At 37.3% G+C, this 72,089-nt stretch overlaps 1 pseudogene; it reads right to left on the minus strand.

The window, feature by feature from the left end:
• Nucleotides 1-52,856: 52,856 nt before the first annotated feature.
• On the minus strand, nt 52,857-53,750 carry LOC127218006 (serine/threonine-protein kinase Nek2-like; annotated as a pseudogene).
• Between the last annotated feature and the right edge of the window lie 18,339 nt (nt 53,751-72,089).

The raw sequence follows: 72,089 nt of genomic DNA on the forward strand, positions 1-72,089 counted from the left end.
TCCGCTCCTCCCCTTCTCTTTCTCCTAGTCCCCTCTCCACTCACTGCCCCTACCCCACTCTCCATATGCTCAGAAGATCTTGTACCTTTTCCCTTCTGAGAGGGACTTTGTATGGATCTCTTAGAATCCTCCTTGTATCCAAGTTTCTCTGGTGGTGTGAATTATAAGCTGGTGACCCTTTGCTCTAAGTCTAAAATCCATATATGAGCAAGTACATACCATGTTCCTCTTTTTGTGACTGGGTTACCTCATTCACGATGGTTTCTTTAAGTGCCATCCACTTGCCTGTGAATTTCAATATTCCATCCCCCACCCTTGCAGAGTAGTATTCCATTGCGTAAATGTGCCACATCTTCTTTATCCATTCTTCAATTGAGGGACATCTAGGTTGCTTCCAGGTTCTTGCTATTACAAATAATGCTGTCATGAACATAGTTGAGCACATGTCTTTGTTTCATGGATGTGGATCATTTAGATATATGCCTAAGAGGGGGATTGCCGGGTCCTGTGGTAAACTAATTCCCATTTTCCTGATGAACTGCCATACTGATCTCCAAAATGGCTGTACAAATTTGTACTCCCACCAGCAGTGGAGGAGTGTTCCCCTTTCTCCACATCCTCTCCAGCATAAGTTGTCATTTGTGTTTCTAATATTAGCCATTCTGGCAGGAGTAAGATGGTATGTCAAAGTTGTTTTAATTTGCATTTCCCTGATAGCTAAGGATGTTGAGCACTTTCTTAAGTGTCTTTCAGCTTTTTTGATTTCCACTATTGAGAGTTCTCTATTCAGTTCTGTACTCCATTTTTTAATAGGGTTATTTGCTGTTTTGTTGACTAGTTTCTTGAGTTCTTTGTGTATTACAATTTATTTATTCATTTATTCATTTTTCTTATTTTACATATTGATCCCTTATTACTAAAGACATAATTTACTTTGGTAATGGGGTCTGGAGACTCAGAACTAAATCTAACCAAAAACCTCTTCCAGGAGGACTAGCTTTCATGTACAAGAACATGCCATGCAAACTTCCAAAGGAAGAAAGTAACCAATACTCCTACTGAGATATGATGTCTACGAAATATAAAAATGACCACCATGTCACAATAAGCCAAAGTATGCAATAGTGGCATTCATATTTCAGTGGTGACAAGCAGCTCTCTCACTTGACACAAGGAAGACTTTCTTAACAAGATGCAAATCATGCCTGGATCCTGAAGCCTAGGAAAATAGCCAGGACTATTGAGGTCACAGATCTTGGAGGAGAGCCTACAACCGCCGCTTTATTAAACCAGCATAATTCCTAACTGTGTTCTAAATGTTTATCATTACACCAACAGGTAATTGTAGCTCTTACCACTCAACAAAGAAACTTTTCTTTGCAACAGATGGAAAGCTTTAGAGAAACCCAAACATTATTTAGATTACAAATGATATTATGATACCAGTCCCTCACTGAACCATCTACACTACAATTTTGCACCCAAAGCTTGGAGAACATTGTGGAAGAGGAGAAGGCTGATTGTAAGAACGAGAGAAATGGTATGTCTGTTGTTATTACATCTGAAAATGTCAGGGAAGTTAACAGTATCACTGTCAAAAGAACACCTAAACAAGACAGCACCAACATACTTGCCAATGTGGAAATGGAGAATCTCATAGAGTCCCAGCTCTAGATAAAACTACAGACATCTAAGGAATGTAGAGAACAGAGACAATAATCTTCCCCAAGGAAGAATCCCTCAACTGGTCCCCTTAGGAGAGAGTCTCAAAATCCAATATCAAGTGAACAGCTCTGAAATCATACTGATATAAGTCAAATTATAAGGGCTGAGCTAATTTGTATATAGTGGTCATGAATTTGAGAGAAAGCACGGGGTACACACAGGAGCAGTTAGAGACAGGAAAAATATGTAATTATTATTTAATTTAATTTTAAAATTATTTAAATGAGAGTTCCTGAATAAATAGCCATGACTTGCTTAAAAATATGACAACTTAGAGAAGTTTTTCCAAGTTCAGACACTCAGAGTCTATAATCATGTTCCAATGAAAACAGCAACATATTAAGTTGACAAAAGAACTTAGCATCATTCATGTGGAACTGGTTTTGTGCACATCAACAACATAGGAGTTATGGGGTCATAAAGCCTGTTCCAAGGTTAAAAAAAAAACTTATGAAAGGCATTATTTATCATGGTCAGTATTTCTTCATATTTCTATTAAGGTAAAGTATAGTTTTTAATGCAGCCCCTAGGAATGTTAACTTTTGAAAAGAAAAGCTTCAGGCACCAAGTTGAACCATAATTTTAAAAATATTTCTTATTTATTTTTATATATTTTTCATATTTTATTTAAATTTGAAACAATGTTGCTTTACATGTCAATCCCAGTTCCCTCACCCACCCATCCACCCTCCCCTATGAGCCCCGACAAACCCCAGCCCATACCCTTTCTGCTCCCCAGAGAGGGTAAGGCTTTCCATGGGGAGTCTTCAAAGTCTGTGATATCACTTGGGGCAGGGCCTAGGCCCTCCCACATGTGTCTAGGCTGAGAAAGTATCCCTCTTTTTGGTATGGGCTCGCAAAGTCCAATCACATACTAGGGATAAATACTGATCCATTACTAGGGACCCCAGAGACTGCCCAGTCCTCCTAACTAACATCCATATTCAGGCGGTCTGGGTTAGTCCTATGCTGGTTTCCCAGTTTTCAGACTGGAGTCCATGAGCTCCCCCTTGTTCAGGTCAGCTGATTCTATGGGTTTCTCCAGTGTGGTCTTGACCCATTTTCTCATCACTCCAGTTCAGATAGGTCTAGCTGTGGGTGTCTCCTGCTTCCATCAGCTACTAGATGAAGGCTCGATATAAGGTGGTCACTAATCTTACTATCTGGGAAGGGCATTTAACGTAGCCTCTCTACCAATGGTTAGATTATTATTTGGGTTCAGCCTTGTAGATATCTGGGCATTTCCCTAGTGCCAGATTTCTCCTTAAATCTATAATGTTTCCCTCTATTATGGTATCTATTTTCTTCTTCTCCTCTATCCTATCCGTGTCTCAATCTTCCTGTTCCTTCAAGTCCACCTCTCCCTTCCTCTTCTCCCTTTCTCTTTTTCCTAACTCCCTCCCCCTCCCTCCTTGCTCCCAATATGCTCAGGAGATCTTCTCCCTTTCCCCTTCTGCGGGGGACCATGTATGTCTCTCTTAGGGTTCTCCTTGTTTCCTAGCTTATCTGGTGGTGTGGATTGTAGGCTGGTAATCCTTTGCTCTATGTCTAAAATCCATATATGAGTGAGTGCATACCTTGTTTTTCTTTTTGTGAGTAGGTTACCTCTCTCAGGATAGTTTCTTCTAGTTCCATCCACTTCCCTGTGAATTTCAGGATTCCATTGTGTTTTTCCACTGAGTAGTACTCCATTGTGTAAATGTACCACATTTTCTCCAACCATTATTCAGTTGAGGGGAGTCTGCATTGCTTCAAGGTTCCTACTATTACAAATACATGCTGCTATTAACATAGTTGAATAGATGTCCTTTTTGTATAAATGTGCATCTTTTGGTTATATGCCTAAGAGTGGAATTACTGGGTCTTGAGGTAGACCAATTCCCATTTTCCTGAGGAACTGCCATACTGATTTCCAAAGTGGATGTTTACACTCCCACAAGCAATGGAGGAGAGTGCCCCTTTCCAGTATATCCTTTCCAGCATAAACTGTTTGGTGTTTTTTGTTTTAGCCATTCTGACTAAGTAAGAGTAAGATGATATCTCAGAGTTGTTTGGATTTGCATTTTCCTGATGGCTAAGGATGTTGAGCACTTTCTTAAGTGTCTTTCTGTCGTTTTAGATTCCTCCATTTAGAATTCCCCTAACTCCCTCTCCACTCACTGCCCCCCACTCCCAATATGCTCAGGAGATCTTGTTCCTTTCCCTTCTTGTGAGGTATATTATATGAATCTCTTAGGTCCTCCTTGTATTCTAGTTTCTCTGGCAGTGTGAATTATAAGCTAGTATTCATTGGCTCTATGTCTAAAGTCCATATATGCAAGAAAGGACTTTGGGAACACATACCCCTTGGAGGAATACTCCTTTAGCCTAGAGGAAGGAGGGAGGGCCTAGTCTCTACTCCAAATGCATTGACAGATTTAGATAACACCTCCTGGAAGGCATCACCCTATATGTGGAGTGGGGTGGGGGAATGGGTGGGTAGGGTGGCTGGAGGGGGGAAGCATGGGAGCATGGGAGGGAAGGAAGGAGAGGGAACTGGGATCCATATGCAAAAATAAGAAAAATAAATAAAAAAGAGAGTTCTCTATTTAGTTCTGTACCCCACTTTGTAATTGGATTATTTGGTGTTTTGGTAACTAGCTTCTATAGTTCTTTGTATATTTTTGGAAATCTTTTCCCATTCTGTGGGCTGCTGTTTTGTCTTGTTGACTATGCCCTTTGCCTTACAGAAGCTTCTCAGGTTTAGAAGGTCCCATTTATTAATTGTGGATCCCAGTATCTGTGCTACTGGTATTATGTTCAGGAAGGAATCTCCTGTACCAATTTGTTCAAGGGTGCATCCCACTTTCTCTTCTAAGAGGTTCAGTGTGCCTGGGTTTATGTTGAGGTCTTTGATCCATTTGGACTTAAGTTTTGTGCACGGCAATAGATATGGATCTACCTGCAGTCTTCTTCTACACACCAGCATCCAGTTATGCCAGCACTATTTGTTGAAGATGCTTTCTTTTTTCCATTGTATAAATTTAGCTTCCTCATCAAAAATCAGGTGTTCATAGGTGTGTGGGTTAATATCATGGTTTTCAACTTGATTCCATTCATCTACCTGTCTATTTTTGTGCCAATACCAAGCTGTTTTCAGGACTATAGCACTATAATAGTTTGAAGTCAGGGATGGTTATGCTACTGACTAGAATTTTCTTTATTGTGCAGCATTGTTTTGGCTAGCTTGGGTTTTCTCTTTTTTTCATATAAACTATCAAGGTCTGTGAAGAATTGTGCTGGGATTTTTTATGGGGATTGCATTGAATTCTGTAGATCGTTTTTGGTAAGACTGCCATTTTACTCACATGATCTTGGCTAGGTAGGATCAACATATATTTTTTAATTTATTTTACATTATCAACCGCAGTTGCCCCCCATACACTCTTCCTTCTCTTCCTTCTATTCCCTCCTTGTATGTACCTCCATCTACCCCCTTCCTCTCCTCCTCAATTCAAAATGGGCATGCTTCCCATGAGTGTCAACAAAGCATGACATATAAAGAAGCAAGACAAATTTCCTCCCCCTGAATCAAGGCTGAGTGAAGCATACCAGCATCAAGAATAGGAAGTGGCGTCATCTCAAGAGAAATATCACATATACTACAAATGTCACGGCCATAAGAATGGGGGGTATTCAAGTCACAAATTCCTCCAGATACTAGTCATGATTTGCTACAATATTTATGCTCTTAGTTTTGCTCTTCCATTCAGTCTTTTCTTGTTATCATTCATTCCTCTCACTTGAAATGAAAATGCTTGTTCTTTGTTTCTGTATGTTCAAAGTCTGTGGCATTTTTGTTTCTCCCAGGCCTTCTAACTATGTGATGTCTTTGGCGTTCATAAAAGACATGGGCATTTGTAGTATTGGCACTTTTAACACTCTTAGGACTTCTGAAGTTGGACTGAAAGCATTTTGCATTTTGAGAACTTTTGCCATTGCCATTAACAGGGCAGGAGCAAAATGTTATGGCCTGAATCCTAAATGTCCCAATATGCAATTATGTTTTGATTTCTTAGTCTCCAGGCCATGGCACTAGTTAAAAATTGGTGAAACCTACTGTGAGGAAAGCCTGCCTAGAAGAAGTAAGTCCCTTGGGGTATCCTTGTACAGTAATACCCACTCCTGGTTCCAGTCATGGTCTATGCTTCCTAATAAACATCCCCATGAAGACCTTCTGCTGCATAGTCCCATTGCTATCAGATGGTGTATTTCTAATTACCTTCCACACCAGGATGGACTGTGACCCTCTGAAATATTTCCTCCCTTAAGTTGCTTTTGTTACTATTTGACAGAACAAGGAGAAATATGTTGAATATTATAGCAGCATGTGACCACAATCAAGACTAGAATGTCTTATAATACATAATTGGATGCTGAGGTGTTTTATGCATAAAATCAGGGTGCCAATTTCTAGTGCATGGATTTACCATAAATGTTAAATGAATTGGTGAAGGGAAAACGTATGGAACCTCCTAAGTACATAATAAAGTATATCCAGTTATGCACTGAAAGACTTGAACCACATAGTTTGATTATATGTGGAATGTAAAAAAAAATGTAAATCTCAGAGAAACAGAGTATAGATTCAGGGGTGTGGGACATGATGTGATGTTGGTGAATATGTTAAAAGTTGTAATTAAAAGAGGAATAAATTCTGGAAACTAATGTATAGCACTGTGGATACAGTTATTATAGTTTAAGTGGTGTTGTCTATTACACCTTAACTAAAGGGTAAATATTAATTATTTATTTTACATCCTCACTGAAGTTTCCCCTCCCTCCTCTTCTCCTTTGCTTCCATCGACTTTCCCTCCATCCCCACTCAATCTGCTCCTCTGCTGCTGTTCAGAAATGATCAGGTCTCCCATGGGAACCAACAAAGCATGGCATATCAAGATGCAGAAATGACCAAGCACCTCTCCTTGTGTTAAGGCTGGGCAAAGCAATCCAGTATAAGGAATAGGGTTCCAAAAGCGAGCCAAAGCATTAGGGAAAGCCCCTCCTCCCATTGTTAGGAGTCCCACAAGGAGACCAAGCTATACAACTGTTGAATATATGTAGAGTGCCTATGGTTAGTTAAGACAGTGTGTTCCTATGGGCCAGGTTACTTGTTTCTGTGGGTTTCCTTGTGATGATCTTGACCTTTCTGGCTCCTACAATCCTTCCTCCCTCTTTTCAGCAGGCTTCCTAATTGTTTGGCTGTGTGTGGGTCTCTGCATCTGTTCCCATCAGTTACTGGATGAAGGCTCTCTCCAACTGGGATAGTCACCAATAAGATCAAAAGAGATGGCCAGTTCAGACTACCTATTCACTTCCTAGGAGTCTTAGTTGGGGTCATCCACAAAGATTCATGGGAGTTTCCTTTGCATCAAATTTCTACCTCACCCTGATATGCCTCCTTTTCTAGTCTTCTCTTTTAGTACTCTCACCCTCCAGCCACTCTCCAACATGATCAAGAGAGTAAATCTTAAGTGTTATTGCCACATAAAAGAATTAATTTGACTATGATAATCATTTTGCATTTTAGGACTAAACATGTTAGTACAAGCCTATCATTCTAACACTTGGAGGTAAGAAAGAGGACCATGAATTTGAAAACATCTGGACAAAGAGTGGGGCTCTTTCTAAAAACATAATAATATGTTAATAATATGCTAATCATAACAATAAATTTTATACCATGAATATATGCAAATTCCATGATTTTCTATTTATTTTATCTTTAAAACAATATTATTTTACATACCAATCCAAGTTCCCTCTCCCTCCTATACTCCTGCTCCCCCCACCATCTCCACACCCCATGTTCCATCCCTCAGAGAGGGTGAGGCCTCCCATGAAGAATCAAAAAAAGTTGGTCATATCACTTAAAGCAGGATCCACCCCCCCATATCTAGGCTGAGTGAGGTATCCCTCCTTAGGGAATAGGCTCCAAAATGTTAGTTCATGCGCTAGGGATAAATCTTAATTCCACTGCTAGTGGTCTCACAAACTGCCCAAGCCACCAAACTGTCACCCACATTCAGAAGGCCTAGTTCAGTCTTAACGCACGTTCCACAGATATTAGTCAATAGTCAGTGAGCTCCCACTTGCTCTGGTCAGCTGTTTCTGTGGGTTTCCCCATCCTGATCTTGACCCCTTTGCTCATTATCACTCCTCTCTCTCTACATCTGGACTCCAAGAGTTCCAAGTGCTTAGTTGTGGATCCCTGCATCTGCTTCCATCAATTACTGGATGAAGGTTCTATGATGACAATTAAGATAGTCATCAATCTGATTACAGGGGAAGGCCAGTTCAGACACCTTCCCCACTGTTGCTTAGATTCTTAGCTGGGGTCATCCTTGTGGATTCCTGGGAATTTCCCTAGTACCAGGTTTCTTGTTAAGCCCATAATGGCTCCCTCTATCATGGTATCTCTTTCCTTGCTCTCCCTCTCTGTCCTTCCCCCAACTCAACCTTCCTGATCCCTCATGCTCTCCTCCCCCTCTCCTTCCTTTCCCCCTGCGCACTCCCTTACCACCCTCCACACTCCTAATTTACTAAAGAGAACTTGTCTATTTCCCTTTCTCAGGTGATCCATGTATGTCACTCTTAGGGTCCTCCTTGTTTCCTGGTTTCTCTGGGGTTGTGGACTATGGACTGGTTATCCTTTGCTTTATATCTAGTATCCATTTGTGAATGAGTTTGTCTTTCTGGGTTTATGTTATGTCACTCAGGATGGTCTTTTCCCCTAATTAGATACATTTATCTTCAAATTTCCTGATTTCACTGTTTTTAATAACTGATAAATATTCCACTATGAAAATGTACAACATTTTCTTTACCTATTTTCACTTGAGGGGTACCTAGGTTGTTGCCAGGTTCTACCTGTTACAAATAATGCTGATATGAACATAGTTGGACAAATGTCCTTGTGCTATGATTCTCCATCTTTTGGGTATATGTCTAAGAGTGGGATCACTCATTTTTAAGTGGAGAAGTATTGTATCTCTTCCCAGCCAAAGTTCTTTGTAGTTTTTTATCTGAACTTATTCTAATGTGTGAATAAGTACTATATTTTTGTGTATGATTATACACAAATTCTGTGATTTTCATTTTAAGGAGGTTAATTAATAAATATTTAAATAAATGAAAACTGAATGTAAATCAATATTATGTATTTAATTCAAGCATTAAGTAAATAGGCCACAGTCATACAGCTAATAAATGATCAATATGGGGCCAAATCCAGATTTGTCTACCTCCTTTTAGTATAGCATACTGTGTCTATAGGATTCTAACTGTTCAAACAACAATAAAACAAGGGAACTCTCTAGTAGTAAAGAAAGGGTATCATTTCATATGACCAATATAACCGTATTGTTTTTAAATGCTTTATAGCCTATGATCTCACAAACCTATGCCACCCTTCAAGCCTTCTTACAGTGTAGACCTTGTACTTACTTTATTGCTGTGTTTAAGGTGCTTGCAGAACAAATCCATGGGTATTGAAATTGTATTCTAAGCTTAGCACAAAAGATAGCCAGAAAGGATCTTCAGTGTCTTTTAAAATAATGTGTGACATCCTCATCATTTCCCATTGTTCTATGGAACCATATTAAAGCTTCCAGCCCTGAGAAGGAATGGGCATACCGCTTAGGGCTCCGTGGCTTGCTTCATGAGATTCATGATTGTCTGGGCTACAGAGCATAAAAGCAGAGTGAATGCAATTGAGAATTCTATTTCCCATACACAAAACCTTCAGAGTTGCTCTCTAATGAATCTTTGCTGGATATAGTTTGTGCTGCTTCTCAGAAATTTAATTTCAAGGAAGATCTAAAAAATGATACAAGTACCTCAAATATAAGAGGCAGAGGGGAATGGGGTCAATGGTAGGTAGGTAATAGAGGTTAGTCTCATTTGGATGAATATCCTGCAGGCCATAAGCTAAGCCTGGGTGGAGACTTGAAAAATGAAGGAAGTGTTAATCCATATTGCATTATAAATTCCCAAAAGGAGAGATTGTGTCACCATAAATTCAGGCTCTGGGTCTAAGGCAGCCTAACTATAAATAGTATGAATATTGGCTGTGCCTATTTTTGATAGTTATATGGCCTTTGTTTTGAAAAGAAAAATTACAAACCTGATGCAGACGTCCCTATTACTTGGTCCATCGTTCTCTGAAGTCCCCTTGAGAAATATATATCACAAACACTCAATAAAATGACAGAACAAATGTAGAGATAGGCATTGTATTTTTTTATATTTTTACTTTTATTTTTATAGGCACTAATGTGATAGACATACCAGCATTTCTACTCAGAGATAATTTTACCCCTTGTCTTTATCAATAGTATGCATCCTTTAAAGACTCAGATCAAACATCTCATTTCCAGTATGATTAATTTATACTTTACTTTAGAATTTGTTGTGTTTTTCCTACCTATTAATGTTGCATTGTGAAGGTGTTTCCATGTTGCAAAGAATTCTTAGGAGATAGGGCAGAAGACTACTTGCATGTCCACATACTCATAGTCCTAAAGTGGAATAATTTAGAGTTACTTCAATTGATCATCAATGTGAGTTCATGTACCCATATCACTTCAGCCATATATGTAGAGAATTGGGGGCAGAGTTACTAGCTTTACAACTCCATAACTTCAGAATGGTGGTTTATTTGCCTTCAATACAAATAACACTCTTTGTGGATACCTGGTTATCTACTCCTGTGATTTTTTTTCAGAGACATTAACTGAAGGAACTACTAAATCCAGAACATTTAGGCACATATTACTTTCTCTATTAACTCAGACTCAAAGATCAAAGCAGACAATGATATAAGAAGAAAGATCACTAATGTTAAGTAGTCTTGCTGGTAGAAATACTTATGGACAAGAAGATAATCCATACCAGAGGAAATACAATTTACAGTTATTACAAAGGATTTTGCTCTCTGTGTAATAGGGAACATTCAAAGTAATCAACCTGTCTCAGTGTTTTAGTGTCTGTACGGTTCCTCTGGATAACAGAACACAGTGAGTGGATTATTGTGCACCTCCACTATTGGTACTTTGGATATTCCCCTTGGTGAGGGGAAGTCTGTTTTTTTTATTATGTGCATAATCTCTTTCTACCATCATGTATACTTCATGAATATTATTTTCATGGCTGTTATAAGCTTCATAAAATTCATTTTACAGAAGAAGGAAAATGATAAAATGATAGGCCATTGCACATAGATATTCACTAATCTTAACCCTGAACTCATAAACCATAAGTAAATATTCTGTTACAACAATAGCCTATGTAAAACTAAAAAACTAACAACCAAAACACCAGTCTCTATGTTTTAATATGTGAAAATTTAATTTGTTATCCTATTATAGGAAATGGCACATTATCTGAATCAATGACCAAAAGACATTATTGTTTCTATTATAGAGAATATCCTAAGAACCAAAGGTGAAAGATAGAGTGGATTTGTGTGTGTGTGTGTTTGTGTGTGTGTGTATCCCTACTCACACATTGCATGAGTGTGTTTAAAGGCTCTAGTACTTAAGAAAATTATGTCTCTTTTATGCCACTCAACCACATTTTCTCTATAAGGTAAGATCCAAGAGGCCTTCCAAAAAGTACAAGGTGTTACCGCTGACTTTAGTGGCCCACTAGAACTTGATAGTAATTGAAAGTAAGAATCTGTCTTAGTCAGGGTTATATTGCTGTGATGAAACATCATGACAAACTTGTGGAGTAAAGATTTTCTTTGGCTTTCAAATCACTGTTTGTCATTGAAGGTAATCAAGAAAAGAACTCAAACAGGACAGGGATCTGGAGTCAAGAGCTGATACAGGGATCATGACGGCGTGCTGCTTATCGGCTTGCTCATTATGGCTTGCTCCACCTACTTTGTTATGGAACCTAATACTACCATTCTAGTGGTAGTGCTACCCACAATGGAGGGGACCCTTCCATATCAATCACTAATTAAGGAAATGACCTACAGTCTTGCTTGAAGCCCAACCTTATTAAGGCATTTTCTGAAATAAGGTTTCCTCCTCATAGCTTGTGTCAAGTTGACATAAAACTACACACCACAGACCTTATTGTTTCCTCCTCGTTGTCTAGATTTTATAGCATTCAAAGTTTCTATGCAGACTCCTGGAGGAGAAAAACCTTCAACAATATTGCTAGTCTGTGAACCCTGTGTCCCCATGCATGCAAGAATGGCAGTAGTGCTATGTTGATAAACAATTGCTTTCCAATTAGATGAAAACCCACTCCTAGTAAAGAAATGCATGCCTGATTCTGTAAATATGATCAAAAGCTCAAGTTTTGGAGTCTCATTGGCCTTAGAGATGAATTTACTACTATTATTTAGCTAAATGTATATAATATCAAACAACCTCTTAAATATTTCTATATCCATACATTTTTGGATTTCTAAATCCTCATCAGACAGAACTTCTATGTGTGGTAAATATAGGTTACATAGACTAGTGGCAAGTCAATGTGTAGAGGATGTGTGTGGACTGCTGTGTCATAAGAGCAAAACCTATTAGCACAGCTCCTCCTGATGAGAATCTATGAACATCACAGAATATGGATGGGAAAAATTATAAGAGCCCAAATTCAGGGAGATGCACCATCTTCTGGGCATGACAGTACTGATGCCCTCATGAACTCAGCAACTTTGGATTTCTGTGCAAGATCTTCACAAATATGACGTCAATTAGCTTTCAGGATGGAAATAAGGAGAGCTCTTGAGCTCCTATCATTATCTGAAGATCCATTTACAGTTTTTAGCTATTAGGGAAAGAAGAGTCAGTTTTCTTTGAGAATATAGCCCTGTTATCTACCAGTGAATGGCCCCATACCCAGGCATACATGGTATCACAAATTGGACTAAGTGTTTTATTAAAAAGAAAGGAGACATGGCATAGAGAGAGAAGAATGTTAAATCAAGAAGTTATTGGGAGAAGTGGAAAATAATATGCTCAAATATATAACACACATATAAAATTCTTAATGAACTAATAAGATATTGTATTAAAATACTGAATCCTTGAATTTATGTTAATGATATTTGGAGGTATCTAGGTTAGATTAGATTGTGATCTCTTGAGAGTGGGCTACTCATGGTGGGAATAATGGTGATATAAAATGAAGAAAATGCAATCTACCACACTTAATCTGTTACTCCAGTCCCCAAGAAGGCCTTCAACAGTGATGAGCCAATTTCATTTCATGGATTTACCAGCTTCCAAAAATGTGAAATAAATAAACTTAAAAGAAGTATCCACCTACAAGTACTTTCTTATCACAGCATGAAACATACAAAGCCAGTTTAGATGGTGACTGAAAGGAAGGTAAGCAAATGAGAAAAAGGAAAAGTTACAGGAAAAAGTCTATCTACCCATAATTTTGATTTTGTTATAGTTTATACATTTCCCTTTCCTGTTCTATTTTTTTACAGCCTCCTGCTTATGAAATAATCACATAGAATTGTGATGGAACCTGAGGGTTAATGAATATCATCTCAAGTTTCTGGATTTAAAGTTACCTATACTAATCAGTAACAGTTGAGGTATATTAAACTACCATTAAAATACACAAAAAAATCAACTAATGAAGACATTACATATTGGTTTTGGCTGTTGGATTAGGGTTGATTCACCATAGAAATTCTTTTATTATTTATTTGTGTTTATGAATATGTGTGTGTGTATGTGTGTGTGCATATGCATGTTGGTACACATATACATGTATATGTGTGTTCCTGTGGGTGTAGAAGTCAAAGCAATGGTGAGTGTCATTCCTTAGGAGCTGTATGCCCTAATATTTTTGGTTGTGAACATAGCCTTTAACGGCGAAGCCATCTCCCCAGCCCTGTACGCCCTAATTTTTGAGACAGACTCTCTCCATAGCTTGGAGTTCACATAGACTAAGTTGGCTTGCAACAAACCTCAAGAAAATGTCGATCTCTTTATAAGCATGAGTCACCATGTATTCTCTTTTGTGAAGGGTTTGAGTTTCAAACTCAAGTCCTCATGCTTGAAAGGCAACATAACTATCTTCATAGCCCTAGATTACTTTTTCATTGAATATATATAATAAAAACATGCTTTTGAAATATGTATATATTACAGAATGGATAAATTGAATTAATCAACATATATTATCTCACATACTTATTTTTATGGTAAGAATATTTAACATCTACTCACCAATTTTCGAAAATATAATATAGTTACTTTAGTCACCATGTTATATAATAGATCACTTGACTTTATTTTTGTTATCCAAATGATGTTTGCATCCTTAAACCCATTTCTCCAGCCTTATCCCACCCATTAGTCCCTGCTAACCATCACCCCATCCTTTGTTTCTACAAGGTAATCATTTTTAGATTCTATATATAAGTCCTATCAGGCAATATTTGTCTTCTTTGTCTATCATATTTCACATAGCATAAGGAACTTCTGGATTCTTTATGATGTTGCAAATACCAGAAATCCCTTTTACTTAATGGCTAAATAATTATACATGTATATATTTTCATCATGAATTCAACTTATTGATTGGTATGTGGGATTATTCCATATCTTGGCATCTGTAATTAATATCACAATGAACAAGAGAATGATGACATTACTTTGGCATGCTGATTTTATCTTTAGACATATACATCCAACATTGGAATTGGTAGATTATGTGGTAGTTATGATTTTGAGATTTCAGGGATCATCCATACTGTTTCTGCTTAACAGCTAAAATAATTTACATTCCTACCAGCAATATGGAAGTGTTCTTTTTCCTCAGTATCTTCACCAAAATTTATCCTTTTTATAATTACATTAAAATGTATGAGTAAATGTCTCAGAGTTTTTGATTCACATTTATTTTATGACTGGTGATACGAAGCATGTTTTTATGTCTGCTGGCTATTTACAGCTTCCAAGATAAAATAAATCGTTCACCCATAAAAAATAGGTTATTTGCTACAGAATAATTTTCATTTCTTGGAGAATTAAAGTTAAATGTTTTCTGCCAATCTTTGTTTCTCTTCATTGTCATTTTCTTTCAGTAAAATACCTCTTTAATTTGCTCTACTTTGTTTGATATTCTTTTCGTTGGCTGTACTTTTGGGTTCATATAAAAATTTCATTACCTAAACTAATGTCATGTGTATTTTCATCTGTTTTTTTTTCAGTAGCTTTACAATTTCAGGCATTTTGTTGAGTCTTTAATTCATTTTCAGTTTATTGGTTATTTTATTAATAATAAAAAATTCACACAATGAATTCTGGTGATGGTTTCCTCTCCCTTCTCTCCTTGCAGACCCTTCCCAAGTCCTCACCCACACAAAATTATGCCTTCTTTCTCTTTAGAAAAAAATACCGGACAAATTTAAAAAAAAAAAAACATAAAAAAACACATACAGAGAAATCACACACACACACACACACACACACACACACACACACACACACACACGAGAAAATACAAAACCAGAAAGCATAATATACAAGCAAAAGATCAATTAGACAAGAAATTCCCAAGCAAAGCAATGTGTGTGACAAAACAATCTACAAATTTTATATCATTGAGTTTGTTTTGTGTTGACCATCTACTGCTGAGGATGATATTATGGTTAATGTACTCAGTGACATTACATTGGGAAAAATTCATTTTGCTTTACAAGGGCACGTCAATTGGAGATAGGTTCTTGGCTAGAGATGGTAAATTGTGTTCTCTTACCCCTTTAGCACTGAGAGCTTGGGGTTGTGAAAGGGCTTAACATGCTACCACAGTATCTGAGAGTTCATGTGTGCATCAGTCCTATTGTGTCTGGAAGACACTGTTTCCTTGGAGTCATCCACCACCTCTGGCTCTTACAATCTTTCTGCCTCCTCATCTGCATAGTTCCTTAATCCTGAGGGGAAGGGTTTGATGAAACATTTCCATTTGGGACAACATTTGTTCATGTAGTGTAGGAAGAAGCTTCTCTGATTATGGCTGATCAAGATACTACTCTATGGGTATAGCAGAACATTGTTAGGAGTCAACTTATTGCTATGTTCCTTTAACAGAATAAATAAAAATAGTTGCTTTTACCATAAGCCTATAAACTGTCGAGCCTCAGGTTCCTGGACAACTGTGCAGTGTAAGGGATGAGATCCATCTTGATGTCTCAAATCCAATCAGATGTGTTGGTTACACCCACAATGTTTGTGTCATAATTGCCCCAGCATATCAGGCAGGCAGGTCAACACTGTAAAGCAAAGGGTTTGCTTTTTTAATTTTTTTTTTTTTTTGTATATGCTGTGAAATAACAAACTCTGTTTTTTGTTTGTTTTTTGTTTTGTTTTGTTTGTTTGTTTGTTTTTCACTGCCTGGCCAAACTTTGTTTCTTTTTTATTTATTTATTTTATATAACCAAGTCCATTTAAATGAAAACAAATATTTATAGACAATATTTGGGAATTTGGGCATTGTTCTTTCCAAACTACTTCCTGCTGGTAAGGGGCGCTGTCTTGGGGGATTCGAAGATGATTCAGAAATCCTGGCTGTAGTCTGTCAGGCTGATTTGTCCAGCTGTTTTGAATGTAGGATCACCTGGTACTCTGTTTCAGGTGGTCTGGCTTGATTAAACCACATTAGTCTGGAAGGAATCCACATCTTTTCATTTTCTGTAACTTAATTTATTATTTTACATGTCTATCCCAGTTCCCTCTCCCTCCCTCCTTCCCTCCCTCCCAACCTCCCTCACTCACTCCCTTCCTCCCTCCCTTCTTCCCTCCCTTTTACCCTCTCTGCCCTCTCACATGCACTCTAACCACCCTCCCCTCCCACCCCCACCCCAATTTCGTATGTAGGAGAATGCCATCCAGTTGGGGTCATGTAGGTCTGACAGGTCATGTGAAGTAGGGACTAGGGCTTCTCTCCTGTCTCTAGATTAAGGCAGTTATCCCTCCAGGGGGATGTGTTCTCAAAGTCATTTTGTGCTCCAGGGATACATCCTGGCTCCACTGTCTGAGGTCCATTAGACTGCTCAGTCCTTCTGGCTGAGACCCATATCCAGGGGGGCCTGAGTCAGTCCTATGTTGATTTCCCAGATATAATTCTGGTGGCCCGTTAGCTCCTCCTTGTTCAGGTAAGCTGTCTCTATGTGTTTTTGCCGCCTGGTCTTGTCCTGTCCCTGTGCATCTGAGTTCTACTTGGACTCAGAGTTTATGTATGGGTGATTGCTCCTGTTTCCAACAGGCATTAGAAGAGGGCTCCATGGATAAATTAGTTGGTGATCTCACTCTCCATGAAGGGAATTTATGGTAGCCTTTCCGCGGAAGCTCAAGTTGTTAGTTGGCAGCAGTCTTGTAGTTCTCTAGACCTTTCTTTGTGTTCAATTTTATCTTCAACCCAATATTGGCTCCCTCTTTTATGTCTCTCTCTCTCTCTCTCTCTCTCTCTCTCTCTCTCTCTCTCTCTCTCTCTCTCTCTCTCTCTCTCTTTCCTGTTTTCTATTCCTAACCAGGCTCAATCATCCTGGTCGCACATGTTTTCCTTTCCTCCCCCTCATTTTCTCCTACTTCTCTCTCCATTCGCTGCCCCCCACTTCCCCTGAGCTCTGGGGGACTTATCCATTCCCAGTTCTGTGAGGGACTTTATATGAATCTCTTAGAATACACCTTGTATCCTAGTTCCTCTGGTGGTGTGAATTATAGGCTGGTGATCCTTTGATCTAGGTCTAAAATCCATATATGAGTGAGTACGTACTGTGTTCCTCTTTTGTGACTGGGTTACCTCATTCAGGATGGTTTCTTCAAGTGCCCAGCGAATTTCAATTTACCATTATATTTTTCTGCAGAGTAGTATTCCATTGTGTAGATGTGCCACATCTTCATTAACCATTCTTCAATTGAGGGGCATCTAGGTTGTAGATGTGCCACATCTTCATTAACCATTCTTCAATTGAGGGGCATCTAGGTTGCTTCCAGGTTCTTGCTATTACAAATAGTGCTGTTATGAACATAGTTGAATAGATGTCTTTGTTGCAGGGATGTGAATCCTTTGGGTATATGCCTAAGAGGGGGATTGCCGGTCCTGTGGTAAACTAATTCCCATTTTCCTGAGGAACCGCCATACTGATCTCCAAAATGGCTGTACGAGTTTGCACTCCCACCAGTAGTGGAGGAGTGTTCCCCTTTCTCCACATCCTCTCCAACATGAGTCATCATGTGTGTTTCTAATTTTAGCCATTATGGCAGGAGTAAGATGGTATCTCAAAGTTGTTTTGATATGCATTTCCCTGATAGCTTGGGATGTGGAGCAGTTTCTTAAGTGCCTTTCAGCCTTTCTGATTTCCTCTATTGAGAATTCTTTCTTCAGTTCTGTACCCCATTTTTTAATAGGGTTATTTGGTGGTGTGTTGACTAGTTTCTTGAGTTCTTTGTATATTTTGGAGATCAGCCCTTTGTCGGATATAGGATTGGTGAAAATCTTTTCCCAGTCTGTGGGCTGCCGTTTGGTCTTGTCTACTATGTCCTTTGCCTTACAGAAGCTTCTAAGTTTGAAGAGGTCCCATTTATTGTTTCTCTCAGTGTCTGTGCCCCTGGAGTTATGTTCAGGAAGCGGTCTCCTATACCAATTTGTTCAAGGGTACCTCCTACTTTCTCTTCTAAGAGGTTCAATGTTGCTGGATTGATGTTGAGGTCTTTGATCCATTTGGACTTGAGTTTTGTGCATGGCAACAGACATGGGTCTATCTGCAGTCTTCTACACACCCTCATCCAATTGTGCCAGCACCATTTGTTGAAGATGCTGTCCTCGCCCCATTGTATAATTTTAGCTGTTTTGTCGAAAATCAGGTGTTCATAGGTGTGTGGGTTAATATCAGGATTTTCAATTCGATTCCATTGGTCTACCTGTGTATTTTTATGCCAATACCAGGCTGTTTTCAGAACCATAGCTCTGTAGTAGAGCTTAAAGTCAGGAATGGTGATGCTTCCTGAAGTTCTTTTATTGTACATGGATGTTTTGGCTATCCTGGGTCTTTTGTTTTTCCATATAAAGTTGATTATTATCCTTTCAAGGTCGGTGAAGAATTGTGGTGAGATTTTAATGGGGATTGCATTGAATTTGTAGATTGCTTTTGGCAAGATTGCCAGTTTTTACTATGTTTATCCTACCTATCCAAGAGCATGGGAGATCTTTCCATTTTCTGGTATCTTCTTTAATTTCTTCCTGTAGAGCCACAAAGTTCTTATATAGGTCTTTTACTTGTTTGGTAAGCGTTACACCAAGATACTTTATGTTGCTTGTGGCTATTGTAAAGGGTGATGTTTCTCTGATTTCTTTCTCTGTCTCTTTGTCGTCTGAAAAAAGTAGGGCTACTGATTTTTTTGAGTTTATCTTGTATCCTGCTAGATTGCTGAAGGTGTTTATCAGCTGTAGGAGTTCCCTCGTAGAGTTTATTGGATCGCTTATGTAAACTATAATATCATCTGCAAATAGAGACAGTTTGACTTCTTCCTTTCCAATTTGGATCCCCTTCATCTCCTTTTGTTGTCTTATAGCATTAGCTAGAACTTCTAGTATGATATTGAAGAGATACAGAGAGAGAGGGCAGCCTTGTCTTGTTCCTGATTTTAGAGGAATTAGCTTAAGTTTCTCTCCATTCAGTTTTATGTTGGCAGTTGTTTTGCTGTTTATTGCTCTTATTATGTTTAGGTATGTTCCTGTTATCCCTGATCTCATGAAAGGGTGTTGAATTTTGTCGAAGGCTTTTTCCGCATCTAGGGAGATAATCATGTTTTATCTTTTTCAATTTGTTTATATGGTGGATCACGTTGATAGATTTTCGTATGTTAATCCATCCCTGCATTCCAGGGATGAAGCCTACTTGGTCATGGTGGATGATTTTTCTGATGTATTCTTGAATTTGTTTTGCCAGTATTTTATTGAGTATTTTTGCATCGATGTTCATCAGGGATATTGGTCTGTAGTTTTCTTTCTTAGTTGTGTCTTTGTGAGGCTTGGATACCAAGGTTATTGTGGCCTCATAAAAAGAGTTGGCAATGAACCTTCTGTTTCTATCTTGTGAAACAGTTCGAGGAGTAGTGGTATTAGTTCTTCCTTGAATGTCTGGGAGAATTCTGCATTGAATCCATCTTGCCCTGGACTTTTTTTGGTTGGAAGGCTTTCAATGACTGCTTCTATTTCATTGCAGGTTATAGGTCTATTTATGTTGTTTGTCTGTTCTTAATTTAATTTTGGTAAGTGATAGTTATCCAGAAATTTGTCTATTTCCTTTGAATTTTCAATTTTTGTGGAATACAAATTTTCAAAGTATGACCTGAAAATTGTCTGGATTTCCTCTATGTCCGTTGTGTTTCCCTTTTCATTTCTGATTTTGTTAATTTGCATGTTCTCTCTCTGCTTTTTCGTTAATTTGGATAAAGGTTTGTCTATCTTGTTGATTTTCTCAAAAAACCAACTCTTCATTGCATTGATTTTTTTGTATTTTTTTCCTCGTTTCTATTTTGTTGATTTCAGCCCTCAAGTTGATTATTTCCTGGTGTCTACTCCTACGGGGTGAGTTCGCTTCTCTGTGTTCTAAGGCTTTCGGTTGCGCTGTTAATTCTCTTATGCGACTATCCTCTGTTTTCTTCATATGGGCACTTAGTGCAATGAATTTCCCTCGTAGCACTGCTTTCAAGGTGTCCCATAAGTTCGGGTATGTTGTGTCCTCATTCTCGTTGAATATTAGAAAGTCCTTAATTTCTTTCTTTATTTCTTCTTTGACCCAGGAGTGGTACAATTGCACATTGTTCAGTTTCCATGAATTTGCAGGTTTTCTGCTATTTGTGTTGTTGTTGAATTTCAATTTTAAAGCATGGTTGTCCAATAAGATACAGGGGAATATTCCTATTCTCTTGTATCTGTTGAGGTTTGTTATGCCACCTAGGATGTGGTCGATTTTAGAGAAGGTCATGTGGAGCAGAGAAGAAGGTATATTCTTTTGTCTTTGGATGGAATGTTCTATAGATGTCTGTTAACCCCAGTTGAGACATAACTTATGTTAGTTCTTTTGTTTCTTTGTTGAGTTTCTGATTTGGGGTCCTGTCTAGTGTTGAGAGTGGTGTATTGAAGTCTCCCACTATAAGTGTGTGAGGTTTTATATGAGCTTTCAGTTTTAGTAGTGTTTCTTTTACGAATGTGGGTGACTTTGTATTAGGGGCATAGGTGTTCAGAACTGAGACTTTGTGTTGATGGATTTCTCCTGAGATAAATATGAAATGACCATCTTCATCTCTTTTGACTAATTTTGATTTGAAGTCTAACTTGTTAGATATTAGGATAGCTATGCCTGCTTGCTTCTTATTTCCATTTGATTGGAAAATCTTTTCCCAACCCTTTACCCTAAGGTAATGTCTATCTTTGAAGCTTAGATGTGTTTCTTGTATGCAGCAGAAGGATGGATTCTGTCTTCATATCTATTCTGTTAGCCTGTGTCTTTTTATAGGTGAGTTAAGACCATTAATGTTGAGGGTGAGTAAGGACCATTGATTGTTGATGCTTGTTTGATTTAGGTTTGTTGTTGGCAGTGGTATTGTGAATATATTAGTTCTGATTTACCCTTGGGTTCTGGTGTAGTTGGATTATCTGTTGCCTACATTTCTTTGGGCATAGTTACCTTCCTTGGGTTGGAGTTTTCCTTCCAATTCTTTCTGTAGGGCCAGATTTGTAGATACGTATTGGGAAAATCTGGTTTTGTCATTAAATATCTTGTTTTCTCCATCTATAGTGATTGAGAGTTTGCTGGATCTAGTAGCCTAGGCTGGCATCCATGTTCTCTTAATACTTTTAGAACATCTATCCAGGACCTTCTGGCCTTGAGGGTTTCCATGGAGAAGTCAGGTGTAATTTTGATAGGTCTGCCTTTATATGTTATCTGTCCTTTTTCCTTTGCTGCTCTTAATATTCTTTCTTTATTCTGTATGCTAGATGTTTTAATTATTATATGTCTAGGGGTCTTTTTTCTTTGGTCCAGCCTATTTGGGGTTTGGTATGCTTCTTGTACTTTCATGGGCATGTCCGTCTTCAGATTTGGAAAGTTTCCTCGATGATTTTGTTGAATATGTTTTCGGCACCTTTGAGCTGGGCTTCCTCATCTTCCTCTAAGCCTATTATTCTTAGGTTTGGCCTTGTCATGGTGTCCCACACTTCCTGGATGAAGATTTTTCTAAATTCCATCTAGTTGGCTGGCAAAAGTAACCATCATAGATATTATAGATATTTTAACAATACTGATTCTCCCAATTAATGAACATGAAATAGATTTCCACTTGCTTGTGTCTTTTAAATTTTCTTACACCATCAGTTAATAGTTTCCAATGTACAGTTTTTGTTCTTGATAAAATTTTATATAAATGATTTACTAGTGAAATTTTCTTGCTGAGTTCAATCTGTGAGATAATGAGAAAAATAAGAGAAGGAATCTAAGGAAAATATGATTTAGGGTTAAATTTAGCCTTATGGTGATTTCATGTTTAACTCTTGGTATATAAATTACTCTGAAGAATAATTCCTTCCTTGATACAAATGGATGGAGATTGTCTAGAAACTACCTTAGGAATTAGATACCTTCAGTAAGGCAGTTTTACTGACTGAGGGTCAGTTCTATAGAGAGGTTATATATGTGAGCCTTTAACATCTGCACTCACAGAAACTGGATGATGGGAACATACCAAATCATTAAAGAGATTTTCTAAGTTCTACATAGAAACTTAGTGTTTACTAGAACTTCTCAGCAATTTTGAATACACACCAAATATTTTAGGAATTCTTCCGATGAGAAATTCCAGAGACTAGATTCCAAAGAAACTAGACAACTGCTTTTTGAAACTCTCTACATGTAGTGAATACACATTTTGCCTATGTCTTTTCAGTTAAATACAGCTTTCCCAATCTTGACTTGGAAGTTTTTGGTACAGAATAGAACTATATGAACTCAATTTGGGCTAGGACATACAATGGCTGTTGAATTTCAGAGGCAGCAGTTGCAAAGGTTCTACTGGTCGTCTCTCGTGTGTATGAAAGTGATATGGGAAGTTATCAGTGCCATCAAGCCACAACTGTCAGTGACACATTTGGGTAAGCTGAAGAATTTGGGTATAGCCCTCATTACTGCAAGAATTTGAAGGTATTTTAGGTAATTTTGGAGAGTAAAGAATTCAGCAGAGTAGACTCTGCATTGTATGGTATCAGAGAGCAAACATAATTGGATAGCTTAATAAATCCTACCCATGATTCAAGAACACTAGCCCACAACTAAGTTGTACTTACTAAGAAAAGAGCAATCACATGGATTAGGCATAGCAGAAGAGTGTCAGCCCATCTCTGTGGTTTGGAAAAATATGTGTGTTTTAAGTTGACCTATCACCTTCATAGTGTGCCTATGTCTGATATAGATGACCTCAGATATTGTTCATGTAAAGACTGAAAACCTTAAGCCCTGGCTATGCATTCCACACCGTAACTTAACACCTACAAGAGCAGTGTGGTAGCCACAGGCCAGCTTCCTCAAGTCAGAGTCTGCTCTTCCTTCAAGTTACAACACAAATGTTATCTAGCAGTTAGAAATACCTCCATTTCTGACTTGAAATCTTGAGTGTTAATTTTCTAAATGTGCTTATGTAAGGTGTTTGTATGTGCTATATGTACTGCTCAGAGTATATCAGAGTACATATCTGTATATGCATTGTGTAGGCCATAGGTAGACTTTGAGTGTCTTCCTCTATCCATCTCTGTCTCCTTATTCCTTAAGATAGGTTTTCCCATTGGTCCAGAATTATATCATTTTTGTTAGAATAGCTGACTAGCAAGCTCCTGGCTCTCTGCCATGCAATGTTCAGGTTATAAGCACTCAAAGTTATGCCCATTTTTTTTCCTGTTTGTTGCTGAGGATTCTTACCTTACTCATTGAGCATTCTCTCTAGCCTTTGGATTTTTTCTTTTTTTTTTTTTTTTTTTTTTTTTTTTTTGTTCTTTGACTTTTGCAAACCTTACAGTCACTTTTAAAGAGCACAAAATAATATATCTTAATGAATTATATTGTCCATAAGCTGCTCAAATTTGAAAACAACCTGCATTTTCTTCCTTTCCTGCCTCACTTCCTAGATTTAGGCTAAAAATCAGGATTACCTCTGTCTTTATCCTAATAGTTATGTCTACCACCAACCAAGACTTGCCTACTTTCCAGAAAGGATGAAAAGGTGTTAAGATAGGGGAAAATTACTATGGAATGAGAGTCTGCATAATAAAGTACAAAACTATGTGTTTAGAAGATAGGGGAAGCTGTTGAGCGTTTGCATGAAGAAGAAGGCTTCGTGGAGGCAAGGCAGTGCAACAGAAGAAAGCAGATGTTGAGAAACACGTCGTTTTGACCGAGAAGCTGTGAAGGAATAGAACATGGAAATGGGTATGGTTAAGTCAGTCTCCTAATATGGATCTTGGTTGATAAACTTAGAGCACTAGTGGCCCCAGATTCATTGTGTAAGGCAACTTCCCTTGGTTATTGATCTATGGTCTTGATCCACGGCAGTGACTCCAAATTACAAGACTCTGCGTCAGATAGTATTTTCACAAATATAAGTTCCATAAAAGCCAGAAACTTCTTATTCATATTTCTATTGCTGCTCCTTAAATAATAGTTGACACATGGTAGACACACATTAAATATTCATTCAATGAAAGGATGGTTGATGAATAGATAAATTAAAAACTGAGTCTTTTCCAATACAACACATTCTCTGTATAGAAAAATAGCAAGACAAAAACAAATCAAATAAAACCTGATTAACTTCATCAATTTTCTTCACAGGTTGTTCTCTCTTTCAAGAATTATCATTAACCTTTCAGGAATATCTTTATTTCTTAGGCTCTTGGATTGCTACTGACAAGTTCTGTAGCTTCAGCTGAATTATTAGTTTGCAGCAGTCCTCAAAACATTGAACATAGCTCTGTCAATTACACCTAGATGAACTGAAGTATCAGCTGGAATATAGACAGGAAGTGCCTCATTTGACACTGCAATTAAAGAACATTTCCTCTGAGTCAGGCTCTATTTTCAGGGAGAAGAGATGACATACACCGAATTTTATTTAATGGACTCAAATTCAATCTTACAGTCAACAAATGAATTTACCTCTAATGTGTGTGTTTGTTTGCGTGTGTGTGTGTGTGTGTGTGTGTGTGTGTGTGTGTTGGGTGGAGGCATCTTTCTTAACTAGCATAAAAATCTCTCATATATCATTCACTCTAACAGTAATAAAAACAGACCATCTAATTTTCTTGAATTTGCCTTTGCTTACCTAGAATATTATATTTTGGTAATATCACACATTTGCCTCCAAACACTTACACCTTACACCTAGGTATGTTCATGTGTGCGTGCATATGTGTGCACATGAATGCATACACAAGCCTTGTTCAAAAAGGTATCTACTATTGCTATGATTTTGAGAACAAGTAGTTCTTGTTACTGATGGTCCCTAAAGATTTTAATAATATTAAGAAAACCAGATTGCTGATTTGGTTGTTGGTTTTAAGAATGTTATAAGACAGTATAGGGAACTGATTAGGCAACAGAAAAGTGTGATCAGTTGGAAAGTAGGGGATAAGGAAAATCAACTTTCCAGTTCTTAGTTTTGTTCAGATGCATTATCAGACACTTTCATTTTCAAACTTCATTTTAAATTACTAAATGAATGAAACTCCCTGGCTCTTGCATTTGTTTACTATGTGACCTTGGACAAGTTGCTTCACATCTTTGTATTTCAGTTTGCTCATACTGAAATGTGAATAATAGTAGCAACCTTTGCCTTACTGCTTACTGTTTATTTTGGGGGGGGTGAGGTCAAAAAGGATTGACATATGTCAAAGTACCTACAATAGTACCTAGCATAGTGGAAGTACTAAATAAGTCATGGATGTTATTATTTATTTCCACTTGGGAGTAGTTTAAACCATTCATGTCATGTCCTTCTACTACCTGGTGTTACAAATTCTCTAGGCACTGAAAAATGCTTAGAGTTTGAGTTATCTGTACTTGGGAAACAGTCTCAGTACAGGACCACAACCCTACTGAAGAGTTCTAGGCTGTATGTGTACCTGGAAGCAGGAACCACAAGTTAGTCTACAATATCATATATAGGTATCACAGATAAATTATTTTGTTGCCTGTTTCAATTTCAGTGTATCTGTGTTCTGGAAATTCCTTCCCTGGGAGAGATGTGAACACTCCCCCACACACACACACACACACTTCTGCCGAAATAATGACAAAAAAAAAGTTTGATTTCACAAAAATTCAACCTGGATAACCAATGAGTTTATCATTCTTAGTTAGAGAACCCAGGTAAACGTTCCAAGTATGGTCGCAAAGCAACCACAATGGAGCCTTACCCCAACATGAATGATGGCTTCTCCATAACTGCATAAATGATGGCTACTTCCTTATCCTTCTCTAGCCTACATATTCTAGCCCCAAAACTCAAGACCCACATCACCATATAAAATTTGGATAAAATTATATCTAAATGACTGGGATGAGTAATTGAACACTCAGGTTGGAATCCAATGACCCTTCATTCTAGGAGGAAATGTCAACAGCAACAACACCCTGTGATGATATTTTTCAAGCTTGTCTTATGAAGATGGTTGTGGTTTGGCTTGGACATTAGTGCTGTGCAGCAACCTATTAAAACTTTCTATGCCAGATATATCAAGTTAGAATGAACACGATTAGGACTCAAGAATATGCATTTTTCAAAGAGTATCCATGTTGGACTGTCAGATTTAGAAAATAACAGTACAAGATGTCCTATATATTTGATGTTCAAGTGAGCACTTTTATTATTATAATAGGCATTCTATTCTCATAACATTTGGTGTTTAACTCAAATTCAACACTGTTTGTCCTACATTGCATTTGGCAGAGTACACCCAAATCTAATATCCTGTGAGGCGACAGAACCACCATTAGAGAGACTTGGCTTCTGGGAAAGCTGTCCTCATAAAAATATGTGTTGGGGAATCTGGAAATGAGTGTAGTTATTAAAACAGTAGTGTGAAGCCACTCCTTGGTCAGAGAAAGATCAAATTACCTACTTCACTGTCACTGGAATATAATCAGGGCAGACCACAAGGCAGAGCCAGATAACTTAAAGTCAACTGAACAGGAATCTTTTATTATTTTAAGAATTTCAAACACAAGTTCTACATTGTATTTTTCCATCCCCTCTCCCTTGTCAAACTCCTTGTCTCCTGCCAATTTGTCTCAAATTCATGATCTGTTCTTCTAAAACTTGTGTTATTTTACACACATACATACAGAGAGAGAGAGAGAGAGAGAGAGAGAGAACACCTCTCTGAATACATTTCATGTTACTCATATGTACATGCATTTAGGGCTGACCACTTGTGATTTGCTAATGTATCAGGGGCTTATTCCTATAGAAACCTGAATCTCCACTGATTGACTGTAATTTCTTCATGTAGTAATGAGGCCTTCACCATTCCTTTTGGCATAATAAATAGGACTGTTTGAAGTAGGATTATTTAAACTAGCACAATGATCTGGAATTTCTCCCATAGCAATTGTTCTCATCATGCCTCTTAAAGGTAACTTTCAAAAAGTATGTTACAGGGCCTCAACAATTGAGTTATTGTTGGAACATAATACAAGAATGGAGTCATTTGAGGAGAATTCTGAGTGCTTGTAAGAAAATTCTAAGAAAACAAAAGTGTTTTGTGAATTCTGTTTCTTCAAAAACATGAAGTTGTTTGGGGGGGGGGTTAGTGCCCCTCCTGGGTGTATCAGATAGAAGTGGTTTTGCTTCATATTACTAATTTCAACTGACTGTTATTACTTGTTTATGTGCCTCTATAGAAAAGCATATTTTTTGCAGAGTGTAACTTCACTATCATGTGTGGCTTGCCCTTGTGATTGCATACTCTACTCATGTGATGCCTCTTAACCATTAGAGTATAAATTGTCTGATGCTCTAAATGAAGTTGGCTCTTGCATGAGACTGGTCCACCTCATTCATTGGCTCCATTCTACCAGGTCTCACCCTCTAGAACAGTGACAAATAATAAAAGAAGGATTTGGGAGTTAAATTTAAAAAAAACAGCACCTCATGTTTACCTAATTTCAATCTCTGAACCCATTGTAAGAGCTACCATAAAAAGGTCATTATATCAGGCAATGGTTGCCTCTACCCTGACTCAACAGATAGTATGTTTCTTTACTCCAAGATAGCTAGACCCTTTCCACTCCTACCCAACATGATTTTTTCTGTCTTTGTACAAATAGCAATCAACTCTCCAAACTTTGCAGTCTTGTGACCATTGTTGTTCATCAGGACTACTGCCAAGGTCCCATTAGGCTCTTGTGCCACCTACCTGGATAGTTAGTAAAAAATGTTTACTAGCTTGATAAGACTGGAGGAGAGCTGAGTCCATTTGGCTTGATAAGAATACATTCTGAAATTTCATTTTTTGTCATAATTCCAAGTGTGTTCTATATTTGCAAGTCTTGTTTTCCAGAGCCACATACCATCAATTGTATTGCACTGTTATCAACACCGTACAGCACAGCTTTGCTTCCTGGCTAGTGACTTATCACTTTTTCATTATGACCTAAACATCAGCACAGAAGAGTCTATTTTCTGATGGATTAAGAAGCTACTTATTCTGATGGGACTTCAATTCTCAGTCTTACAAGGATAAAAGAAATATCTTTTAATGGAAAGCGTCAGAGAACACTGGTGTCAAAAGTTTGGTTTAATTGCTATTTCCCACCAATTGTACTGCACACAAATCCCAGGCATAGAGTCAGACATTCTCTTGTCAGTAAAGAAATTTTTGTCTTAGCTGCTCTCCCAACTCCACTCTCTACCACAGCCCTTTGAAGAATAGAACAGAGTCTACACCATCAACTTATGAGGAAGTGGCAAATTGAGAATTCTAGAGATTAATAGGCTACTAGTATTGAATAATGGGAGGAATGAAATCACAAAGCAGGATGAAAGCTTTGCATGAAAAGAAATTCAAGCAAGCATATTTTCAAATTTCAGAATGTGTGGATGAATAGAAGTCTGCAAAAATGCACAGATGGAAAACATATACACAGATAACAAACATTTCTCACACTAAGGTACTTTAGCATTCTCTGGCATACTGGCTAGTTGGGCATGTATGAGTTATGGGTACCTTCATCTTTTTACACCTTTGCGAACTATGCACTCATTGAAGGTACAATCCATATTTCTTCTTAGTTTCTATCTTACAGGAGTCAATAAAAGGCTTTGTTTTAAAAGAATTTTATAATAGGGCAAGTTTTAAATTTGGACTGGTATCAACAGTTAAATGCAAAGGACACACACACACACACACACACACACACACACACACACATATATATATATATATATATATATATATATATATATATATACATCAACAAAGAATATAAAATGAGTAGAATGCTGATCTGGTCAACATTTGAACAGAAAGTAGACTTTCTATACCAATGAGAATCATAGAAAAATTCAAGCCCCCTTTATCACTTTGCCAATGAGAAGATTTGTTTTAAATAAGAAGACATTAGTAAAAGTCAAGCGAGAAGGAAAATATTACCAGACTTATTATTGCTCCTTTTCCCATTTTCTCCCTCCCTCTTCCTAGGAAATCATGTCCACAAAATTTAAGGGAAAATTCCACAGGTATTCACATCTGGCTAAAAAGTGTCTTATGTCTGATCCATTAAAGTGAGCTTTATTCCTAGGGAATCATTAGCTACAAGACAGGTCTCTGATAGCAATCCCAATTATTTTTCTCCAAGTATCTAGAATAACATTTGGCTCACTACAGATATAAAATAGTATTAGCTGATTGTCTCATTTATGGTGAAGAGAAAACTAGTTTTTAGGATTGGAAAGATGGCTCACTGCAATTCTTACAGAAGACCTGGACTGGATTCTCAGTACCTTCATGGCAGCTCAAAACTACTTGGCAACACACACACACACACACACACACACACACACACATCCTTTTTCCATAGAATGCTGAAGATGATTCATTTATTGAGGAAATAGTTTAAATTTGGCTTTTAAAATGCATAGCTAGGTCTGGCTCCTGTCAAATAGGCATGTTACCCTTTGGGGACAGTTTTTCACTGCCTGGTAGAAAAGTAAACATTTTATGATTAAAGAACAGAAAATACATCAACTTCTGAAGTAAAAATTTGGATTGAGTGACATAAAACTCCTTTATGAGCTGACTGATTATTTTTAAATCAAGCATCAAAAGCTATAGAAGAACCAGAAAATCCCTTATTCCTTGATTGATAAGAAACTGTGTCAGGAATCTAGAATGTTTCAAAAGTTGTAGAAGGCTACACACAATGGTGAGTTACTAGTGAATAGAAAGAAAGTTGAGAGCAGAACATGCTCAGAGGGCAACTAATCAGCACTAGGGATAAAGAAACTTGTAAAAGAAGGGGAGCTCACAGGACCAAAGAAATGTGGATAGAAATATTTAACCTTCAAATTGATAAACCTATGATATCTCTGGACGAGATAAATGGTATTGTGTTATTGACCTAAAAGGAAATTGCTATTTGAAACAAAAATTTCTAGGAAGCAGTAGGAAGAAATTCTCCTGGGATTTGGGTAATTTTTTTTCAAGAAGAAACTCCAAATTCCAGAACATCCAAGATTTTCCAATTGCTCTTATGATCTCTAGCTTCCACTGTTTATATACTTGTGTGATCGTCTCTAAATAATTCATTAATTCCAGGCGACTAGTAAGGAGAATGAATGACCAAACATTGCATAGGCAACTGACTTGAATAGACAGTTCTCAAAAGAAGAAATATAAGGAGCCAATAAATATTTTAAAATGTTCAATATTTCTAGCCACCAGAATGCAAATTAAGGTTATTTTGAAATTCCGTCTAACCCAGTCAAAATGAAAGCAAACAACAAATTCAGGTAAGGGTGTTAAAATATTGGCAGTACTATAAACCGGTCCACCAAATACTGGCAAGGATTTTGGTGGAAGTACAAACTAGTATAGCACTATGAAAATCAGCATAGAAGCTTCTCAGAAAACTTGAAATAAAATTGCAATTGACCCAGCTATATCCAAAGGACTGCACATCACAGAGATACTTGCACATTCTTGTGCTCACAAAAGCAAGAAAATAAAATAGAATTAGCTTAGATTTCCCAAACAGATAAATGGATAATGAAATACATACATACATACATACATATATACGTGCATGCATACATACATGTCTGTACATATAGACAGATAGATATAGAGATATAGATGCTATAAGGGAAATATATTCATATCTATAATATTTGTAGAAAATAGGTGGTACTGGAAAATATTATATTGAGGTAATCCAGATTCCTAAAACAAATACCTCATTTCTATCTCATAAATCTCCTATCTTATTAAATATGTGTATCTTCCTGTAAGTGAGTATAGGGAAGGCTAGGTAACAAGAAAGGGACCTATAAGTCAGGACAAAGGGATTTTAGAGATGGGCTAAGGAAGACAGTGGAAAAAGTAGAAGAGAGGCTATAGGAGCCTAAGGGTATGGTGGAGAAAGGGAAAGCACAGAGATGAGGGTACATGAGAGCCATGAGAGTAAAACATAATTAAATAGGTATGAAAATTTCTTGGGAAATCTTTTACTTTTTAAACTAATTTTAAAAAGCAAAACTATTTTAATTGACATTTTATTCATTAAGAATTTCACAAAATGTATATTGATCATATTCACTGCCACATGACTAACAGATCCACTCACAACTCCTGACTGCTGAACTTCTTGTCCTCTCTTTATTTAATAATTCATTGACTCCAATTTGAGTTGTCTATGTACTGCTAAGTGTGGGGTGATAAGGTATTTATGCCTGAGTATTCCACAGACACTTCTTCTTTGTATTTTGACCTGTTGTGATTTTTTTTTATATTAGCTATCATACAATTCACAAGGAAACTTCTCTGTTGAAATCTGAGAGCTTCATTAATCTACAAATATTAAAGGGCAATTTATATTATGTCCATTTACCAAAACAATAATAGTAGGGTAACTTCTAAGGCCTGTGAGTTCCCAAGCTACATGTTCTTGGCCAGATTTATAAAATAATATATTTTTAATGAAAATTAAGGAACAGCACAAAAGTAATATAATTTCCAAACTTCATTTATTAAAACTTGTTATCTTTGTACTTTTCTTCATTACGTTTGTCATTTGCTTTCTCACACCAATGAAACTATCCTACGTGTTCAATGGAATGGTCCACATGGCAAGAAACAGAGGAATCTGCTCTACTACTCTAATTGGCTTTCTGTTGCTGTGTTAAACAACTTGACCATAAGCAAACTTGAAGAGGAAAGAGTTTACTTGGCTTACAGATTTTAGTCCAGCATCAAGGGAAGATTAAGCAGGGACCCAAGGCAGGAATTTGGAAATAGGTACTGAACCAGAGACCTTGGGAAAAGACTCCTTAGTGGCCTAATTCTTGTGACTTCTTCGGCCTGCCTTTTTATACACCCCAAGACCACCAGGCCAATGGTGACACCTCTCAAATTGAGCTGTGCCCTTCTACATCAGTGAATGAATAATGACCCACAGACATGGTCACAAGCCAATCTGATGGAGCAATTCATCAACTGAGGTTTCCTCTTCCCAGGTGTGTCAAACTGAAAACTAAAGATAAGTATAACAGAGACCTTTTCCCCAACAGCCTGTAGGGAGCTGAGCCCTTCTGTCCAATAAACCTCAAGAAACTTAATTCTTTTTTTATTTATTTTTATTTAATTTTATATAACAAAGTCCAATTAAATGAAAACAAACATTTATACACAATATTTGGGAATTTGGGCGTCGTTCTTTCCAAACTACTTCCTGCTGGTTAGGGGCGCTGTCTTGGGGGATTCAAAGAAGATTCAGATATCCTAGCTGTAGTCTGCAGGGCTGTTTTGTCCAGCTGCTTGGAATGTAGGATCAGCTTGTACTCTGTTTCAGGCGGTCTGGCGTGATCAAACCACATTAGTCTGGAAGGAATCCACATCTTTTCATTTTCTGTGGAAACAACAGTAGAAATACTTTTCCCCAGTAACTTGTTCTTCAACTTAAATTTTGGAGTCAAAGCGTTTTTTTTTTTTAATTTATTATTTTACATGTCGATCCCAGTTCCCTCTCCCTCCCTCCCTCCCTCCCTCCCCTCCAGCCCTCCCTCCCTTTTGCCCTCTCTGCCCTCTCCCATGCACTCTAAACACCCTCCCCTCCCAACCCCCCACCACAATACCATATGTAGGGGAATGCCATCCAGTTGGGGTCATGTAGATCTGACAGGTCCTATGAAGTATGGACTAGGGCTTCTCTCCTATCTCTAGAATAAGGAAGTTATCCCTCCATGGGGGATATGTTTGCAAAGTCCCATAGCCAAATCCCATCCCAATGGAACCTGGAAGTGACTATGTTTTTGGCTGTTATCTTGTGTGTAGATTTATGAGATATTATGACCCAGAGAGATAAACATTGGTATCCAGAGATATCTCACCCAATTACACTATGCAAATAATTGTGCAATGCTGTGTGCTACTGACACATGTGGTACCTTGTTATTCATGATACACAACTGATAATAATAAAATTTGTAACCTCTGGGATCACTGATGCCTCACAAGGGTAACAGTAATGTGTAATGCATAACCATTTTGAGAATACAAGTGACAGCAAGTATTAGATTATAATGATGACCATTATGTGCCAGCAGAAAAGGGAAAACTGTTTTTGAAGCAAGGTCTGAGAAAGGTCCTTTGTCCTATTGTTACCAAGGATACATAATTAAATAGTATCAAGGACAGAGAACAGATTTTCAACCAAGGGCCAGAGGTTAGAAACTCAACTGGCAGCCTTGGAGAATCTCTAAGTTTAATCAGCTAAGACATATCTCTTTAACGGAGACCTAGGGGGGACATAAATCTCCTTCATGACCTCCTTCCAAAGTCTGCACTTGAATGATAAGAACTTGGAGGAAGGGGAAAATGGAAGGTCCCAGATACATTCATGCTGGGTAAATGTTAAACAAAATGTATGAGTAGTTGAATACGGAATATTAAAATGAGCAGTGTGCTAAGGGGAATGTGCAATGGGTGCAAAAGTTTGATGAACTTCTTCTTTGTTTTCTGGACAAGAATTTGGGGTGGTAACATGAAATAGCATGATGATGAGAGCTAAACATCAGGAATGCAATCCTCTTAGCTGTAATTAAGCTGGCCTCAGCTCTGAGCTTGTTCTGTCAAAATGGGGTGAGGAGACATTTGTGAAAGTTGAGATCTAACTTATGTATTTCCTTAGCCTTTCCAGATCAATGATGTCATGGGTTTTATGTATATCTTTGAAGACTCAAGTACTGTAAGTCCTCTGTTTCCTTAGCTTTCATGTTACTATCTGTCCTAATAACTAATCCTGTCACACCATCATTTATGCCTTTCCACCATGCCAATATATAAGTATCCTATGTATTTTTATGGTAGGAGCCTTACCATAGTGCCATAATATAGATAATATAGCCATTGCTATTCCACTTTATGGATGAAGAGATTTAGAGTTAAGGATTTTAATAAAGTAATATGAAGGTGTAAAATTCAGTCAATGGCATAACTTTTGGAAAACTGTCCCTTTGGACGCCTAATGCAGTAGCCTTTAGAAAATTCATTCTGTGCTATTTCAGAACTAATTTGAGAAGAAGGTGTTAGAAATGTCACTGGTCATTACTGCATACATATACGATCTCTTTCAAATATTAAAGGTTTGTCAGTACCAATAAGATGGCTGCTCTCCAGCTTGTCTCAAAGGCAAAGAGTTCAAAATTGTCCTCAGTAAGTCATAAGACCTAAAGGTCGAAGGTGTGGCCTTGGCTTATTATAACAACAGATCTAGTCTGAGGTGTGGTTACTCCTGACCCTCAAGGCCAGGTAACAAAAAGTTGAATCTAAGGTGTGACTACTGAACCCTTAGAGAAAAGAGGAAGAAACATCTGTTTGTTCAATATACATGATAACATGTTCCCCTTTTTGGTTAAGGTATGTAAGAGTGGTGAAAAATAAATGCATGGCATTTCATTACTGACTGATCTGCCCTCTGTGTCTCTGTCTTCCCTTTTCTGTCTATAGCTACCCATTCATTTTCACTCTTTCTTTTCTTTCTTTCTTTGTTTCTTTCTTTCTTTCTTCCTTTCTTTCTTTTCATTTTTTTAATTTAAATTTGAAACGAGGTTGTTTTACTTGTCAATCCCAGTTCCCTCACCCTCCCTTCCTAACCCTATCTTCCCAGCCAAACCCAAGCCCATGCCCTTTCTGCTCCCCAGGGAGGGTGAGGTTTTCTAAGTCTGTCATATCATTTGGAGCAGGGTCTAGGCCCTCCCCCATGTGTCTAGGCTGAGCGAGTATCCCTCTATGTGGAATGGTTTCCCAATGTTCATTAGTATACTAGGGATAAATACTGATCCACTGCCAGAGGCCGCATAGACTGCCCAGTCCTCCTAATTGACACCACATTCAGGGGGTCTGGGTCGGCCCTATACTGGTTTCCCAGCTGTCAGACTAAAGTGCATCTTTAGTTCACACTCCCACTCTCAGGTACAAACCTGGGGCTCCTCAGCTGACCCCAACAGCACTCCACAAAGACAGCTCAGCATAAAGATTTACTTTTCCTTTTGGACCTATAGTAAATATATAAATAGCCTCATATATATATACAATAGACATAACCCCTAAATAAAGTGTTCTTTTACATTGGATCAAAGACCCTTTCACTAATATTTCAGGTTCTTTAAGAACAATTTTCAAACTGTGATCAGCAAGATATCAAAAAGAAGTTCCTGGAAGAAAAAGTTTCATGCTCATGCAAGATATCAAAAAGAAGTTCCTGGAAGAAAAATTTCATGCTCCTACTGTTTGAAATATAAGACTTTCTAAATCCTTAATAAGGTTGTATACAATATAAGCTTATAAGAGGTCTTAAAATATGCAGCTCTCTGAAAAAACACTTTACAATGTAATCCATTTCTCTGAAAGGGTTTTATGGTACCAATATCCATCAGAATATTGTTCATAAATCACAAAATGATGGTCCATAAACCACACATGTAATAAATGTCTTACTACTAATATGTATGTCTTCAATTCAAGAGATTATATTAGAAAAAGTTGACCTTAATATTTGTCAAACCTATTAGACTATGTGGGTTGCTGAGACCAGTGGAAAAATGCCTTTTGGAATTATTTGGGCAATGCTTTTTTATAATTTCCAATCATAAGGATAAACAATATAGCTGGGGAATTTGAAGTAAACAGTTTCTTTCTTTACTGGACTGTCATGTCTATTTGAATCCTCTGTGTAGTTCACAGATATTAATGCTATAACCTATTATTTGCTCATTAACTCCAGTAGTACTAAACTATAATTAAAAGTCTGTTGAGCTTGGTATATTTTGCGAAGGTGGGAGGGAGGGAAGGAAGGAGGGAATAAGAGACAGGTACACAGATATTCATGGGGGTGTCAAGTATATGCTTTGTTTGTTTATTTCTAAAAAGTCTCCATCTATTTCCTAGGACTCTAGATACAAACATAATTGCCAAGTGTTTTTCAGTGTACTCAGCTGTGCTTTTGGTTTCAGTCCCATCTTGTGGAAGAAGTGTTACAATTCCTTATAGCAATTGTTCCACACATTTTCAATCACCTTAACATAAAACTCCAACATAAAAATGTGATTTTCAGAATATTACGACTCAGAGAGACTTGGAAAGCATATTACTTTGTTATGTCTCAATTTAAGCCCAGGAGGAATTGTTTTTAAAACTTAAGGGTTAGAGTGTATATTTTACAGGAGACAAGCTTGGACACTGAAACTTCCTTCTGCTGAGAACTAATAACTTCTGTCAGATATGAAAATGCTTAGGCTATAATGATAGTGTTTAGATGATTGTCCATGGGCCAACATCTGGAATTAAATGACTATATAAAACTAAGCTGAGGTAAATGTTTAAAGTATATATTCATGTTATCTGCCTTCTAAATCTTAAGTTCTTTAAGTGATCCAAATGTCTACCCAGGTTTGACAAGTAGTCAACTAAGTGGATCACAGGGTCCTTTCTGGACTCCTTTATTTTTAGAAAGAAAACCATAGCTGTGATTTGTGTGTGTGTGTGTGTGTGTGTGTGTGTGTGTGTGTGTGTGTGTGTGGTGTGTGTGTGTGTGCATTTATTTTACCTTGACACAAGCTAGAGTCATTTGGAATGAGGAAACCTTAACTGTGGGACATTTGTTTGACTAACAATGATATGGAAGGGCCTAATCCACTCTACATGGTGCTACTCCTGGGCAAGTGATACTGAGCTATATAAGAAATCCGGACAAGCAAGCCACAGGGAGCAAGCCAGTAAATAGTGTTCCTCCATGGCCTCTACTTCAATTCTTGTCTCAGGGTTCCTGCTTTGAGTTGCGCCCTGTAAGATTAAATAAACTTTTTATTCTCTTTCAGTCATGGTTTATCACAGGAATAGGAAGCAAACTAGGACAACAATTCTCTCTATGTTCCTGTAAGGGCATAATTTTTCTCCTATTTATGGAAATGAAAGTTATCATGTTAAGCAAAATAAGCAACATTCTGAAAGTCAAGTATTACTCCATTTATTTTTCTTTTAATTTTCTTTTTAAATTTGGGGATTTAATACATTACATTATGATGATTGTATCATCCCAGATTAAATTAGTTACTACTGGATATTATGCAACTTTGTGTCATTTATTTTTTATACTTACAGAATACCATTAGTGCTGCCTGTACACAGGCATGTAAATACACAGGTATGTAGCCATTCATTGGATTGTGAACTAATTAATGACCACACCCTCAAAGAAAATCAACTATTCCTTTTATGGAAATTCTTGCTTTTTCTCTTACATGCAGACTCTAGATGAAAAACAATCATGAATGGAGAAGAAATCTCTTTAGAGGGAAGTGAAGTAGCACATGAGGGTAGAATATAAATGAACATGATATGGAGGAATATGGTCAAATAACATTGTATGTTCATATGAAAAGATCATATGAAATCAATTGTTTTGTTTAACTGGTAGCAAAACTTAGGGGAATCAGAAGCAAAAAAGGAAACACACATCTAACATCCATTATATGCTATACACTTAGACTTTCATTCAATTAAAATTTTCATCTGAATCAAAGAACTGAAAAAATATTTCCTTGATATCTTATTAATATTTTAATTATGGTACCTAAAATACCCATATACATGTGTAAGAATGAAAGGGCTACATTAGATTGTCTTGAAGTTTTAATGTTTAGTTCCCTTGGTAGTTAATAAAGATTACTAATAGAAAATATTTTGTCAAGGACAGATGAACTATATAAAATTCAATATATTCAAATATACTATGCCACTTTTCACTGAAATGTGGCAAACGCCTACTCATATCAAATAGTGTACCTACAAGTATATCATGGCACTTTTCATTGGTAAATGTAAGCAAAACTTGGCGTGTCTGTCATGCCAAGGTTGTATGATCAGTAAGAGTTCTGGACTCTCCAACATGTCAAACTCCCTTCAAATTGTACAAGGAGTTCCAGGGACATAGCTTTCAAGAGACCTCACCCATGCTGGGTGGAGTTTTTAGGTGATGCTGCTGCCTTGAAGTCAGTCATGTTCCCATCACTAAAACCAATAAACTCACTGGTTCACTAACTTAGAGGGAATCATTTCCTTGGCCTGTTGTCAGTACACTATCTGCTCTGAGTAGACATTTGCTTACATTTACCAAAAAGATTAAGTACTTCCCCTTGAATGTATTAAGAGTGGGCAAGGCAATTCGGGATGAGGAATAGATTTCCAAAAGCCAGCTAAAGTGTTAGAGACAGCCTCATGTTCCCACTGTTATGAGTTCCACAAACAGACTAAGATACACAGCTGTCACATATATTCAGAGTGCCTAAGTTAGTCCCGTTCAGGCTGACTGGTGGTTAGTTCAGACTCTTTGAGTTCCTATGAGCCAGGTTAGTTGTTTCTGTATTTATTTTGTTTTATTTTTTGTGATGTTCTTAAACCCACCCTGGCTCTGAGCTCTGCCTAATGTTTAGCAGTGGGTCTGCCTCCATCAGTTACCAAATGAAGGCTCTCTGTTGACAATTTGAATGGTCACCAATCTCATGATGCTTATGGAAATAGCCAGTTCAGTCTTCTTATCCACTATTGATTAGGAGTCTTAGCTATGTCATATATATATATATATATATATATATATATATATATATATATGGGTTTCTACCTGACCCTGAAATGTACCCTGCTCCTAGTCATCTCCATCCAGTCCCAACACAATCCCTCAATTTTCCATCCCCATCTACCCCTAGTCCACCCAGGAAATCCCCTTCCCAGCGATATCCATGTGTACTCCACGGGGTGGGGGGAGCTCTTTCTTCCATAGCTTCTTTGTTTCTGTAGATTATAGCATGTTTATCCTTTACAGCTAATATCCATTTAGGAGTGTTAATACTCCACTGTGTAAATATACCATATTTTCTTCATCCATTATTCCATTGAGGGACATTTAGAGTGTTTCCAAATTCTGGCTACTATACACAATACTGCTATGAACATAGTTGAGCAAATGTCCTTGTGGTATGATTGACCATCCCTTAGGCATATGCCCAAGAGTGATATAGCTGGGTCTTGAAGTAAATTGATTCCTAATTTTCTGAGTAACCACTATACTAATTTCCAAAGTGGCTATACAAGTTTGTACTCCCACCAGCAATGGAGGAGTGTTCCCCTTGCTCCACATCCTCTCCAGCATAAGCTGTCATCAGTGATTATTATCTTAAGCATTCTGAGAGGTGTGAGATAGACTCTTAGAGTAATTTTTATTTGCACTTCCCTGGTGACAAATATGTCTAACATTTTAAAAGTGTTTCTCTGCCATTTGGGATTATTCTGTTGAGAATAATCTGTTTAGGTCCGTATCCATTTTAACTGGATTATTTTGTTTGTTGATAAGCCCTTGGTTGTATGTGGGGTTGGTGAAGATCTTTTCCCATTCTGCAGGTTGTTGTTTTCATGAGATCCCATTTATTGTCAATCTCAGTGTCTATGCTACTAGTATTCAATTCAGGAAGATATCTCCTATGCCAATGTGTTCAAGGCTATGTCTTACTTTCTCTTCTTTTAGGTTCAGTATAATTAGATTTATGTTAAGGTTTTTCATCCCCTTGAACTTGAGTTTTGTGTAGGGTGATAGGTATGGATCTATTTGCCATCTTCTACATGCTAACATTCATTTCTGCCAGCATCATTTGTTGAAGGTGTTTTCTTTTTTCCATTGTGAAATTTTGGTTTCTTTGTCAAAAATCTAGTTTGGTTAATTTGTTATCACAGTACAACTTAGTCTACCTTAAGAAAATAAGACACATTAAGCAATTTGAGGCTCTGGAGTGATAGCTCAGCAGTTACGAGCACTAGTTGCTTTTCCAAAGTACCTGGCTCAATTCCCAGAACCCACATGGTAGTTCACAACCATCTGTAACTCTGACAGAAAAAAAATCTTTAAAAAGGAAGAAATTTGAAGTTGATTTAAATATAAAGCTTCTGAAGGACTTTTAGTATGAAGAATGCCAGGATCAACTATACATTATTCAAAGAACACTCTGTGTACTGGAAGAAGGCAACAGCTAACTTCAGGTGAAGAACTTGTCAGTGAAATTAGAGAAAACAGGGACCTTCAATCAAGAAATAATTACTTATTAATTTATATGTAGCAAGTATTGGAAATCCAAAGATTAATGTAAGATGTTCTTACATATTATTACATATTATTACATATTATTACATATTATTAAGAAAAACCCATTGTGCTATGAAGGAGAAAAACATAACAGAGTATTATACTATATAAAAATGTGCTATGTAACAAAAACATTATATACATGTATATTTTCCTTAAAATCATTCTAGTTGATGTAGGCAGAGTAAAACTGTAGGAAGACCGAACATATAAAGTCTAGGTAAAAGATGTAACTAGACCAACAGGAAATAGAGCAAGCAACAGATAGACCCTGAGGTATGTCCATTTTTTATAGATAAATTGAAGGTTTGAGTCATTAGAAGATCCATAACTGGTGAAGAATGATCCCAGGAGACCTGTGAAAGGGCACTCACTAAAAAATTGGAGAAGCTAATTAATTTATTCCCACTTAGGAACACACAATGTTTAACTTATAGACGTAAATATTTAAGGATATTCATTTGATTGTGTATGAGTTAATCATAACAAATTGAAACAATGCATTAGGACAATTGGTATTAACCAGTAGTAGTATCCTGGGAGAAATAGAATATGAACATAATAATGTTCTACTAAAATTACAGAAGAAAATTTTAAGTTGGTTAAAAGTCAAGTTTGTTAGAGAAGTATCAGTTATTCAAAAGTCGAGGGGAATGTATGAATTGTTTCTATCATGTCTGTTTGTTTAAGGGTTCACCTAAGGTTTTGTAACTAAAGATTTATAAGAACTCTTGACTGATTCAAGTGCATTTTTGGAGACCTCCAGATGACCCGACTATCAAACTGTGTGTAAATAATGGGCAAAATCTTTAAGTAGTACTAAAGACAGGTTAATAAATTTTGCAAATGTTCCTAAACACACACACACACACACACACACACACACACACACACACACACACACTATTTCATCCAAACTGAAATGAGAAAAAAAATTCCAGCCTTTTGAGATTTTTAAGGACATTTGATCAGAAGGCCAAATCATGTGTTTGCAACCTCTCACCCATCAGTAAGCCTTTTCTGTCACAATTATGGTTAAGTTCTCATTATCTACTCTTGAGATTACCTGTTCTAGTATAAATAATTTTGTACCAGGAAAAATAATCTGTTCATCAGAAAATTGCTCAGGATGCATCCTCGGGTATACCCAGTCTCCGACAATACTGTTAATAAGAATTATATACAACTACATTCAATGTGTGTGACATATAAGTAACATATTAAGGTGTAGACCAAAACATGTAGACACACATAGCAGCAGACTAAATGCCACGATGTAGAAAATAACTGTCACCTTATTCTACAGAATTAAAGCCAATTTTCTAAAGAGAATGTGAATTATTTCCTTAGTATTCTCATCCAAGTCTCCATTTTATTTTTCTCTGTCTTTACATATTGCTGTTTCCTCAGGTTTCAACTGCTGCTATATAATCTTGGGCTAATCATCAACTCATGCAGCTATAATTATTACAAATAAACTAAAAGGTCTCAAGTTGCATGAGTCCCTCAGATATTTTACCACTGAACACCATCACAAATATTTAAAAGCTTATTTGCACCTAAATATCTTTTTTGAAATGAGCTCAACATTTCTGTAATTTAGCTCTTAGTCTCTCTTTATTCTCAAATGTCTTTATCTTTTTAATTGATTTCTTTCTACTCTCATGACAGTAATTACTCACTACTGGTGCAATGATGTGTAATCATTAGACAAAAACTTTCACTCCTCACCATCTCATAATACAGTTCAAATAATCTCTTGCATTTTATCTATTTATTTTAAATGGCTGTTCATATTTTTCCATATATTCATTATTGGCATTAGAATTTAGGTCATTAGTATCTTTCATCTGTTGCTATCACCTGTAGACTTAGCCCTCATCCCATCATTCACAATGATATTTCAATGACCCATATCCATATGTCTTTATTTACTCATATTATTTCTCATTTCTCTATGAGTCACTGAAGAGAAGAGTTCATACATATTTTATTTGAGTTTTTATCACTGAGACCTTGCATAGGGTCTTGCATAGAATAAACTAGTCAAATGAATACACGCATTCCAGGGAGGTCATTGCAATAGTCCTTTATAAGTTCAGTCCTGAAAGACACTCAAGGTACATTAAATAATGAAATGGAAGTGAACTTACTTCTTTATAGTGCAAAATAGTCACTATATTCAGTGACTTAATTTTCCTAAGGTCTCTTGTCTTTAGACTGTTTGGCCTTTGAATATTTGATATTTTGTACATAGTAATGATATGTTTAAGTGATTGCCCACATTTGGATATACACTGCTCCCCAAACCTCAAGTGTTTGTTCTTGATGTCAGCATCAAGACACTGAAGATGCAATTAGATCTTAAGGTTGTTCCTTTATTAACAAATTAATATATCAATAGATTCAAAATTAGGACTAGGTAAGGTGGAACCTAGGTGGATGATGTAGGTCACTGGGGGCATGTCTTTGAAGATTGTATCTTGTCCTATCTTCCCTGTTCTTCATACATCATGAACAGCTGCCATGAGGTCAATAGATCTGTTCAACCACTCCTTTCTGCCACAATGGCCTATCTCATCACAGGCCCAGATGCAATTAAGCCACCCATCCATGAACTGAAACCCTACAAATCTTTCCTTCATTAACTTGTTTGCTTCTTATATTTGACACAATAGTAAAGAAAAATCAATTAATACAGTGAGTGTCTAAACAACTGTATTTGTAAGTTATACAGTGGCAGGGTCCAGTAGTATTATTCTGTATATCATGCACATCTCTATATTTATAGTGCCTATTCCAGTGTTCCTTATATAATATGTACCCCAAGCACATTACATGAATAAATGAGGCAAGCAGCTCAGCTGCAAGCCTTCTATGGTTGAGTCATTCCTTTTACAGTTACAAACCTCATCTCCACGGACAAGCAGACAGCTCTGGAAGTTTCTATCTCCAAAGACTTGCAAGGAACATTATAATCTGATATCACCCAATAAAAACTTCTGAGGTGGGGGTGTCACTTTGTATAGAGGACCATGCATGTGTTCCTAACTATTATATTTCTCAAAGGTACCTAGACAGATAGATAGATAGATATATGGAAAATGTAACAGTAGCTGCAGACAAATCGTTTAGAGTCTGCTTTGTCAAGCATACATCACAAGTAAGGATTTATAAAGTAGAGTCAAGCAGATTTTTATTTTTTATTTAGTGACATTAAGAATTTAACATTACCATTTCCCTTTCTGGACAGGTGAATGTTCCATCTGTCAACACAGTTATGTTGTTTTCTTTCCCGGTAAAGATGCCAGGTCAGACTCAATGAATGTGTGATGACTAGAGATATTCAGAAGAAACTTCTATCCTCAACTTGTCATTTGTCATTTATATCTATCTCTCTTAGGAACCTTAGGTGATAGATTGGCTCTAAAATGGAAGCTCTTCTTCCCACATACTCCTTTTTAACTCTTTTCTTTCTTCCTTCTTCTGATATCTCCGACTGTGCAAACCACAAATACATTTTTTGAATACTTATTTTGGGAGCTCAGCTAACAGATTGCAATTCAAGTGACTGCCTTTGTAAGTTGGAGCGACTCACAAATTTTAAAGCTGGGCCTTCTTTTTAGAACAACCTTTGTGTAAATGGAAACGTGGAGAAATGTGTAAGCATGGAATTCCAAGGTCAAGAGAAAGCCCATTGTTTACCACCAAGCATGGCTTAACACAACCCACCCAGAGACACAAAAGATAATTAATGATACAATTACATAAAGACATTAACCTATGCATGAAAGATTGTCAAAACCACCTACAATTTCTTTAATTCCATATAAGCAACTACTTACCTGCTTATTTTGTGAATCCTCAGCAGAGTTGAACTTCCCTGTGATTACTACAAATCATATGAATGTGTTCTTGAGTCTTTCCAATGCTTATAGCAATTCTGAGAGGGAATGATATCAAGGCATGTTTGACACCATGATATTGAAGCTAGTGAAAGAGAATTCAAGCTCAGTTTTCCAAGGTCACTTAACTCAAAATTAAATACTTTACTTACAATTATTTCAAACACTACATTGTGTGTGTGTGTGTGTGTGTGTGTGTGTGTGTGTGTGTGTGTGTGTGACTGAATCATTGGTCATTTCTTAATATAAAAATATTAGTGATATTTTATCTTTTCAAAGACTCCAATCTTTAAAAATATTAATCTCAGCCCAAGAGAAAAATAAAACTGGCAAGAAACAAAATATACTGGTTGGTAAGATGTTTCAAGACCTAGAAGAATGGAGATCATGATGGAAAACTAGACTGGAAAGTTCCATCTAGGCAACAACTGAGATAAATCACCAGAAGCTGTTCTTGCTTGTGGATGTTAAATTAGGCAATGTGAAGTCCTATTTCAAACCAAATGCACAGACACACATTCACAAAATATAGGCTGTGAGTTACAAAAATAAATATCATCTTGTCTCAAAAGATTTTCAGACAAATGCATTTCCCATGAAAACTAGTTTTATATTTTCTGCCTTGCTTCTTTCAGCTCATTCTAGACCAATTTTCACTAGGATGCTCATTGAATATATTAAGCTTATTGTTTCCTTACTATCATTGTGTTCTTTCTTTATCACCTTGGATTGTCTACCTCTAATCTTTCTAAGTCAAATAAGATGAAACTCAGAAAGAGCTTCTTCAGGTATCCTACCTGAAGTACATTATCCTTTCTTTTTTTGAGGATACTGCATGTTTTCTCTTACATAACAATCACTAACACTTTTCTACTTAATTATTCTTTTTGTTCACTTTTCATCATCATTACAATATACATATTATGAAGATAAACCATAAGTTCTCTTCACTGAGTCCTCGGTGCAATATGATGGCAAACAGTAAATACTTCAAAATGTGTACTGAATTAAAGAATACATGCATTAAAGGATAAGGCACCTACACAAATGACCACCATAGTATGCAGGGTAGAATAAGTACTGTGTGTCAGTGTTGTAAACACTTTGTCCTTCAAGGTCAATTTTCCCTTAACTTTGACTTTGATTATGTTAAAAACTATCTCCTGAAGGGGAAAGAGAGAGTAGAAAAAGGGGAGAGAGAGGGGGGAGAAAGAGGAGAGAGAGAGACAGAGACAGAGAGAGAACAAGAATATGATTATGATTATCAGAGGAAACTAACCATCCATCTTAATCCAAAGCTACATTAGCAACTGGCCTCACAAGACATGCCCATTGACCCATTGATTCAATAGTGGCATGCATGTCAATAGAGGAACAAACTATTTTCTGATTACAATTATGTCCCACTCTGATTTAAAAATAAATAAGCAATAAAATTGCCAGGGAAAGAATCTGTGGCTAGATAGGTCATTGGCCCTGGAATAAAACCTACTATTATGATACTAAATGCATATGGTATTGAACTGACTGGGAACGTATTATTGTTACACCCAAAGGTAATGTCATGTTTAATCAAAGACAATTCTATTTTTAGTAGATAGTGATTAACAGAAACCTACAACTTGTAAGGTGTAGAGAATAAGGGACTATTTAATGCTTAGCATCAAATTAAATATCTTCATCAAGGTCCTTCTCCCAAGGTTCAGAGACAATTGCAAAATAGAGAATAGTGTAAGAGCCAGAGGTGGTAGATGATTACAAGAACACAGCATCTTTGGATAGAGAAAAGAAGCTACACATGTGAACTCAAATTTCACAGCATACACAAGAGCTCTGAAACACAGGAGAGCCTGAATCTCAACATGGGAAAAGTAGTTGGGTATTAAATTCCATGCCTCACCAAGGAGCTATTAGCAATTGATAGGTGTTTGTTTGTTTAAAGTACAGCCACTACTTCAGTGGAAGACTACACATACAAGAATGTATGGACAACATAAATTAGACTTGATGGATATTTTTAAAAAGGAGAAAAACAAAGTTGTGTGGATAGGGAGGCTGTGGTAGCGCTGGAAGGAAGGAGTTAAGGAAATTGATAACATAATCAAAATGCACTAAATAAAATTTTCATAGAACTAAGAAAAATTGAAGATAAAACATAAAAATCTCAATCTCAAAATACTTGTCTAATTTTCTAAAAAGCAACTAAAGTATGTTCATATCTGTAAGAGGCTGATAGAACAGCAGTATAACAAGCATATACTATTAGAGATGCCTCGGGCTAATTTTACTATGAATGTATAAATTACTTTCCCAATTTATTTTATGCATATAAGCTCACTTGATCTTCCAGATTTGGTATTCATTGCAAAGAGAAAGGGGAAGTAAAAACTAGGCCACCAGTCAGGTTTTGGTTTTATTATTCCTCAGCTATTTGAACATAGACTTCTCATTTCCAAAAAGGCAAAGAAGCTCCTTCTCCTGCTCTAGGTGGATAGTATTGGGGAAAACCACATCTAGGAAAAGCAAAATCACTCCTTATTCCATGAGTTTAAGTAACCGCATCCACTTACTTATTTTCCTTTGCTGATGTCCATCCTTGCTATCCATCAAATTTCTGTCTCTGGATGTCAAGTGGAGAACACTGTCTATATAATCCATGGTACTGCCATGGAGAAAACAGAGGGCACAAAAAGAATTCAGAGGAAAATGGAACTTATTCAAGGACTCAATCTCAGATAAAACCTTCCTTCAGGTTGTTTGTGTGACAGGATTCTTTATGGCCCAACTACTTTTAAAGACTGCACATACAAAAGTGTTCATATATTCTCTAGCTCTCTGTAGACAAGATGCTTAGGCTAAATGATGAAACAGAAAAACAAGGAAGAGGAGCAAAGTGGAAATATGTGATAAATAGAATAATGGAAAAGTTAATTCAAGGATTATTGTAATGTGAATTTCCTTAGAACATCCTCATTTTATAATGTTAGCAGACCAAACAATGATCATCAGTTTTAGAAATAATCCAGTATTAAATTTATTTTTGAAGGAAATTAGATTAGTTGTATATGTTATATACCAACACCTATATATAACACTGTATAACAATATAAGTCCAATATTTTAAGAGAGAAACCTTGTGTTCACCACGGTTTTATTATTATTGGTGGTGGTGTGTATAAATATGTGTCTGTATGAGTATGTGGATGTGTGGAGGGTATCTGCAGAGACTAGAAGAGATTATGAGGTATTCCAGGGCTGGAGTTAAAGGCTGTTATAAGGCTCCCAACAAGGTGCTAGGAACTGAACTCAATCATCGGAAAGAGTAACAAACGCTCTTACCTGCCAAGTCATCTCTCCAGCCCCTATACCTTGCATTTCTTAAAGAGTATCATAACTTTCAGGTTTATCCTCATTTATATTTACCCTTAACAATAGTTTTATAGGAGAAGCACAGCAAGTACTATTGTGCCTTTTTAACAGATAAGAACACTGAGGCCAAGATTGTTTCCACTAGGCATATAAATAGTAAAACACAGCTCCCTGTTTCATCACCATGTGTTTTTTCCCAATTCCTTTTCTTTATTCTCTACATTAGCTTTAAAAATATGTTCAAACTTTAATATCCTGAGCAATTAAGGTAAGATTACCAGAATTGACAATGTACAATATTTATCTCTTTGATTTATAACCTATAAAAAGAAACATGATTCATTTATACTCTGACCAGTGAAAAATCAGATTTTCTCTATTGTAAAATAATGAGAATGCATAAGGCTACTATAGGTATGTCTCTACAATGCCTATGCCAGCTCTAATCAGTATGCAAGCCTGAATGGCAAAGTTCATACCTAGTATTTGGCCTAATGTGCTGGTTGCTGGAAGGAATACAGATAGATGTTCATTAAAATGTAAACAGTGAAGACTTTGGCATCAAGACTTGCACCATCAGTGAAAATGCCCTTCTAAGCTCACATTGTCTTTGGATCCTTATTGTCATCATATTGCTGATTGTACATCACATGCCCAACATATCTCTCCAAACAAATAACAAAATAATCTATTGGTTCCTCTATTAAGCATTGATTGTCAATGAGATCAAAGTAAGTCTGCAAATAAAAGGGACTTGTTTTCTAATTGAAGTTATTCGATGTTGTCTTAGTGTTCATTTGCTGTGAAGAGACATCATGACCACAACAACTCTTACAAGGAATTATTATTTTTGTGCTCTGACTTTTTTTTTCTTATTTTACATATCGATCCCAGTTCCCTCTCCACCTCCCTCCTTCTTTCCCTCCCTCCCATGCCCCCTACCCACCCTCCCATCCTATCCCCCCACACTCCACAGGGAGGGTGATGCCTTCCAGGAGGAGCCAACAAAATCTGTCAAGCAATTTGAAGTAGGGACTAGGCCTTCCCTCCTGCTGGTTGTGGTGGTGTACAGTGGTAGCATTTTCTGAAGGGGCAGAGGCAGGAGAATCACGAGTTCAAGGCCAGCCTGGGCTACAAGGAAATACTTCATTGGAGATGGCTTATAACTTCATAAGTTAAGCCATTGTCATAATGACTGGAAGCACAGTAGCACACAGACATAGTACTGGTGAGGTAGTTTAGAGTTTGACATCCATATACACAGGCATCAGGAAGAGAGCCACTGGACTGGCTTGAGCTTCCCAAAACCCCAAAGTCTACCTCAGTGACACATATCCTCCAACAAGGCCATACCTCCTAATCCATGTTAAATGGGGTCACTAATCAATGGACTAAATATTCAAATACATGAACCTATAGAAGCCATTCTTATTCAAATCACCAAAACTGTGAAAGAAAAATGGCAAGTTGAGACCTCACCTATCCAGTGATATTTTTATTTAAAGAGAAGGTCCTGGAGTCTTTATAGTGTCCTTTTTGGGTTTCAACTACAAATATTTCATGTGGCCATTTGCTACTTAAGAAATAAAAGCCCAGCAAATTCTTCCATAAGCGTTGCCATCTAAGCTCACCAAAGACACATAACTGGAAGGATGAGGTCACATGAGTTATCTGAAGGCAGGAGTTGTTCCTCAGACCAATTGTACTCTGATCAGCCCTCAAGAACTAAAAGTATCTTATTGTTTTAGAGAATATTAATTAGGGATCACTACATATAGGGGATGAGTTGTAGCAATGGTCATTTGTACCCTGAAGAGGATGAGTACCTTGTACTTTCTCAGTCCATGATTCTTGATGCCTTACTAGTAACAATCTGTCATTGGAAGCCTGAAAGATTCAAAGAGAGTTCCTGAACTTAAGTCAATTGCAACCAGAAAAGTTTGTTTCTGGTGTTACTAAAGAGTGACAATAGCAGCAGCCACAATGATATTCACAGTCCTGCAATGATATTCACAGTCCCCAGCAAGAATCCAAGAAGAGTAAGCAAACAGTATTGATTTTTCCCTTGGACCTCTTTATAACTAGGCCACTGATAGAAATTGCTGCCCACTGAGTAAGGCTCTTCTCCCTTCAGTTATTCTTTCTTTTAAATTCCATCACAGACCCACCAAGACAGGCATCATTTCATTACTTACAGACACAATCAAGTTGACAATCAAGATTATAGGGAGCTGGAAAGGTGTCTTGGTGGTTAAGAACACTGGCTACTCCTCCAGACAAACTGGGTTAAATATCCCAGAACCGACAGAGAAGCTCACAACTATCTGTAACTCCAGTTCCAGGGACTTTACCACCTGCTTTTCTAGATATCAAGCACACACATGGTGCACAGACATACATACAGGCAAAATATGCATACATATAAAATAATAAAATAATTCTGTACAAATATTAAGTATCATAAAGGGTATCTTATAGTTTATTCAAGAAGTACAAAAGGAGTAACTGCCTATTCTATTTCTTAGTCTACTGTATGTATTCTGTAGATTTTATACCAATTTGTGTGCACTCAATCATTCAATAAATATTATATGTCAGGACCTGTCAAAAATGCTGCTAATAAAGATATGAACAAGACATCTTTATGAGATTTTGATGAGCTTGAAGTTTTAAAGGAAAAATGAGCAAGTAAATAATCAGCACAGTATACTAACGTGATTAATCAATTTTCAGCAAACATTGAGCATGTATTATATACCACACACTTCATTAGGACTTGGGGATATAAGAGCAAACCTTAAACTCACACAGGATCTGACACATTATTTAGTAAATAAATGGTGTGATTAATTCCAAACAAATTTGGAATTTTTTTTTAATTTCCACAAAATAGATTTTACTGTATTGAAAATTGTATAAATATGATGACTGGTTATTCATAAATAATTATATCAAATTAAGTTTTCTAAAGTCCAAGAACATTTAAAACCTAGTACTTAGATTTTTTATATTCATAGGATTTTATTGTGTACTGCTACACCAATATCATTGTACACTAAAGGAGAAAAAAAAAAGTAGGGCAAACCACCGAGTTTCTAGGTTTCAACAAAATTTCCCATCTGGAAGATTGTCACAGGACAGACAGACAAGATAAGATACTTACCATATTTTAACAGTCTAAGCTGCCACCAAAGACACAGCTTCAAGAGATCCAAAGGCACTATATCTGCAGCTGCAAGAGATCCCTGGCATTGCACCCACAGCTGCAAGAGATCCCTGGCATTGTTTCTGCAGCTACAAATGCCAAACCGTAGAGAATATACAAAGAGCATTAGAAAGGAAGCCTTAGCAAGTTACACACTCAAGCAAGTTATTATAGATTCAGAAAAAGGACACCAATTTTTAAAATGCAATATATCTGCATCAGGCAAATTGCATTAAAATGCTTCTGACCCTCCCTCTCAGCCAACAGCACTTATTAAGACATATGAACCTCTTTCTGATGAGCTCTTAAGAAAACTGTAGACAAACAGCAAAGGTCTGGCCCTGACACAGGTGAAGGCAGCATCATCCTCAATGACACACACTGCACACTATTCTCTTCTGAAGCTGACTAGTGGGGCTGTGGACAGTAGCAAAGATGGCCTGCTTTTACCCCAGTAGCCTTAAACAGACCAACTTTCTGAAGACAGTTCTCCAACATTAAACATTAGGGAGCCATAGCTGTGGTTTAAAACACAAAGACCTGGTGGCATTTCAGACCATTCAGTTCATATTTTAGGGCTCTTAAAATTAATCTCAAATACACATAGGGAGGGTATAGTGTGGAGAGCTTCAGTGTGGTAACCATTTATTCAAGTCCGTACAAGAACCAGGACAGTGAGTATCCTGGCATTTCAGGTGGAGAATGACACTGAGCAGCTCTCCTGGGCTCACTATCGCCACAGGACAGCAGCATGCCCCTCAGTTTCAGCCTCCTCCTTGGATTTCTCCATGACTGTAGAGGTCTCTTCTGAACTCACTGGAAGCTGTTCTGGCAGGAGTTTCCATGTTCTTAGGTAGAAGCTTTCATTTTTCCAGAATCTAAGTCCCTCGTGTTTAACTAGTATGGTGAATTGCTTGGAATTGGAATGCTGGGCTGTTGGATCAATGGCTGGGTCTCTCCCTGTAATACCGTACACTAAAAGCTCTGCCTGACGCTGTAGTGCGACCTGTGGGGACTCCATCCCTGTCAACAGTGAGATCACACCCCAGCTGAAGCTCATCTGCAAATTGCAGTAAGAAGGGATACACCACAGCCAACCACCACCCAAAGGCTGATGGGCACTAAGAGACTAGACCTCATACATCATCCATGGTCATGGACAACGGATGCTGGGCACAGTTCCTGCTGCACAGATTTACCATGTAAAACTAAACATGCCAGATTTAGGATACCACTCAATCATGTAAACTTCTAAGGGAGTCCTCCAGGTTAAATATTCTTTCCCTAACATTATTTTCTCCTAAAATCTACAGTGTCCCATCTCAAATTCCAAGTAGTAATCGCACACAGGATCAAATTCCCAGCCAACCAGCAAAATAGCCCTTTCTATACAGGGCTATTAGGAGGGAAAGGGAGAAATGTCCATCTTGTAGTCATGTTGCTGAAAAGGAGCACAAGCAATCCCAACTCCATGCTCATGCACACAAAGGCAAAACTCAGAACCAGACACAAAACTATATCAGGTAAGTACCAATCTCTAGTGAGTTGCCAATACTGACCCAGCTCCATGCCTTCCTGGCCTAGCGCATGCCCAGGATCTCAGGATCTGCCTGCTCTGCTCTTGAGTTGGCAGGTTTTTTGTTTTTTGTTTTTGTTTTTTGTTGTTGTTGTTGTTGTTGTTGTTGTTGTTTTCAATATCCGACATGGCCTAACGCAGCTGGGCAGCAAGAAGCCTTTTCTTCAGGTCCTTGCACTTGGACTTGGCAAGCTGGCTCTTGGAATTCTCATTCCTTGTGGTGTTCTCTTTGCTTTCCCCACGGAAATGAACCTTCTTCCTCAGTATTGAGGATGGATGATCAAGTTCTGGGTCACTAGCCAGACACAGGAACCTTTGTTCCTTCAACAAGCTGTAGTTCTTCACCAGACTTTCAGCTCTGTCCAGTTTGTCCTCTGGTAGTCTCTCTCGAATACAAAGTTCACGTTCCTTCTGCTCCAGACTGTCCTCTCGGAGCTCTGAGCTCATGCTCTCTGTCCTGCAGTTGCTTTTCCTTCAAGCTGAGCTCACTTAGCACCGGGCTGGAGGCCTGCAGCTTGGAAGGCTCCCCGAAGCATTGGCCTCTCCTCTCCAGATGTCTTCTTTGCTCTTCTGCAACCAAGTCTGCTATCAAAGGGCTCTCCAGGATTTCTTCCACTGAAGGTCGGTGGTAATCCTTTAAATTCAGCATCCAGTGATGATGTCATTTAACCAATCAGAGTAGCAGTAGGGGATCCGCCTGAATCTCCCTTCTCTGATTTTCCCAGCTAACTCTTTCTGGTTGAAAGTTGTAAACAGAAGCATTAATGCACACAGTTCATACAGCAGGCAACCCAGCAACCAGATGTCCAACTTCTCGTTATAGGACAAGCAGCTCATTTGCTCAGGAGATATGGAATAAGGTGTGCCAACAAACATCTTTGCAAAGACTGCTCTTAGTAAATAAACGACATGATTAATTCCACACAAATTTGTAATTTTTAAATGGGAACTTGGATCTGTCTTACTCTCTGTTTTATTGCTATGAAGAGACATCATGACCAAGGCTAGTCTTATAAAAGAAAGAATTTAATTGAGGGCTTACCTAGAGTTTCAAAGGTTTATTCCATTATCATGGTGAGGAGCATGGCACCACCATTCCTGGTGTGGTGCTTGAGCGGTAGCTGAGAGTTACATCCTGTTCCACAGGCTAAAAGAGTGGGAGACGCTGGGTGTGGCTTGGGCTGTTGAAACCTCAAATTCCACCCCCAGTGACATTACTTCCTCCAAAAAGGCCACACCTCCCAATTCTTCTAAAATAGTGCCACTCTGTAATGACTAAAAGTGCCACTCTGTAATGACTAAGCATTCCAATGCGTGAGCTTATGAGGAACATTCTTATTCAAGTCAGTAGAGGATCCTCTTCTAAGTTTCCATAATTCACTATCACTACTGCTGCTTTCTTTTGGTTGCTTAATTCCATTCCTCTACTGTCACTTATGCTGGAGTTTTCCCCATCTATTATAGAGCAGCTACACTTCTTGCACAGTCCCCATGCTTATAGTAATTAAAATTCTGACTACCATAAAACACCCTTTTCAACTTTTGGAAAACACACATAGCTAATTTCAGTTTTACATAGAAGCTTTACAGCATAAAGTAGTGAGCTAACAACACAACCAGCAGGGAAATAAAGGGACTCTTTCTTCTTATAGTACTGAATTCCAAACATATAGCAACTACTTCTAGGAATTCAGTCCACAGGGATGTCAAGGCAGAGGCCTTGAGAAAACTAATTTTAAAACATCATTAATAGCTTTTGTTTAAAGTTAAGTTTAGCATTGGCTATAAATAGTACTGGGCATTTGTGTACTATAGATTTGATAACACATAAATAAAACCTTAAGACCATCTAATATAAAACCATGATTCTCAGCCTAATCTCTTTCCCAGCAATACCTATAGCTTTATTTATCTTAAACTTATTGAATCAGAATTTCTTGACTGAGGTCCAATTGTCTATATTTTCCTTTGTGCCTTAATTGATGAATTTAATGACACCAGGAATCAGTGACTTGGAAAGCAAAGTTCATGATGTAACATAGGTACTCAATAAATACTTTTACTGAATACAACATTGGAGATAATTTTCATGTGAACCTAGCAATCATACAGAGATTAATCCCAATCCAGAAGCCATGAGATATTAGTATTGTTCCTGAGATTGACTTCATACAGAAATTGAGATATTTTGCCAGATGTTATTTTACATATTGCCTTAGTCAGTGTTCTACTACTATGAAGGGACATCATGACCATGGAAACTCTAATAAAAGATAGCATTTTTAAAAAACTTTATCGTTTTTTTCTTTTCTTTTTTTATTTTATTTTATATAACCAAGTCCATTTAAATGAAAACAAACATTTATGGACAATATTTGGGAATTTGGGTGTTGTTCTTTCCAAACTACTTCCTGCTGGGAAGGGGCTCTGTCATGGGGGACTCGAAGAAGATTCAGAAATCCTGGCTGTAGTCTGTTAGGCTGCTTTGTCCAGCTGTTTTGAATGTAGGATCACCTGGTACTCTGTTTCAGGTGGTCTGGCTTGATCAAACCACATTAGTCTGGAAGGAATCCACATCTTTTCATTTTCTGTGGAAACAAAAATAGAAATCCTTTTCCCCAGTAACTTGTCCTTCAACTTAAATTTTGGAGTCAAAGCATTTTTTTTAATTTAATTTATTATTTTACATGTCTATCCCAGTTCCCTCTCCCTCCCTCCTCCCCTCCCTCCCAACCTCCCTCACTCACTCCCTTCCTCCCTCCCTCCTTCCCTCCCTTTTACCCTCTCTGCCATCTCACATGCACTCTAACCACCCTCCCATCCCCCCACCCCAATTCCAAATGTAGGGGAATGTCATCCAGTAGGGGTCATGTAGGTCTGACAGGTCATGTGAAGTAGGGACTAGGGCTTCTCTCCTGTCTCTAGATTAAGGCAGTTATCCCTCCATGGGGGGTGTGTAACATCACCCTTTACAATAGCCACAAGCAACATAGAGTATCTTGGTGTAACGCTTACCAAACGAGTAAAAGACCTATATAATAAGAACTTTGTGGCTCTAAAGAAAGAAATTAAAGAAGACAATAGAAAATGAAAAGCTCTCCCATGCTCTTGGATAGGTAGGATAAACATAGTAAAAATGGCAATCTTGCTAAAAGCAATCTACAGATTTAATTCAATCCCCATTAAAATCCCACCACAATTCTTCACCGACTTTGAAAGGATAATAATCAACTTTATATGGAAAAACAAAAGACCCAGGATAGCCAAAACAACCCTATACAATAAAAGAACTTCAGGAGGCATCACCATTCCTGACTTTAAGCTCTACTACAGAGATATAGTTCTGAAAACAGCCTGGTATTGGCATAAAAATACACAGGTAGACCAATGGAATCGAATTGAAAATCCTGATATTAACCCACACACCTATGAACACCTGATTTTCGACAAAACAGCTAAAATTATACAATGGGGTGAGGACAGCATCTTCAACAAATGGTGCTGGCACAATTGAATGAGGGTGTGTAGAAGACTGCAGATAGACCCGTGTCTGTCGCCATGCACAAAACTCAAGTCCAAATGGGTCAAAGACCTCAACATCAATCCAGCCACATTGAACCTCTTAGAAGAGAAAGTAGGAGGTACCCTTGAACAAATTGGTATAGGAGACCGCATCCTGAACATAACTCCAGGGGCACAGACACTGAGAGAAACAATTAATAAATGGGACCTCTTCAAACTTAGAAGCTTCTGTAGACAAGACCAAACAGCAGCCCACAGACTGGGAAAAGCTTTTCACCAATCCTATATCCGACAAAGGGCTGATCTCCAAAATATACAAAGAACTCAAGAAACTAGTCAACACACCACCAAATAACCCTATTAAAAATGGGGTACAGAACTGAAGAAAGAATTCTCAATAGAGGAAATCAGAAAGGCTGAAAGACACTTAAGAAAATGCTCCATATCCCTAGCTATCAGGGAAATGCTAATCAAAACAACTTTGAGATAAAATCTTACTCCTGCCAGAATGGCTAAAATTAGAAACACCAATGATGACTCATGTTGGAGAGGATATGGAGAAAGGGGAACACTCCTCCACTGCTGGTGGGAGTGCAAACTCGTACAGCCATTTTGGAGATCAGTATGGCGGTCCTCAGGAAAATGGGAATTAGTTTACCACAAGTCCTGACAATCCCCCTCTTAGGCATATACCCAAAGGATTCACATCCATGCAACAGATACATCTGTTCAACTATGTTCATAGCAGCACTATTTGTAATAGGAAGAACATGCAAGCAACTTAGATGCCCCTCAATTGAAGAATGATTAATGAAGATGTGGCACATCTACACAATGGAATACTTCTCTGCAGAAAAAAAATAATGGTATCTTGAAATTTGCAGGCAAGTGGATGGCCCTTGAAGAAACCATCCTGAGTTAAGTAACCCAGTCACAAAAAGAGGAACACAGCATGTACTCATTCATATATGGATTTTATACCTAGATCAAAGGACTACCAGCCTATAATTCAAACCACCAGAGGAACTAGGATACAAGGTGTATTCTAAGAGATTCATATAAAGTCCTTCACAGAACTGGTAATGCACAAGTCCCCCAGAGCTCAGGGGAAGTGGGGGGGGGCAGCGAATGGAGAGAGAAGTAGGAGAAAACAAGGTGGAGGAAAGGAAAACATGTGCAACCAGGAAGATTTAGCCTGGTTAGGAATAGAAGACAGGAAAGAGAGAGAGAGAGAGAGAGAGAGAGAGAGACAGAGAGAGAGAGAGAGAGAGAGAGAGAGAGAGAACATAAAATAGGGAGCCAATATTGGTTTGAAGATAAAATTGAACACAAAGAAAGGTCTAAAGAACTACAAGACTGCTGCCAACTAATAATTTGAGCTTCCGTGGAAAGGCTATCATAAATGCCCTTCCCGGAGAATGAGATCAACAACTAAGTTATCCATGGAGCCCTCAACTAATGCCTGTTGGAAACAGGAGCAAACACCCATATATAAACGTTTTTTTTTTCTTTTTATATTTAAATTTGAAACAAGTTTGTTTTGCATGTCAATCCTGGTTCCTTCACCCATACCTCCTCCCCTGCCCCCTCCACAACCATTTAATTGCGACTTGCTTCCAGTTTCAGAGGTTTGTTCCACTGTCATCATGGCAGGGATCCTCGCAACATGTGGGTATCCATGGCACTGGAGAAGTAGCTGAGAGTTCAATATCCAAATTCACTGACATCAGGAATAGATCCTGAAACTATCTTGGGGATTTGAAACCCCGAAGCCCACTCCAACAAGGCAGAACCTAATCTTTGTCAAAGAGTGCCATTCCATGATGACCAAGGATTCAAATATATGAGCCAAGAAAAGTCATTCTTATTCAAACATATATGAAGAAGTCACAAGAGTCAAGGTATTGATTCTGTCATTATTGTCTGCATGCAGGTGAGTGAAGACTGATATGGAATCATGGTTGGCCTCCTAATTGGAAACTTCTCTGGTTAAGGATTTTTGACCTCACATTAAAAATGATTTTTTTTCCTCAGTGGAGCCACAACACTGTCTCTAGGTGTACTGGCATATTTTGTTGCAACATGAAATTCATATGACCTTCATATTGTTTCTGCTTAAGTAGTATTAAATAACCTTTTAAATTACTTAAAGTTTTGATCAACTATATATATATATATATATAGTTATTATTATCTTCATGTATTTTTGTTTTGCTTTTCTTGTTTATTTTATTTTTGTGAGACCCACAGAGTTGAATTATGTTGGGTTCCATGAATGTGATGGCACGGGGGTCCTTCCTAGAGTGTGGATAACTTACACATGGCTATGGTAATGAAGAAAATGACTCTTAATTCCATGGCAATTCTTAACTGACAAAAGCTACTGTTCCAAAGCTCCTAGCTGTCTGGAAAGATCAGAAGTCAAACCTCCTATTATTCTTTCACTAAAATTGACACAGTGTCAATGTGCTCTCTACATATTTAACTTTATACCTATATGAAGTACCAATCTCACCCTTATATAGCACAAGCTCTAAATGGGCTTAATAATAAAAACCCAGAGTTAGATATAGGGGTAAATACTGAGAGATCAGAGAGACAAAGGAGAAGGTCACAGCTACACTTTATCTCAACAACTTACCAGCCAAAAAGAGAGTGAGCTCCTGTCTCCTCCCAACTTATATTCCTCTCTCCACCCAGCCACAAAACTTCCTGTCTGTCTGTATAGACCTCCAGACTGGTACGGTTAACTAGGGCTAGCTCTGCCCATTGATCTTCAGGCAAGCTTTATTTATTAGCGTACAAACAAGATATCACCACACCCTTGGTCAAAGAAGCTTCTGTTTGCAGTGGGTAACAATTAATGCCATACCTAACAGCTGGTGAAATCACTATGCCATTCCCTTTAAGACATATGGCATGGCAGAGAAAATAAGAAAAATATAAGAGGCAGGAATGCTTTGAAACACTGATTTCTCAATGTGACATGGGCATTGCCCTCATGAAATCAGAGAAATTGTGGTTACCTACAGAAGATTGATGATGGAGTGATTCATGGGGTCTTCACCTCTGCCTGATGAGCAATTGACAATCAACATAATCAACTTTCATAGTAAGGTTTAACTCTATGACTTGGAGAATGAAAAGCTGCATAAAGAATGGAGTAACAGGAAAATGATGATGTTTGTCTGTAAGATGAGGGAATGGTGGACGGAGTGAGGAAGATGATAGAGATTGGGATGAGACAAAGACAGAGAAACAGAGACAGATGAAAAGGGAGAGAATCAGAGAGAAACAGAAACTGATTTGAGTCAGAGCCACGAGTTCAATTTTCTCTAAAAGGACACCATGGGCTGGAGGAAAGTAATGAGAAAGTTAAAAAAAAAATCATGGAGATGGGCACTTTGAAAAGAACTACAAAAAAAAGAGACAGATTTAGGCTTAGAAAACCTGGTTTGCCAGTGAATTTCAAGATTCCTTTGAATTCACCAAGCAGTGAAATGAATATCTTTGCTGTTCTACCAATTTCCCCTGCCTAATCATAGAGTCAGTTTGGTCCTGGTGTAATGCCAGTGCCAGGCAATTGCTTATATGCACTATACTTTCTGTTCTAGCTCAGACTTTGATTTACAAAACCTCAGAATGAAACATTTGCAAATAGATGCTGCAGTGACTACCCAAGGAGAAATAAAGACTTAGATCTCAAGTTCTGTTCAGCTAATTTTCCACTGATTATTTTAATGTCTCAAAAAAGTCTCAGAATTAAAAACTTTCAGTTCCTGAGTTGTTTATAGAAAAATATCAGGGTAATGAGCAACAGAAAGCATATGGTAAGAACAGGAAATTAAGTTCATTGGATTATTATTTATGTCTAACTCTCCTAAACACAAAACATTAAATCCAGTGAATTTTACTTTTACATCAGCAATTAAGAATTTCACTATTGGTTCAAGTGAATCGAGAAAGAAACAAAACCTATTGACAGTTCCAAGATGGAATGTTTTCCAAATGTCTGCCTTCATTTAAAAAAAAAAACAAAACAAAACAAAACAAGACTGGCTACACTCACTTGCATAAGTACATACTCCTGTATTCTAACACCTTCCAAAATTCTTTTTCACAATGCACTGCTGGTCCTTTAATTAGGAAGGGACCACTTTCCATCAGTTAAGACTAGTTCTGCATATTTATTAAATGTAAAATTGTACCAAGGATATCTGTAGCTGCACAGGATTAAGGGGCTGTTAAGAAAAGTAATCCAAGGATTTTCCCTTTCTTGTCACCCCAACCACTCACAACCCTTACTTGCACACAAACAAATACAGTAGGACACATACACATCCTCCCTCACCCTTTCCTCCCCCCTCACTCCCATTTGTTTGATTAGTAAATAATACTGTGAATAGTGTTGAGGCTATATACAATATGAAACATTTTATATCAGGACACAAGTTTAATTATTACTTGAACAAAACAAATGAGTAATGTGAATCTGGCAATAGTAAACACGAAACCAAGCCTCCATGAGAGCAAACCAATGTAGTCAGGTTGGCTGAGGTTCAGTCCCAGTGGATTACACATATATGTTAATGATGTTTAAGTGAAAGTCTTGTTTGTTTGTTTTTACCATTATTTGCCTGATTTGAATATACTACACAATGAAAGCCAATCAAAATATTTCAGCTTGTGAGTCATCTAGTTTGGAATTCTGTTTTATATTGAGTGACACAGCTTCTGTTAGAGACATTGACTGCCTTCAGTGATATATATATATCATACTTAAATATTACTTTCTAAACAATGCCCATATCTTCAGCTATGTTGTACAATCTACATATAGAAGCTACCTGTTAAAAGACCTGTAATAGAAAGAGAAGACTGGGGCCCGGTTTACAAATGGTTCTGCACACTATGCAGGAACCACACAGAAGTGGACAGCTATAGCAGTATTTCTCCTCTAGGGGCACAGTGGTGAAGAAAATCTTCTCCATGGGAAAAATGCCATACAGTGCACATGTCAGCATTTTGCTCAGAAAGAAAAATAGTCCAATGTAAAATTATACACTGTTATGGTCCGTCAGTGCTGATTGTCAACTTGACAGGATCTAGAGTCACCTGGGAGAAAGGCTTTTGGACACACCTTGACGACAGACTATCTAAATTGGGTTATCCCCTGACCAGGCCTATGAGTGGTTATTTGGATTCAGTAAATTACAGTAGGAATAAGTACCTAAAAGCTGTGGTACTGTCCACTAAGCTTGAATCCTGGACTACATAAAAAGAGGGCTATCAGAGCACAGAAAGGCATCTTCATCTCTGAAGATGCAATGTAACCAGCTACTTTTAGATCCTGTCAACTTTATATCCCCTACATAATGGACTGAATATTCAAACTATAAGAGTTGATGATGTAGCTCAGTGGTTGGGTGTTTGTTTAGAATGCAGTGGTCCCTAGATTGTATCCCCAGCACTCTATTGGGAAAAATGCCAGTATCAGCATGGACTCAAAGAATAGTTGCTAATAAATGTGTGATTTCCTCCCATGGTGCCTGGTGTGAAGTATTCATAAGTCTATGAGAAACAGTAGTACATAGGTTCACTTCTTCCTGGACTTTTTCCTCTCAGCCTAGTTTTTGCATAACTTCCCACAATCTGTTTTTCCTTGCATAGGAAAATGCCACTAATTCCCAAATTAGGTAATTTTACAAGCAAGATGGAATGGCAAAAGACAATAGACATAAATTAAAAATACAATGAAATGCAATTATATATCCAGCAGATAACTAAAATCCAAAAAGACAGACAAGATCAGACAAGAGGAGGATGCAGAACAACTGGGATTTCCATATTTTGCTGTTAGAATTGTAAATTACTTCAACTGCTCTGTAAACAGGGTGATACTCTGGTAAAGTACAAATTTGCCTATTGTAAGGCCCAATCATTTTGATGCTAGATAATTTCCCAAGAGAAATAAACACATATATCTAAACTTGTAGTGAATATTTATTTCCATTTTGTTCATGAAAACTCAAAATTATAAAATCTAGACATGTTATGATGAACAGTACATGACTATATAGATTCATATGTATTAGTATAGTGTAGATTATATATATATTTAAATATATATATATATATATATATATATATATATATATATATACATGCACAGTAGAACACAGTATTTTTAAATACCTAATACATCTCAAACTGTGGAAGAAGCTAAAAAATTACATGGAATGGAAAACAACGTAAAAGAGTCCACACTGAAGGATCCCATTTGTATAAAGTTCAGGACAATGGTAAATTCAATTTGTGATTATAGAAATGAAAATCATGGTCACAAGTAAGGGACAATATTAGGTCAAAGGAAACTTTTGGGGTGCTATCAGTGTCCTCTGTCTTGACTGGAGTGGTGGTTACAAGAGTATATATTTTTGTCAGATTTTATCCTAACCTGTGTTCATATTATGGTGTTTAAAATATATCTAAAGAAAAGTAAGGACCAGGAGAGATGAGTACTAGGTGCACTCCTGCCCTCCCCCCATCACACACACACACACACCATTGTAGGCCTTTAACCAAAGCATATTGCTGCATCCTGCCCATGGAATCCCCAGAGACAGCCCCAAACCATCCAGCATTGCATCTGCCCTCATTGGAGCCTTGACCTTGCCCCCACAGGGAGAGAAACTACAGAGACCTGGGAGTGACCTCTCACACCCAAACAATACAGCACTGCAGCTCCTACCATCCCAGCCTTGGCCCCACCCCCACTGGAAGAAGAAGATCAACCACCTAATCCACAGGCCCCACCTATACCAATTAGAGGAAAAGAGATCCCCTGAATGACAGCCCCACCTGAACCAACTAGAGATGGGCAGATGACATTATAAAAACACATTAAACAACATAAAGAGTGATATGACACCACCAGAGACTAGGAATTCTATATCAGTAAGACCTGATCATCCCAACGTATATGAAGCAGAAGTAAACAGCCTTAAAAATAGGTTTATGAGGCACTTAAAGAGGAAATGAGAAATGCCCTTAAAGAAACAGAAGAAAAAACAAACAAAAAATGGAAGAAATCAACCAATCTCTTAATGAAAGCAAGGAAAGCCAAAAATAAATAAACAAACAAGCAAACAAACAAACAATCAAACAGTTCAGGACTTGAAAACTGAAATAGAGGCAATAAAGAAAACATCAAGTAAGGGAATGCTGGAAATGAAAACTTTAAACATATAACTGTAATAGTAAAAAAATTAACTCATAGAATGTAGTAAATAATGAAAAAATAGCAAATTAGCATTGTGATAGTTACTCTATCAGATTTTTTTGAAATATGTGAAATTTTCAATTTGATGAACTCTTTTTGTAATTATCTACAAACACATTTATTACCTAAAATATCATTATATATTATTTTGTGTGTGGTTTTTCAAGACAGAGTTTCTCTGTGTAACAGCTTTAGCTGTCCTGGAACTCCCTTTGCAGACCAGGCTGGCCTCCAACTCAAAAGTTCCACCTGCCTCTGCTTCATGAGTGTGAAGAATAATGGCATGCACCACCATGCCAGGCCTATTTAATACATGTTTAAACAATAAAATGTAGTATTTCTTGTATTCTCCATCACCTTTGTATTTTAGAATAGTTTTAATAAAAAAATTTGCAAATTTAGTAGAAACAGTTTCTATGTATAGCTCATCCAGTTTCTCACACTATTAACATATACATCACAATAGTACATAAGTCTTTTGCTCTCTAAAATCAGTGTTTGTTCTCAAGATACCAGATTCCCATTGAGATCCAAAGTTTGCCTCTTTTGGTCCTCAGGTATTGAGGGCTAGACTGGAACCATATACAGCTGTTTTCTCAGTTTACAGACAACATTCCATAGGACTTCTTTTTTTTTCCTTTTATTATTTTTATTTTACATGTGGATCTCAGTTCCCTCTCCCTCCCTCCTTCTTTCCCTCTCTCCCACCCTCTCATGCCCCCGACCACCCTCCCCTCCCACACACACCCCCCACCTCCACATGTAGTGTGATGCCTTCCTGGAGGGGTAATCTAAATCTGTCAAGTCATTTGGAGTAGGGACTAGGCCTTCTTTCCTGTCTCTAGGTTAAGGGACTTCTTACACGATAACATGATTAGTCCCTTATAAAGAAATAAAAAAATCTTTCTAAATGCCTGTTTATAAGCTACTGGTTTTCTTTTTCTCTTCCTTCCTTCCTTCCTTTCTTTCTTTAGTTTTTCTTTCTTTCTTTCTTTTTTCTTTCTTTCTTTTTTCGTGACAGTGTTTCTTTATTTTGCCCTGGCTGTCATGGAACTACCTTTGTAGACCAGGCTGGCCTGGAATTCAGACATCTACCTGCCTCTGCATCCAGAGTGCTGGGATTAAATACGTGCACCAACATTGCCTAGCCTGGTTCCTGTTCTATTGAGAATGCTAATAAATACAATCTGTATTAATTATATAAGTTTAATTATTAGTACTGAATATGAACAAATTACATTTTATACATGTGAAATGTTATAATGAAGCACATGTTAATAAAAAATGTTTAAAGCCAACTAAAGAATTGGAACTGAGGAATACAGAGGTATACACACGTGGTATATTTTAGTTTCTAATCTAAATCTTGTAGAAGTCCCTTTAAATTTCACTCTAGACAATGGTAAAGGTATCCAACAATTATTATATACAAAGAAATTAGTAATTATTTATATTTTATTATTTAAGATCATTCCTTATACTTTTAAGATAATTAGTACAGGGATCAGTTGAGTGGGAAATTTCCCATCCACAAGTTGAACTAGTTTCCTAGAGTTCTGGGTACCACCTTCTCAGTAGTATTCTAGAAACATTTTGTCCTAAACTTTTACATAAATGCATGTTCTGCTTTTATGTTTTCTCTTTGGGGAAACTAACACCTCATGGAGTGAAGCTACAGAGCACTTGGTATGTAAGAGGACTAAAAATCTTTAACAGTGCTCAGAGGATGCTTCTACATCAATATTGCTATTAATTTGAAATACTATTAGCAAGATGAAAGAATATCACATTGTAAAGTTTAGAATCTGTGTTCTGCTTTCTCTAAAGTATCTTGTAGTATAACTGTGAAGAAGATAATGGAAAGAAAAAACATAGAGGCCACTTTTGCTTCATCTGTGTACATGGGGAGAGAATTTTTAAGAGTTGATATATACAGAAATGACAGTGTCATCAACTGAGTCTCCTAGTTGCTCCCTGTGCTTGAATTTCGCTGGGGAAATCCCGTACTCCTCTATGGAGAAAAATACTGTTGATCAATGATTGATTTGGGAACTCAGAATGCTCTGCCAATTTTTTTATTTTGAAATAATTTCACTATAGATGTTAATTATGATTTTATAACTGAATGATTACTAGTAACATTATGTTAGTCATAATAATGCTTACATTGCATAGCATTTTGTGGTTATTAAATTCTCTTATATATTTATGGCTTTGTATCATTCTAGCCTGGCCTTATTTATAATGAAAAAAAATAACTGAAGAAAAGACTTCATTTCAGAAGTGATTCCAGGAAACAGAAGAATGGCTTAGCAGAATACTATGAGAAAAGAGGAAAATTAAATGCATCCAAGAAATTCTTATGTTAAGAATCTCTGTGGCTGGCTAAGATAGAGATGAACCTAAAGGAGCATGCCTCAAAACTGTCAGCCCAGAGGGGAACAAGTGGCATTTTGGCATCAGTTCTGGTTTCCATTGATCAAGAGTTGGCTGAGAGACATAAAATTTGATAGTATTGCTGAAATCACATGATCAAGTGAGTTTGAGAAGCACTAGTAGCAAAATGGATGAAAGTATGAAGGAAGTAACTTTATCATTTGCTACATGATGATGTAAGTTCTGGCATCTGAAGTCTTATGCATGCCCTCATAGCAACCCTGTGAAACACGGGAAACATTATTAATCTCATCTAGGAAAGATGACTGTACAAATTACCTGTTGTATTATTGTTAATAAATAATTTGCTTCCCCGGTCTCTTTGTATGGAAAAAAAATGTAAGATTGAACACCATTTAACACCTCCATTATGAAAATAATTGAATACCTTCAAAATGTTTGTGATATCCCAGGAGAATGCAGCTATATAACTATTTATGTTGAGCTTTGCCTTCCATTTGAAAACAAAATGAGTCTTTTATCATTTTGAAACATTGAATTCTACATCATGCAAAGTGGAAAAATAAATGAAGGACCAATTTTATCTCTCATTCTACATGCACATCTCCCACAATTTTAAAGAGTTTGGCACTCCCCATGTATGCATAATTACACAAAGTAATCATAAAATTCCATATTTTAGTACATGTATAATGAGCCTCAAAAGTCAACAATGAACTAAAAATATTCACAGAAAATATTATTTTCTAATTTTAGAATTGGTAACTCACAGCTGCCTCTATTTATTTTGTGTATCAAGACAAACTATGTTCTGATTCCCTTTCAGAATTCTTTGCCCCCACCACATCAGGATACTAGACTTGAGGCATTCTTTGTTGAAATCCACGTTGAAGCCTTACTTGTATCCTGAGCCACTTGAGACGCCATACTGTCAATACATCTCATTCCGCCTCACACTCTGGTAAGAGGAGCCTTCTTTCAAAAGTGACCTTTGTGAACATGGATAGTATGAAAAAGCTGGAATGGAAAACTACTACTGGTTCATCCTCTAGGCCTTGGAGAAGGTAATTTCCTGGAATGATTTTTTTCCCCTATGAATTAACTAGTTTTAAGGTGTGTCAATTGAGCAATGGCCACAGTATAGAGAATGAAACCCTTGAAATTATGCCCAGATCACCACTTTAATCTAAGAAATCAGGTTTGGTGTTATAAACTATGTGGTCTTTGTCTTATTCCCTTTTTTTCTTTTGTGTTTTGTTTTTATTCTCACATTCATTGCATCTTGATCATGGTTTCCTCTCCCTCCTCTCCTCCAAGTCCTTCCCCTCTCATTACATCTCCTCAGATTCCCTGCTCCTCCGTTTCATATCAGAAAAGAGCAGGCCTCCAAGGCACACTAACCAAACATGACTTAACAAGTTGCAGCAAGACTAGGCACAAGCCCTCTTCTCAAGGCTGTATGAGGCCACCCAGTTGAAGAAAAAAAAATTATCTGAAGAGCAGGAAAAATAGTTAAATGTCTTCTTGTCAAGCATATTGTCACAGAAATAAGAGAAGTAACTATATTATTGATGTTTAATAAGGATCAGGAAAAACAAATAGGCCGAATAGATGTTTATTCAGGGAGAAATAACTCACAACATAGACAGATGAACACCAGCAGGTTCCTGGTCCCAAGGATGCCTCCGGAAGTACTCCTGTCCCTGTGCTGCAAGCAAGAAAGCTCTCCGAGCCCCTTCCTCAGACCTCGTTCCCCCAGGTCACATCAGGTCCTGTCTCCACTCCCCATGGGCGTGGTCTATGCCACAGGTGTGGACAAGGTGAATATCTTACTATAATTCCCCTTTAGTCTAAAGAAAAGATTTGGGCTAGATACACAAACTATATACAAATAGTGAATAACAAGTGTCCTCTAAGAAAAGGAAAATCAAAAACATACAAACTTAAGACCTAACTATCTAGTCCTAGGGTGAAGTCGAAAGGGGAGTTTAAAATAGAGTTGTCCTAAGCTGGAAAGCTTAAGTCTAGTACCTAATATATCTTACTAGGAAGAGAGAATAATAGTTGTGATAATTTAATCTTCAACCTCATCAAAGACCTGAGAAGGAAAATAATAATACTAGGGTAGGCAGGAAGTGCAGATGGGCAACTTCCAATGGTGCAGCAAGGACAGAAACAGCAAGCTACATGAACAGTCATCCAAGGTCTCACAGCAACGTTGGTACAGCCAGTTTTGGCTGACAGACCACAACAAAGCAGGGAGGTAGAATGGCTGTCTTACCCTGACTTGGCAGGGTTCAGCAGTCTTCTATGTTTGTCTCCTGCAAGCATATAGGACCGCATGTCCAAATCAGTGGTTGAGGTGGGGGCAGTTCTTTGCCCAAGAGGCCATTAGCCGAAGCGAGGATGAACTCCAGAAGGAGCACCAACAGTGTCCAACATATTTTCGGGAAAATGCATGGTGCTGTCAGGAGCAATAGTGTCTCATGTCAATGGAGTACTAATATTAAAACATTTAAATGCCATGTTCTGCATGTCTATGAAGTGATTGAAGATTAAGCATCTATGTCTGACTAATCTCATAGGTAAAGGAAACATGGGTGAAGATAATCTGTAATACTCAGGAACTTAGCTAAAAAAAAAAACTGATTAAAACTTCCTTGAGTAAAGCAGGGATAAATACCTAAACAATATAACTATGTAAGTCCCTAAAATAGAGGTAGAGTAGAAATGTCTAGACAAAAGGTAGAACTATAAAGGGTGGCAAGATAAATATCCCCAATTGTATCAATTTACAAAATGTCTTGAATACAAGAAAAAGTATACATACATAGAATGTGGTAAGAATAATGTGCATAAAACATCATAAGTGGAAAGATTTCACACAATATGACAAAATATAATATACAATTCTTCCAGGAAGGGAATATAAACTTAATTTTACATTGGTTACCACAAATAAGAATATATAACAGTGTAAACTGCATAATACTATTATCTCACTCTTACTAAATAATTCACGAGAAGATAGGCTAATCTACCTATATCCCATCTAAACCATATCTTTCCCAACCATACCCTAATTCTGTCTAAAAGATAAACCCGAGTCTAAGCATCACCTTCCATACCCGACCCTAAGTAACTCAACCAAAAGAAGATGAATATTATCCCCAAATTCGAAGAGTAGGAAAAGGGGGCATCGTTATCTTAAGATTACTTCCTACTGAAATGGGACGATGATTGCTCCATGGGATCCTGTAGGTAATCACAGAGAGAGAGAGAGAGAGAGAGAGAGAGAGAGAGAGAGAGAGAGAGAGAGAGAGAGGCAGAGACAGAGAGAGAGAAAGACACAGAGAGAATCCTAAGACTGTATAAACTGCTAACTGCTTCTTTTCTTTTTCTTTCTCACTCTCCTTTTTCCTCTTATGTATATTGGGTGATAAGTACTACTCAATACACAATATTAGCATATATTTCACTGGTGAGAACCCTCTTTGTTGGATAGATAAAATAAATTGTCCAGATTCACCAAGTGTCATAGTGTTTCTATTGCTATGATAAAGCACTATGACCAAATGCATCTTGTCGGGGGAATAAGATTATGTGTACTTATATTGTTGTCATACTCCATCACTAAGGGGAGTTAGGGCAGAGACTTAAGGCAACAACCTTGTTGTAGAAACCTAAGCAAAGTCTATGGAGGAACAATGCTGCCTGGCTTGTTCCTCATGGCTTGTGTAGCCTCCTGTCTTACACAAGACAGGACCAGTTTCCAAGAGATGGCAACATCCCTGGCTGGATCAGCCAACATCAATCATTAATCAACAAAATACCTATAAGCATTCTGATGGAAGCATTTTCTCAATTGAGGTTCTGCTTCCCAAATAACTCTAGTCTGTGTCAACTTGACAAATATAGCTCAATGTTTGAGCTATATTCAAAGCAAACATTTATTCCTACTCTTAGTGTTCTGACTCTGATGAAGGAAACTGTGTTTTTTTTTTTATTGATGATTCTGATTTGTTCTTAACATTTTTCCTATTGATATGATACATATGTCATGATTCTGGTCCTCACCATAATCCTTAGTCACAATACCTGCCTCTGACTCTGTCATGAAAACTTGTGTCTGGCTCAGTTGTCCTTTATATGTATGCCTAGAATCCAGGAAATTCATAGTTTAAAATGTTTTTAGAGCCACATCAAGACTCCTTCACTGGGTATCCATCCATTAAAACATTTTTCAGGTAGATCTAATATTCTGGACACTAGAAAGTCAGATGCAAATTATTAAAGAGATGTTGCTCATAATTTATGGACTTTCTTCTAATAGAAGAGAAAAAAGTACAAACTGAGTCATACACACATAGATTGCCGTTTTGTATGCAGATCAATGAGTGAAATGATTTCTAGTTATGATAAGTATGATGAAAACATAAATAGGGTTTCAAATGACAAAAATATAAAGTAATTATACAGTGAGTCAAGACCTCTTTTATGCTTTGAATAAGTAGCTACCAAAAAGGCCCATGTGTTATAGACTTGATGTCCACTTCTATCAGAAGCTGTAGCATCATCAGGAGATGGAAGTCCTGATCTTTGCAAGGTTGTCAATGAAGGGGATATTTGAACCAAAGGAACTTGATCTCTCTCATTTTCATCTTATTTATGAAAGGAATGATTTTGTGTGATTGTATTTCAAGGGTATGCTGCCATGCCATAGCCAAAGTTAAAAGGGCAAACTGACCATTGTCTGAACCTTTCCAAATTGTGAGCTTAAACAAAAATATTCTCTGAAATTGTTAAGTAGGAAGATAGGTAGGAACAAGCCATATGAAAAGCCAGAAAATCAATAACCAGGTAGAGGTATTAAAAGTACCAAGGATGGAAGGGTAAGATTGGGTTGGTTCAACCAATGAAAGACCAGTGTACCCGAGGTTAGTGAGCAAAAGAGTGTTAGGAAGGAAAAGGTTGGAATTTTGTTTGTTCTTGAAAACTTGTCTTCATTTAATTCAGTCATGTAATCATGGAATTGCCTTACATTTTAAATGGGGAAATGATGTAATGTGACACACATTGTGTAAAATTATTCTGGTTGCTGGTAGAAAACTGATTTCCACAAGGAAAAAAAGCAGAGGCAGGAAGATCAGTTAGGAATGTCTCACAATTTTTCAATTAAGAACTGATAAATGGGAATTATGGGGAAGAGCAGAGGCAGGAATGGGATTGGTGAAGATGCTCAGAAACAGTATGTGCTATGAGGGTGGAACTGATCAGATTTGCTGAGAATAAAGACAGAAAAAGAAAGTAAACAAGGATGATTCCTAGGTCTTGACCTGAGCAACTAATGCAATTTGCTGCATTTAGCAAAAATAAATGAGGCAGTGAATAAAACAATATAGAGTTCTATTTTGACATTTTATCTTAAAGTCCCAGTTAGAATATTGACACTTAAAATAAAAAAGATGACAAACAGTAGTATGAATGTGGGAAGGGGGGGTGCATTTATTCAGTGCTGGTGGGAATGAAAACTAGTTCAGCCATTATGAAAATCACTATGAAAGTTCCTCAAAATCTGAAAATAAATCTATCACATGACCCAGCTATAACACTTGAACATATATCAAAAGGACTTCATAACCTAGCGTAGAAATTACTGTTTCCAAGTTCATTGTTGCAAGATTCATAACAGCCAAGGAATAAAACTTCGGTATCTACCAATTAATGAAAGGATAATAAAATATGCTATATTTACACAATGTAAAATTATTCAGCTATTAAAAATATGTAAATTGATGGAGGTGGAAACATAAATTCTCAGTAAGGTAACAGACCCAAGAAGACAAATATATATTTTCTCTCATTTGTGGATGTTAGCTTTGAATCTTCTGATATGTGTGTTTGAAATACTATAGAGATCAAGAAATTACTAGAGGCCATAAGGTATAGCCTTCAAGGGGAGGGAGATAGGATGTACTGGCACAAATGGTTAAGAGGGAATAAATGGAAAAGAATTGGTTAAATTTGAGTGGAGAATTGGTGGACAACAGAATAGAGGAGGGAATATGAGGAGACATAAATACCACTAAAAATCTTATGAAAAAGTAAACTCAACTTACTATTTATTGTCA

This window comes from Phodopus roborovskii, unplaced genomic scaffold (genome assembly GCF_943737965.1).
Source record: "Phodopus roborovskii unplaced genomic scaffold, PHOROB, whole genome shotgun sequence".
Classification (NCBI taxonomy): Eukaryota; Metazoa; Chordata; class Mammalia; order Rodentia; family Cricetidae; genus Phodopus; species Phodopus roborovskii.